Below are 71034 nucleotides of genomic sequence, written 5' to 3' on the forward strand. Positions count from 1 at the left end.
TTCAGATAGGCGTCAAAGAAAACTCTGTGTGTTATGTCCTGCTCCTGCCATGCCATCATCCACCCCACCTGAGGTGCACCATCGACAGAAGCGTTCACTGCAGCAGAGATCCCCCCTGCAGACTTCCTTTCGCCGCCTCAGATCATCTTCCCCGTTGCCGGCAGCCACGCCAACTACATTACCATCATCGACTGAGCAGATGAACCTGAGGACTACACAGTTCCGGAAGAGAGGTCGCAGTCTTTCGTGTTTGCTTACGTTATACATCGGTTATTATTACCTGCTACTTTATCGTTCAATCTTGAGTTTTGAATTGCCCATGGGTCTCATATCGAGCGAGCAACGAATAGTATCTGTCTACTATCTGGTTCATCTAGGGTCTTCTATGTGGTTTATGTTGGGTGGGCAACAAACAATAGATGATCCATTGCTATCTTTTTAAACTGAAGCTATAATCTACCTGCTATCATTAGTTTTGGATCCATCCACTCGTTTGCTACCATTAGTCTTGATTTTTGCATGCACCCCTTAGGCCTTACAAAATCTAACTATTTTTTTTATTATGCATGTCAGATATTGTACACAATCGTACTGAACATGTAGAGAAAAAGAGAAGACCGTTGCGTGCGAATATAATGTCATGCAGACGCCGCTCCATGGTGGGCGAAGTCCCCCCCCTCCTGCATTTCCAGATTGTATTCCAGAGGAAGATAACTGTTCAGATGGAGATTCAGAAGGAGCCGACCACGCCTGTTTACCACCTGAGGTGTTTGCTCAAACCTGGCATGCTGATGTTGGTCATATCATGCATATGGCGCCTTGCATTGCTTACATTATACATCTTATATGTCATCAGCTTAGTTTAGATTTGCTTTGTGTGAATGCCACCTGTTTGGTTTCTATATCATACTCCCACCATTCCTAAATATTTGTCTTTTTAGAGATTTCAACAAGTGACTACATACGGAACAAAATGAGTGAATCTACACTCTAAAATATGTCTATATACATCCGTATGTGGTAGTCCATTTGAAATCTCTAAAAAGACAAATATTGAGGAACGGAGGGAGTATATGGGAATTATGCAATGCCATCTTCTTTAGCCAGGCATCATATACGTGAATCATGCAATGCCATCCTGTTTAGCCAGTCATCGTATATGTGAATTGTATTGTGCCATATTTTTTTCCATAATGTATTCCATTTGTCAACAATGTTTATACATTCATTTACTCTTCCTGTGCATCAGCCATTTGAGTCGGTCATGTGAAAATCTGGAGTGAAAACAAGGTCTTCTGAGCAGTCAGTGCTACCTGTCGATGCAGATTTCTTGCTGGTTACAGATAGCTCCTCAGAGGAGGATTCAGAGAGAGATGACCAGTCGTATTCCCCCCCTGAGGTGCATGCTCTAACTTGGCTGGGTTATATTGCTCATATCATGCATATGGTGTCTTGCATTGCCATGCCATCTGCTTAGATTAGACATGCTTTGTGTGAATGCCTCATGTTTGCTTTCTATATCAGATATGTGAATTATGCAATGCCATGTTTTTCAGCCAGTTATCATATATGTGAATTATGCACCGCCATGGAGCCAGGCATCATATATGTGAATTATCTCATGCCATCTTTTTTTTCATTACGTATTCCATTTGTCGACAATCTGTGTATATTGAACTACTCTTCATGTGCATCAGCCATTTGAGCCGGTTATGGAAAATCTGGAGTGAAAACAAGGTCTTCAGAGCAGACAATGGTACCTGTTGAAGCATATATCTCGATGGTTACAGGGACCTCCTCAGAGGAGGATTCAGAGACAGATGACCAGTCCTATATCCCACCTGAGGTGTATGCTCTAAGTTGCAATGTTTATATTTCTCATGTGATGCATATGGTGTCTTGCATTGCTTAGTTTAGACATCATATGCACAATATTGTCTATCTGCTTAGTTTATAGATCATATATGCGAGTGCCAGCTGCTTAGTATATGAATCAATTATGTCAATTATATCATGCCATCCCGTATACTTAGACAACATGTATGTGAATTATTTCATCCCAACCTATTTTAGAAAGACATCATATAGTTTTGTCATGTCATCCTGTTTAGGTGCTCATCATATGTTGAATTATGCCATTATATCATGTTAAGTTATCCATCATATATCTGAAACTGTGTCATGCTATCCTGTTTAGTTAGGCATCATATATGTGAAATTGTGTCATGTTGTCCTGTTTGGTTATATGTGAATTACCACATCTGTCTATCATACAATGTTTGTACGTTCAATTTCTTTTCTTGTTTATCAGCCATTTGAATTGGAGGGGGTGATGGCAGTATCTAAGGGAGCAAAAACCCGTTCTTCACAAAAGACAGTGCTACCCGTCGATGCAGATAGAACCATGGTTGTACTGGCCCACAAACTAGCCCCACCACACATAATCGAGACTCTTCCAAATTGCACACTTACACCGTTGGGCAGAGAACCAGCTACAACCCATCTAACCGCAACCCCAGCAGATAGTAACCCACTTATAGTTGACAAAGCACCATGTCCACCACAGAGTACCCCCACACGAGCAATTTGTAAAGCTACTACAGTGCCCAAAGCACGAAGACCACCACAGCTAACCCAAACTCCACGTTTAAAGCAGAAGAGCAACTGTTCTCAGGTCAGATTCCGTAGCTATGGTCCATACTCCTTTGTTGTTGCATCACTGTATTTACTCATACCAACTACTTTCGAATTTGAAGGATCCAATTGAAACTCCAATGGCGCAACAGGTATGTTTTAAACCTATTTCTTTAATTGGATTGCTGTTCTAACTTGTTGCTCAGGTCAGATTCCGTAGCTATGGTCCATACTCCTTTGCTGTTGCATCACTGTATTTACTCATACCAACTACTTTCGAATTTGAAGGATCCAATTGAAACTCCAATGGCGCAACAGGTATGTTTTAAACCTATTTCTTTAACTGGATTGCTGTTCTAACTTGTTGCTCTATGTTGATTTCAGTTTAAGTTGTATAAACAGTTATGTTCTCATGTGATGCACATTACAAGTGCTGCCAATGTTGTGTAGTTTCTCACACTTATATTCTGTCTATGCTGCTGTGTCTTAAAAATATATGAGTTGAACTCTGTCTCTATCTTGATTAGGGAACATAAACTAGAATGATATGGACAATACAGTGACCATAGTACATAGATATATGTTTGTTTCATGTTGTTATCCTGTCCACCTTACTACTGAACCGGTTTACCAAAATGAGTTTCGTATACTACAAGCTAAACCTGTGATGTGTCTGCTTGTTTCTCTTATAGTATGCAAACAGAATATTGGAGAAGAGCACCCCACTATGCAATGGTAGAGAAAGTAATGCAGATAAGGTTCAAGATAGTGAGACAACCCTGTTGGTCTCCAAGAAAGGTGATAAAATGATCTTGTAGATAGTGAGAAAACCCCACAGTCCTGCGTTGATGTAGTGTTCGAGTTACTGGCCAGTACCGCTGGCACAAGCTCTTCGAACTCGCTGCCTTAATCACTTCGGCTTCTTCAGTCTCAGCTACAAGCTGGAAGGCATCAGTCAGTTGTGCTGCGGCAAGAAGCCGAAGGACTGAGGAAGTCCCTGCAGAATTCAGATGCGTACTTTCTTGTGCAACAACAAGCGCTGGAGGATTTAAGCGCCAAACAAGAGAAAGTTAATAAGCTTGCTAAGCATCTTGCCAGCATTATGGGTACCCAGGATATTGTTTCTTGAACTCTTATGAAGTGGTTTCAGTTCTGGACTTGTTTTGCTGCGGTGTTTATATGCTGCTTTGTTCCCTATAATTGCACTGGTGGCGAACTTTGATGCCCAGTGGATGTAATATGTGTAATAGCCGTGATAGCCTAGCATAAGTTGCTTGCTTATTTATTTCCTTGTTGTCTTGTTTATTTGTTTGCTTGTAGTCAGTGCAGTTCTTTTTCCGCGGTTTGCTAGTGGCTGCAATAACCTATTTTTTAAAACTAGGCCACAATAACCATGGGCTAATATTTACTGTAGTGACACTGGGCCTCCTACGGGCCGTAGAAACAGTGGGCCTTCTACGGGCCGTAAAAACAGTAGGCCTTCTACGGGCCGTAGAAACAATGGGCCTTCTACGGGCCGTAGAAACAATGGGCCTTCTACGGGACGTATCATCAATGGGCCTTATACGGGCCGTATGATCGATTGGCCAAACATGGGCTAATAACAGGCCGCATTATGGCCGTAAACGGGCTAGAGTTGGAATCGTTTGTTCATGGGCCGACCATAACGGGCCATCGTTAATAGGCCGTATTTGATGACGCTATGAAAATGGCCCAACGTATTAACGGACCACAAACGGGCCGACTGTAACCACGGGCTGAATTTGGCCCACAAGCAGAAAATGACAGTAACGGGCCGTAAGTAAACGAATGCTGGAAATGAGCCCAAGAATAAATGGGCTCTGAGAAGGCCGAAAGATAACATGGGCTGGAAACGGCCCAATGGAATAACGGGCCGTTAATGGGTATAAAGTGATACACTGTTCATTACGGGCCAGTTTCACCACGGGCCGTTAATGGGTGTAAAGTGATACACTGTTCATTACGGGCCAATTTCACCACGTGTCGTTAATAGGCCAAGAGTTACATAGGGCCTCATATGGGCCGAAAGACGTCATGGGCCATACATGGGCCAGAAGTGAAAATGGGCTGGAATCATATTGGATGGCCCAGATGACGCTACTGGGCCTAATTCGGATAGGGCGTAACGGGCCTTGGGTTAGCGGGCTGTAAATGGGCTATATGCGAACACGCCGTTAACAGGCTTTCCATGGGCCGGCCCGCCACCTTTTGACCAAGTCAAATGGGCCGGCCTTTTCACAGGAATGGGCCTCTGTTGGGCCATGCCACGTGTCGACGTATCATAGGCGCCTTCTGTCCAATGAGTGGATGACATCTGTCCCAACGATGAGCCGACACGTGTTTCCTCCAGCCAATGATGATTTTACACGTGGAAAATCCCCATTGGTCGGGGCTGTTAACGGGTTATCGGATCCAAAACCCGACCCGATAGCTTAACGGCGTTCCGTTACGATGGATGCCACGTGTCTTTCACCCTTGACGAAAGCACTTCTGTGACGCGCGATTTATCGTCATGGAAGTGGACACTTCCGTGATGATAATTTTGGTAATGTCATGGAACACTTCTACGACAGCACAGGTATGACTATCTTGATTCTGTCATAAATTTGTCATGGATGTACATGCATGACAAAAAACGCAACCTACTGTGACAAACACGTATCATCACGGAAGTGTATTTTTTTGTAGTGACTTTTCTTTGCTACAACAGCATCTTTTTTTAGCCAAGCTACTACAGCATCTTGGCCCTTTCCGATGCGTGCCACTTATGGTCCATCTATACTACTATTATTGATGAATGCACATTCAGCCCGATTGGCATATTTGTAGGTCTGGCACATCAATCAAAATGAAATGTCTCCGAGTCTTATCAATTAATACAGACTTGTGCTCAAATAAAATTACAAACCAAAAATAAAAAATAAAAAATAATTATTACATGATCTCTAAAACAAATGGTTTGATTGATTACATGAACAAACAACACAAAGGTTATTCAACGATGGAAAGAACATTTCACCTATGATTTACCAAGTGGGAATTTAATTTCGTTTTTTCCTTCAGGACCTTAACAATGTGGTCAGTCTCAGCTTGCTCGTTTTGAAATCCACCAAATAATTAATGGTTGTCTTGAGTACTGCTACTGATTGTGCTGTTTGCTTCCTCAACATGTCAACTTCATCTCTAAGTGCAGAAGCAGAAACTCTTTCTACCACTAGTTTAGCCTCTAGAGCATCAGCAGTTGGCAATTCATAATGCACGATTGGGCCGGTGCCACTGCTATGGGATGATACAACGTCCATGGGGACCTCGCTCTTTGATCTTGGGCTAACCTGCTTTGCCATTAAAGTTCCGATTGGATTCAGAAAAGTTGAAGTTAGCAAAACATCTCAACTGGGAGTTATAACAGCAAACCAGTTAAACAAACAAGGAACTAAAGAGTTTCAATTCGATGCTGAAAAGTAGTTATTAACATCATTGTGACCCGTTGTTGCAGCAGCAAAGCAGTTAAACAAACAAGTAGCTATTTAAGTTCAGGCAAACAGGTAATTCTTAACAGTAAGTATCAAACACATAGATAGGTGCAGTCTATAATAGGATTAACAGGTTGTGGCATTATGTAATCAGTAGCAAACTAAATTAATCCAAGCAACGTAATTGAACAATTTTGCAATAAGTGGCTAACTAAAATTCCGAGAAGCAGGTAACTGAACTTACGCTAGTTCTTTGTACAGGCACACTACAACTTCTTTTTCGCTTACAAGGTTGTACGAAGGAGTCCACGGCATCAATTGCTTGTATACGCAGTCCCAATACTTCTTTCTTCCCACACTGCATTGGTAAGTCGAATGGTTAATCTGGTAAGATGGTGCGTCCTTGATATGTTATATGAGGACATGTAGTCAGACTAGTTGTAGCCACACACATCACACTGGCTTTTACTGTATATTTCATGTGATTACTTTTGGCATATCGAGATCTAAGCAATCTACACTAGGATGAAAAGACTGGCATCCTTCACATTATTGGCGAACTCAGTTCATAGAAACAAGCAATTCAACCATTCTGTGGGTAAATCAAAAGCGTCACTGGAATATTTTTCACTACCCCTATCATACACGCAAAAGGGGGCGACGCCACCATAGGGGCTGGTATGGGCGGCCGCCTCGGGTGGCTTGAAAGTGTGCACCTAGTTTGAGTCGTCCTGGTTGGCCCAGGCTAGTTTTGTTCGTCCCAACGCACGAGCGGGCAATGTAAAAAATGAAGAAAAATGTTTCAATTTGGATAGGCCAATAACATAAGTGCAAGGCAGGCCCTATAGCAGGCTCGCGGCCCAAACGAGCGCCTCCCATATCGATCGACAGCAGGAAAAATCCCAATTCATCCGCTCCAGCCTCCATTCTGGTTCGCTCCTAACCTAGCCGCCGCTGGACAGACCGACACAGCACTTCCTCGCGCCCTCGTTAGAGGGCGGTCGCTGGGCTTCAAGCGAACGGAAGGACAAGAAGATGAAGATCCAACCCTGGGTGTAGCCTGCGTGGGAGGCAGCGGCGGCAGCACGGGCATGGCATCGAGCTTGCGCAAATGGACAGTCGCAGCTTGCAAGAGTAGCATGCACAACGAGCAGGTACATCACATCCCTGATTATATCTAATTCAACTCTTTAATTTCTGGCCAATAGTTAAACCTGACGGTGTTGTAAAACTGCTTCTATGTAGGGAATCTATGAGAAAATGAAACCAATTTCTACTTATTTTATAACTCCCCCAATCAATACTGAACTGACTGAATCTGATGTATCTAATCAACTTTCCGGTGCAAACATCCAAGCTCATGTTGTTCTTGAGTCTGAAGTGTCTAATGAACAGACAGCTAATGAAGGATTTGATGCAAACATTTTACATGCTCCTGGTGATGAACATATAGTGTCTAATGAGGCATCTAATGCAAGCATTTTGGAAGCTCCCATTGAAGGATTTAGTGTCTAATGATGATCTTCTATGTTGAGAGAGACATAGAGATTTGCAGGCATTGATGACAAGCAAATTATAGTGCATTTTCATGGCTTGAGGAAACGTCGAGGCCATCTACCAGAAAGTCCCCATATCATGACAACGTAGCATAAATACTTTTCTAATCTGTTGTTTGAAACTATTGGCATACTTGTGCAGGATAGATATATTGATATGCAGTTTGTGCACTGGTTATAGGTGCAATTACACTTTGATATTTTCAACCAGATAACAATAATTCAAGCAGGTACAGACCATGTTTGTAGTCCTTGTACACCATGTTGCATTTTGTGTTTTTTGGTGCTTGCATCATTTAGTGTTTATAATCTGAACTACTTTGGATCATTAGCTGGTTTTCAAAGTGCATCTAGCTTCACATTTCTCAAGTTATGTTGATTTCCGGAGTGCAAGTGCCTTCGTATTTTTTAAGTTAAATGTTCGCCCCTGGTAACTTGAATTCGTGGATCCGCCACTGCACACAAATCATACACGAATGCCAATACAAATTAAATGAAATGCAGGGACTTACGCTAGCTCGTTGTACAGGCTCACTGCAGCTCTCCTTGCGCTTGGGATGTTCCATGTACAAGTCCATGTTACCACTTGCTTGGATGTGCAGGCCTTGTGCTCCTTGCATCCCCCTCTGCATTTTTGTCACGGCGAATGGCTGATCAAATAAGAGGAATCGACCTTGCTGTTGTACCGGAGGACAGATACTTACAAGGTTATACGGGTGTGCAGGATGTGTACCAGATCCCGTAGCGCCGTCATGCTTCGCTAAAAAATGGATTTGCTTGTTCCAGATGATATCTCCAGAAGAAATAAGAGTTAAAGTCAGAGTTGGATAGGCGTGTAAGCTAAGAGAGCAGTGAAAGGATATCCAAACATCGTCGGCATAGTGCACAAGGGAGTGATGTGTGGATACCTAGTTTGGGCCGGCGTTTGGGCATGCTCGCCTAGCTAGAGTGCGGGTCACTTCAGAGCCGTTGAGGGTCATGCGCTGGCGTTGGCTGGCCGTGCACGGATGCAGATCTTGAGTGGCAGTGGAGCGCTACGATGCGGTGGACGAGACCGTTGGTGAAGCCCCAGCGCCCTCAGGGGGCGGAGGCGTGACGATGTGCTCGGTGAAGTAGCCCGGTGAGCTGGGAGACGGCGTCGGTGAAGCGCACCTGATGCGATGGAATTCGGTGTCTGTGAGGCACGTCGGTTGCGGCGGCGACGTTGTCGGTGGACCACCCGGTGCGGTGGACGAGGGCGTAGATGAGGTAGCTCCGGTGCGGTGGTGAAGCGCGACCGTCGTCTTCGTCGTCGTCGTCCGGCACAGAGGTGGTGAAAGAGACGAGACGAGGGGCGATTCGAACTTTGCTTGGGTTGGCGGCGAATTAGGGATTTGAGCAATCTGGGCGCGGAAGGGGACGATGGAGAAGGGAGATTTTGCAGGGCTAGAATTGGGGCCACCAGATATTTCAATCCGAAACGTGGAAGCGCGAACTTATTTTGTTGTCGTCCTTTTTTTGGGGGAGGGGGAGTGAGGGAGGGGGGTGGGTGGCTGGGTGCTACGCGTCCGTCCGATTACTTTTGGCATATCGAGATCTAAGCAATCTACACTAGGATGAAAAGACTGGCATCCTTCACATTATTGGCGAACTCAGTTCATAGAAACAAGCAATTCAACCATTCTGTGGGTAAATCAAAAGCGTCACTGGAATATTTTTCACTACCCCTATCATACACGCAAAAGGGGGCGACGCCACCATAGGGGCTGGTATGGGCGGCCGCCTCGGGTGGCTCGAAAGTGTGCACCTAGTTTGAGTCGTCCTGGTTGGCCCAGGCTAGTTTTGTTCGTCCCAACGCACGAGCAGGCAATGTAAAAAATGAAGAAAAATGTTTCAATTTGGATAGGCCAATAACATAAGTGCAAGGCAGGCCCTATAGCAGGCTCGCGGCCCAAACGAGCGCCTCCCATATCGATCGACAGCAGGAAAAATCCCAATTCATCCGCTCCAGCCTCCAGTCTGGTTCGCTCCTAACCTAGCCGCCGCTGGACAGACCGACACAGCACTTCCTCGCGCCCTCGTTAGAGGGCGGTCGCCGGGCTTCAAGCGAACGGAAGGACAAGAAGATGAAGATCCAACCCTGGGTGTAGCCTGCGTGGGAGGCAGCGGCGGCAGCACGGGCATGGCATCGAGCTTGCGCAAACGGACAGTCGCGGCTTGCAAGAGTAGCATGCACAACGAGCAGGTACATCACATCCCTGATTATGTCTAATTCAACTCTTTAATTTCTGGCCAATAGTTAAACCTGACGGTGTTGTAAAACTGCTTCTATGTAGGGAATCTATGAGAAAATGAAACCAATTTCTACTTATTTTATAACTCCCCCAATCAATACTGAACTGACTGAATCTGATGTATCTAATCAACTTTCCGGTGCAAACATCCAAGCTCATGTTGTTCTTGAGTCTGAAGTGTCTAATGAACAGACAGCTAATGAAGGATTTGATGCAAACATTTTACATGCTCCTGGTGATGAACATATAGTGTCTAATGAGGCATCTAATGCAAGCATTTTGGAAGCTCCCATTGAAGGATTTAGTGTCTAATGATGATCTTCTATGTTGAGAGAGACATAGAGATTTGCAGGCATTGATGACAAGCAAATTATAGTGCATTTTCATGGCTTGAGGAAACGTCGAGGCCATCTACCAGAAAGTCCCCATATCATGACAACGTAGCATAAATACTTTTCTAATCTGTTGTTTGAAACTATTGGCATACTTGTGCAGGATAGATATATTGATATGCAGTTTGTGCACTGGTTATAGGTGCAATTACACTTCGATATTTTCAACCAGATAACAATAATTCAAGCAGGTACAGACCATGTTTGTAGTCCTTGTACACCATGTTGCATTTTGTGTTTTTTGGTGCTTGCATCATTTAGTGTTTATAATCTGAACTACTTTGGATCATTAGCTGGTTTTCAAAGTGCATGTAGCTTCACATTTCTCAAGTTATGTTGATTTCCGGAGTGCAAGTGCCTTCGTATTTTTTAAGTTAAATGTTCGCCCCTGGTAACTTGAATTCGTGGATCCGCCACTGCACACAAATCATACACGAATGCCAATACAAATTAAATGAAATGCAGGGACTTACGCTAGCTCGTTGTACAGGCTCACTGCAGCTCTCCTTGCGCTTGGGATGTTCCATGTACAAGTCCATGTTACCACTTGCTTGGATGTGCAGGCCTTGTGCTCCTTGCATCCCCCTCTGCATTTTTGTCACGGCGAATGGCTGATCAAATAAGAGGAATCGACCTTGCTGTTGTACCGGAGGACAGATACTTACAAGGTTATACGGGTGTGCAGGATGTGTACCAGATCCCGTAGCGCCGTCATGCTTCGCTAAAAAATGGATTTGCTTGTTCCAGATGATATCTCCAGAAGAAATAAGAGTTAAAGTCAGAGTTGGATAGGCGTGTAAGCTAAGAGAGCAGTGAAAGGATATCCAAACATCGTCGGCACAGTGCACAAGGGAGTGATGTGTGGATACCTAGTTTGGGCCGGCGTTTGGGCATGCTCGCCTAGCTAGAGTGCGGGTCACTTCAGAGCCGTTGAGGGTCATGCGCTGGCGTTGGCTGGCCGCGCACGGATGCAGATCTTGAGTGGCAGTGGAGCGCTACGATGCGGTGGACGAGACCGTTGGTGAAGCCCCAGCGCCCTCAGGGGGCGGAGGCGTGACGATGTGCTCGGTGAAGTAGCCCCGGTGAGCTGGGAGACGGCGTCGGTGAAGCGCACCTGATGCGATGGAATTTGGTGTCTGTGAGGCACGTCGGTTGCGGCGACCGACGTTGTCGGTGGACCACCCGGTGCGGTGGACGAGGGCGTAGATGAGGTAGCTCCGGTGCGGTGGTGAAGCGCGACCGTCGTCTTCGTCGTCGTCGTCCGGCACAGAGGTGGTGAAAGAGACGAGACGAGGGGCGATTCGAACTTTGCTTGGGTTGGCGGCGAATTAGGGATTTGAGCAATCTGGGCGCGGAAGGGGACGGTGGAGAAGGGAGATTTTGCAGGGCTAGAATTGGGGCCACCAGATATTTCAATCCAAAACGTGGAAGCGCGAACTTATTTTGTTGTCGTCCTTTTTTGGGGGGGAGGGGGAGTGAGGGAGGGGGGTGGGTGGCTGGGTGCTACGCGTCCGTCCGATTACTTTTGGCATATCGAGATCTAAGCAATCTACACTAGGATGAAAAGACTGGCATCCTTCACATTATTGGCGAACTCAGTTCATAGAAACAAGCAATTCAACCATTCTGTGGGTAAATCAAAAGCGTCACTGGAATATTTTTCACTACCCCTATCATACACGCAAAAGGGGGCGACGCCACCATAGGGGCTGGTATGGGCGGCCGCCTCGGGTGGCTCGAAAGTGTGCACCTAGTTTGAGTCGTCTTGGTTGGCCCAGGCTAGTTTTGTTCGTCCCAACGCACGAGCAGGCAATGTAAAAAATGAAGAAAAATGTTTCAATTTGGATAGGCCAATAACATAAGTGCAAGGCAGGCCCTATAGCAGGCTCGCGGCCCAAACGAGCGCCTCCCATATCGATCGACAGCAGGAAAAATCCCAATTCATCCGCTCCAGCCTCCAGTCTGGTTCGCTCCTAACCTAGCCGCCGCTGGACAGACCGACACAGCACTTCCTCGCGCCCTCGTTAGAGGGCGGTCGCCGGGCTTCAAGCGAACGGAAGGACAAGAAGATGAAGATCCAACCCTGGGTGTAGCCTGCGTGGGAGGCAGCGGCGGCAGCACGGGCATGGCATCGAGCTTGCGCAAACGGACAGTCGCAGCTTGCAAGAGTAGCATGCACAACGAGCAGGTACATCACATCCCTGATTATATCTAATTCAACTCTTTAATTTCTGGCCAATAGTTAAACCTGACGGTGTTGTAAAACTGCTTCTATGTAGGGAATCTATGAGAAAATGAAACCAATTTCTACTTATTTTATAACTCCCCCAATCAATACTGAACTGACTGAATCTGATGTATCTAATCAACTTTCCGGTGCAAACATCCAAGCTCATGTTGTTCTTGAGTCTGAAGTGTCTAATGAACAGACAGCTAATGAAGGATTTGATGCAAATATTTTACATGCTCCTGGTGATGAACATATAGTGTCTAATGAGGCATCTAATGCAAGCATTTTGGAAGCTCCCATTGAAGGATTTAGTGTCTAATGATGATCTTCTATGTTGAGAGAGACATAGAGATTTGCAGGCATTGATGACAAGCAAATTATAGTGCATTTTCATGGCTTGAGAAAACGTCGAGGCCATCTACCAGAAAGTCCCCATATCATGACAACGTAGCATAAATACTTTTCTAATCTGTTGTTTGAAACTATTGGCATACTTGTGCAGGATAGATATATTGATATGCAGTTTGTGCACTGGTTATAGGTGCAATTACACTTCGATATTTTCAACCAGATAACAATAATTCAAGTAGGTACAGACCATGTTTGTAGTCCTTGTACACCATGTTGCATTTTGTGTTTTTTGGTGCTTGCATCATTTAGTGTTTATAATCTGAACTACTTTGGATCATTAGCTGGTTTTCAAAGTGCATGTAGCTTCACATTTCTCAAGTTATGTTGATTTCCGGAGTGCAAGTGCCTTCGTATTTTTTAAGTTAAATGTTCGCCCCTGGTAACTTGAATTCGTGGATCCGCCACTGCACACAAATCATACACGAATGCCAATACAAATTAAATGAAATGCAGGGACTTACGCTAGCTCGTTGTACAGGCTCACTGCAGCTCTCCTTGCGCTTGGGATGTTCCATGTACAAGTCCATGTTACCACTTGCTTGGATGTGCAGGCCTTGTGCTCCTTGCATCCCCCTCTGCATTTTTGTCACGGCGAATGGCTGATCAAATAAGAGGAATCGACCTTGCTGTTGTACCGGAGGACAGATACTTACAAGGTTATACGGGTGTGCAGGATATGTACCAGATCCCGTAGCGCCGTCATGCTTCGCTAAAAAATGGATTTGCTTGTTTCAGATGATATCTCTAGAAGAAATAAGAGTTAAAGTCAGAGTTGGATAGGCGTGTAAGCTAAGAGAGCAGTGAAAGGATATCCAAACATCGTCGGCACAGTGCACAAGGGAGTGATGTGTGGATACCTAGTTTGGGCTGGCGTTTGGGCATGCTCGCCTAGCTAGAGTGCGGGTCACTTCAGAGCCGTTGAGGGTCATGCGCTGGCGTTGGCTGGCCGCGCACGGATGCAGATCTTGAGTGGCAGTGGAGCGCTACGATGTGGTGGACGAGACCGTTGGTGAAGCCCCAGCGCCCTCAGGGGGCGGAGGCGTGACGATGTGCTCGGTGAAGTAGCCCCGGTGAGCTGGGAGACGGCGTCGGTGAAGCGCACCTGATGCGATGGAATTCGGTGTCTGTGAGGCACGTCGGTTGCGGCGGCGACGTTGTCGGTGGACCACCCGGTGCGGTGGACGAGGGCGTAGATGAGGTAGCTCCGGTGCGGTGGTGAAGCGCGACCGTCGTCTTCGTCGTCGTCGTCCGGCACAGAGGTGGTGAAAGAGACGAGACGAGGGGCGATTCGAACTTTGCTTGGGTTGGCGGCAAATTAGGGATTTGAGCAATCTGGGCGCGGAAGGGGACGGTGGAGAAGGGAGATTTTGCAGGGCTAGAATTGGGGCCACCAGATATTTCAATCCGAAACGTGGAAGCGCGAACTTATTTTGTTGTCGTCCTTTTTTTGGGGGGGAGGGGGAGTGAGGGAGGGGGGTGGGTGGCTGGGTGCTACGCGTCCGTCCGACACACGCGACCACCACAACACGACCCTGGTGCGCCTACATTTGAGAATGCAAACGAATCTTCTTTCATTTGCAAACGAATCTATATGTATTACCATGCCCGTGTTTTCCTTGCAATAATTAGTCATTTGAAACGAGATACTATAAATTAATTAATGAGGAGTTATTTGAAAAAAAATCGAAACGGTATCCACGCTAACGTGGATTAGAGTGTGTGTCACATAATTAGTTATTTGAATTAGAGTGTGTGTCACATAGCGATCTCCAATTCTAACGTGGATTACGCATTTCACTGTATCCACGCTACTTTTTTAATACATATTCATATGTATATGATGAACACCATGGTAGTGAGAAAACTTTTGGATGGATTCAAACATATGACCTACAAAATAGCACAACAAATCGAGTCAATGTCAACTTTTCGAAACCTAGTATGGCACGAATTCGAAATAATTACCCATATGCATGGTCCTCAGTTCAAATCTTACAATCTACACCGAATTGAAACATCGATATTAAGTCTCGTACTATCTACATTCAAATGTTGTTTTTAGCCCCCCCCCCCCCGCACACACGCTACATACTTCCTGTATCGGTCAATCTTCCTCTCCTAACCACCTTAGGAAGCTATCGGTTTCCAACACACATCCATTCTTTCTCTCCATGTTTCGATCTCTAACTCTCTCAACTACACAACCCCCTTTTTCCACTCTGTTACGAAATGTATTTACCTCACACACCCGCCATTGCACCCCATGCCGAGCTCTCTCTCCCTCTCCCTCTCACCCTCTCGCGCTAAATACATGCATTGCCTATCTAGCCCCCCAACCTCTCGTGCGCATGCACGCACGTTGTCTATCTAGGTCACTCCCTCGAGACTGTCTCACTCTTTCTTCCGCACAGCGGGCCACACTCGCTCAATCTCGCTCTCTTTATCCGAGTCTCGTTTAACCTCGTTTTCTTTCACACACAAATGATATATCTCCCTGTTCGGGCCTCGATCGACACACTCTATACTCTCTCACACATATTGTCTATCTAGGTCAGTCCATCGAAGCCGCCCCCACTCTTTCGACCTCATGGCGGGCCACGTTCGCTCTCTCTCTCTCTCCCTCTCTCTCCCTCTCTCTCCCTCTCTCTCTCCCTCTCTCTCTTTGTATGTCTCGATTGACCTCGCTCTTTCTCGGACAAAAATGATATATCACCATGTTTGAGCCCAATTCGACTTACTCACATTGTATACTCTCTCACGCACATTGTCTATCTAGGTCACTCTCTCCAACCCGTCTCACTCTTTCGATCGCACGACGACCCTATGTGATCGATCGACCTTGCTTCCTCCCACGCACAAAATATATCTACACGTCTGTGACTGGATCATCTCTCAAGCTCTATCTTACAACCCTCACCCTTGCCAAAAGCTCAATCGGACAATATCTCTCCAGAGCATATATATTTGTTCCATGAATGTCGGACCACACTCACTTTGTCTCTCTATCTATATGTCTCTCGATTGACCTCACTTTCTCACGCCGTATCTTCCACACATTGAAGCTACCTCTCCATCCCTCGCAAAGCCGGAGCTATTTACATTGCGAGGGGCACTACAACCTTGGATTAATTTGTGTAGGCATTTATTCCGGTCGGTTTAGATTATATTTTCGTAGCATTCGGCCCACAACTACTCGAAACAACGTTGCAACCCCCGCAACTCCCCTAGTTGATTTCCCTCTGGCTCGGTCATCGCTCTCTCACACGTCCTTTCTTGCCTTCAACGTCGCACCATGGTATTATTGCAAAAAAACTCTGTTGTTCTCTTTAATTATTATAAATAAGCTACAAAACTACACACCGGCAGTCCACTTGGAATGGAACAAATTTGGACCCACAAATTAAAGTGCTACAAACTGCACACCGAGGGGCCCACATGTCATGAAACAAATTTGGACCCATATACAAATTAAAAAATAAAGGACGAGGATCGAACATGCGACCAGGGCCTTCAAGCCGCACGTCAATAGGCAACATACGTAGAACAACAATGTTTGTTGTACCTCCCTTTGTTCACATAATGTTTTTATATTACCACAGCCTATTTAATTGATAACATGTAATATTATTTTTAGTACTATTCGCCTTCACTTACTGGTGGGTTCCATGTGTGCTCTCTCTCCTCCCCTTCTACATTTAGACGCACGGGCAAACACGAAGAACTCGCGGGCGATGTTGCTGTTGACCATATCTGGACGCATTCATAAGTTACGGCACCAGTTTCACGTGCAAGCAGCACTAGTCAGTGTGTACGTGCAATGCACGTTAATTTGGAAGTATATTAAGTGCATGCGGATATTAAGTTGGATATTATTTGCGTGTTATTATGTGATTAGCACTATTTTTGGCATGAAGTTAACTGCACGCTAAACGTGTTGAGCGCTCGACATTGAAGCAGTCTAGGTCGTTGGATGACAAGGAATACATGTGGCTTGATGACGTTTTATATTTAATTTGATACGGCTCTAGCAGAACATTCAATCGATCAAACCATAGATTTCGTTCAGTCTGACTCCAACTTTAAATTATACGACGATCGATCTAAAATAAACGAAAATGATAAACGTTCGGATTTTAAGCATGGCAATCCGAACGTTTTTCATGGCAAATTTAGATTACGCGGCGGCGGCGGCGGCGTCTGGCGGTGGGAAGCGGCTCCTCTGCCGTGCTCTGTGTGTCGTCGGGCCACTGACCGACGGCGACGGCGGCGTCTTGCGCCGTTGTTGGCGTACTCCTGGACGTTGGCCCTAGCTTCAAGGAAGGCCACAATGTTCTGGACTTCGGTCTCCAGGAGCGAGTCAACTGGCGGGAGGAGGCGACTGACGTTGGTGCAAGGAAGCGGTTGACGGCGGCCATCCATGCCGCTGAGGGGGGCACTGGCACCCGCGCGGGGACAGGCGCTGTCAACGGCGCGGTAGAGACATTCGTGTGCACGGGCACCGGCACGGGCACGCACGTCAGTGCACGCACAGGCGGATGCGCTGGCAGGTGCACGGGCACTGGCACGGGCGTGCGCGTCAGTGCACGCGCAGGCGCATGCGCTGGCAGGTGCACGGGCGCGTGAAAGTCGGCGGGGACCTTATGGAACCCCGTGGCATCAAGCTCGGCGACAAATGTGCGGCTCCCAGCCCATCAATGCCACGGGGATGGGCGCTGGCGCAGTGGGGGCGATGGGAGCCGGAACGGGAGCGGGGACAGGCGCGGCGTCTTCCCGCAAGGCCAGTTCAAGCTCGTCCCAAAGCGCCTTATGTTCTTGAGACTCCGGCTAGGTGTCTTCCTCGGGAAACTAGAAGACTAAGGGCAGATCATCGTGATGTGGCATGGTGTACGTTTAGGTCAGGCTGGTTGGAGGTAGACGACAGGAGAATCGGAGAGGAAGAGAGAATATTGTAGCGATACTGGGTAGTGCGGGGTTGATTTTAAACTGCGGCGCAGGCGACATTAAAAGTGGGAGCAGTTGGGACGAAGGTGGGTGGCGGAGCCTGGTCAAAGGGCTCGCCTCCCGGTGAGCCTGCACAGTGGTCTGCTCGCATGCCTCCCTGTCAGCCAGTGCAGCGGTCTGGTCGCATGCCTCCCGTTGACTCACACGCTTGCTCGGACGGCACCTGCCGATGAGAAGCGAGACTCGTGGCGGCACGTAAATGCCCACGGTTTCAATAGTGAAAGCGTTCGCCTTAACGTGACAGGTCTTTGTTCCAAAATACCTTACCTCTTCATTTGTGCAACTTGTCATAAGCAGCTTGTCTCAAATTGAAGAAAAAATTACGAAGTAATATTTGTGCCATATCACGTGACCATGCTCAGTTTCAAGAATTTATGGTCACTTTTGGATTTTCTGAAATTTAAGATCCAGGATTCAAAACAATATCATAACCTGCATCATGCAATAAATTTTCAAGCCATACATCTGTCCTATTGTATTTCTTAAGAAAGGATTTGGTCAAACATTTTGCTTAGTTAGACTTCAGACAAGTTATATATGCAGAGCAAAAGGATAATCCCTCCGTACCAGTGCATTGCCTGATATATTAACTCAAGTACTAGGCACGAACAAACGGGCTCAATTCTGTGCTCATCCTGGTGTAGTAGTAGTACTAGGCAATGCAGTTGACGGGTGACCTTGGCGAGCGGCGATCGAGGGAATTGAACCGTGCTCGGCATGGTAGGTAACGTTGTCTAGTTACTTTTTGTTTGAACACAACATTGTCTAGTTACTAAAGCATCCCTCCGTTGTTCATCGGTAGTCATTATGGACCGGGGACATGAGGGGAATTTCCTAGGGCTGGAATTCTGGCCGCCAGATATTTCGACTCGAAACGCGGAGGCTCGACTGGTTGGGGTTGCCTAATGTGCGTACCACGCACGCCACCAGAAGGACACGAGCCCGGTTTTTTTAGGATCAACACGAGCCAAGGTCTGGCTGGTACGCCGTTGGGTCCTACCATTCGAGAATACGAAAGGAACCTTTTAAGTTGCCGAACGAATCTATGTGTATTACAATGCCCATATTTTCCTTGCAAATACTAATCTCAACGTGGTAATTGATTTATGACGAGTTGTTGAATTAGAGTGAGTTTGTGATATAGTGATCTCAACGTGGATTTCACATTTCATGGTATCCCTGCTAAGTTTTTGAACGCAAATTCAAATTTAAAAGATGAACAATATGGAGGTGAGAAAACTTTGTATGTATCAAGCATATGACCACACACACACACACACCCACACACCAACACAACAACAATCCAATAAGTATAGTGCATCTATTTTTCCAAACCATGCATGTATGACACGAATTCAAAAATACTCCTTCTATTCCTAAATATTAGTCTTTTAGAGATTTCAACAAGCGACTACATACGGAGCAAAATGAGTGAATCTACACTCTAAAATATGTCTATATACATCCGTATGTGCCAGTCCACTTGAAATCTCTAAAAAGACTAATATTTAGGAACGAAGGGAGTAAAATGTAAGACATGCATGGTCCTCAATTCAATATTTAAAACGAACATGAAACTGAAACATGAATATTAAGTCTAGTACTACAGTACATGCAAATGTTGTGTTTAATTAGGCGGAGCTATGATTGTCGGGGGTCACCCCCTCGACCTTAGATAAAATTTTGAAACTCTGTTTAGGGTTGTTTAGATTATATTTGTCCACACCCTCCCAACCACCGATTGGTTGTCCACCCCCCACCCCTCCTCCCCGGGAGAATATCATGTGCCCCCATACCTTAGGTGCTATATGCCGATACGAGTTGCTTGGAGCTTGTAGATCTGAGATATAGCAGCTCACATGATGTCTTAATATTTTTACAGGAAACCTTGATGAGTTTGAGAATTGCACACAATTTTTACAAAAACTACTCAGATGCCCTTGGATCCCATATCCAACGACCTCGAAGCTTGTATCACCGTAGCATCTAAGATGAAGGAGGACATCATATTCTCCTGTATGTAAGAATATCATGTGCTACCACACCTTAGATGCTTTGGTGATACAAGCTCTTCGGAGCCGTTGGATTTGTGACCCAACGCCTCCTCGGTGGTTTGAATGGTTTTTTGCAGAAAAGCCCCCAAAGAGTTCGGCCATTGCTTACAAGCACAAAGACTGCTCAGATGCCATTGGATCTCAGATCAAACGACCTCGAAGCTCGTATCACCGTAGCATCCAAGCTGCGAGAGCACCTTATGTTTTCTCGCACGGGAGAATATGAGGTGCTCCCGCACCGTAGATTCTATGGTGATACGAGTTCACGGAGATCTAATGGCCCATAGTAGGAGGTTTGAATGTTTTTGCAATATACGGCTGAGAGAGTTTGGGAATTGCGTAGAAAGTACAAGTACTACGCATGTGCCATCTGATCACTGATCATACGACCTAGATGCTCATATCACCGTAGCGGGTAATTAAGATACGGGGAGCACCTAATATGAGCAAGGGGGAGCCGTTGGATCCAAGATGCAGCGGCACACACGAGGCCTGAATGTTTTATTTGCAAAAAAACCTTTGGAGAGTTTGGAAATTGTGCATAATTACAAAGACTACTCCCAAGCCATTGGATCTCACTTCCAACGGTGTAAAAACTCGTATCACCATAGCATCTAAGCTGCGGGGTGGATGTGATATTCTATGCCGCTGTCATTTTTGTTCGTAAACTTGCAAAATACGTGTAACTTGTGCCGTTACTTGTCTAACCACGCAAAGTGTTTGTTCAAAAAAACCATCCTACACTGAAATATCGGAACAACACATGGGGGTCCCACTTGTCATTAATCAAATTTGGACCTAAAACTAACAAATCTGAAAGACGAGATTCGAACTGGCAAACCTGGACTACAAAGCGTAAGTCGATAGCCTGAAACAACAACGGTTGTTGGCTTTGTCCTATAACTTGATTTTATACAGTATTACGTTGAGTAGAGTAGAGGGAGTGCCTCGTCTACACGTGCATGTCCGTTGACTAACTTACTGGTGGGTCCCAGGTCTGCGATCTCTCTCTTCTCTCCATCGTCTAACCTTTGCACGGGCACACACGAAGAGCGGCGCTAGCTTGCCGTGGTGTTATTACAACTAAAAAAAAGCTTGGAAAATAGAAGAATCGCCTAGAACAAGAGACGTTGTGGCTGGTCGAGACGGAGCTAACCACACCTATCCTCCATGCCATGTTAGCATGATGAAGCTGTGTGGCTAGTGGGGTGTTTTCGACCGACTGGCTGGGTCCCGAGGTCGAACCATATAGGTACTACGTCTGATACAGTAAATTTTTACACGCACATTTTTCCTCCATGCCGAGACATGGCACACCCTACCGCGCGGTTTCGGGGTCCTCCCGGGTGGTGCATGCATATATTCTTCCTGACGTGGGACGCCCTACCGCGCATTTTCGCCGAAGTAAGTAAATAAATGAGTCGTCAAATCACGAAAGACCACTTTTCCCGCTGAGTACATCAGTGAAGCACGGTGGCTAGCTAGTTGGGCTAGTTCGACCGATTAGCTAGGCCGCCGCCACATTTGTTTTTTCACCCCTTTTTAATCTACTTGTCGGCAGGTAAATTTAAACATCCACCGCGGCGTTGCTCTGGTGTTTGAGTGCGGCAGGATTTTTTATTTTTTATTGACGGGAGCAGGCGCGGCAGGATTTTTAATTTTTTGATTAACGGGAGCAGGCGCGGCAGCAATTAGTCACGATGACTCCGCCTGTAAAACCCACTGCTTCCTGATGTGAGAAGTCGTCGACTGGTGTTTTACCATGGTGAAAACCAAAAGATTCCCCGCTCCTCGGCTTGCTCCCTCCGCCTTCCCGTAGATTGCATTGCCTTTCAGCCGTTTCGCCCCCTGCATCACCAACGTTGTGCGCCTCGAGAAGCAGAGGGACTTCGCTGGTGTTTAGGCGCCCTCTGCATGGGCATGTCCATGTCTCGGCGCAACATGACCGTTGGATCAAACTCAGACGGTGCAGATCAGTCACTGTAGCACAAAGCGTGTGGGTGTGTTTGGTTGCATTCTCATCTCAATATAGTGTGTAAGTCACCTTACGAAAACCAAATAATCCCAAAACACTTAGGCACGGTACATTAACTCCCTCCCCGTTTCTTGTTTTGTGACATATCAACCAATAAGAGACGTGGGCCGTGCATGCTTTCAATGACTTGAGACTAATAAACATGACATGCAGTGGTTAGTTCATTGCATGCAATGCTATTAATTAGCAAAAAGACATTAAGTTTTCTCGTTTTCCTCTCCGCCTTGGTCGCAGTGCACAACGTAAGATGACTTACACACCTAGACGGAGTAGTTGTTTCCTCTTCGTGTATTTGTGTTAACCTACTAGTGTGGACTCATGCACCCTTCATGCACTCTGCCAAACACCCAAAAGTGGGTCGAGAAGGGAACTTTTGCTCCCATCCCGTGCACCCTTCATACACCCTGCCTAACACTATTCGTGCTTCATATGGTTCATGTTTCGTGGAGTACTGTAGCACCGTACTCTCCGTGCGCTGTAGACCTAGTTCTATTAACATTGATCTCACCGTTCATTCTCGACCAGACAGTCGAGAAAGCGGTACTATGTTACTACATTACTGTTCATATAGTTGACATGTGCACACCATCATTTGTTGTCGTCATATCTTACTACACTAGCAACAAGATTATGTAGTACTGACGTATGAACCACTGCACATGCCTAGTAGTAGGGGCACTGTGTATGTTCAAGTGGCTGCCGTGTTTCGCACTCCTTCGTCGTAAGAGTGGAAACGCTTGCTGTAATCATTTTTTCATTAGAAAAACAGTGGACACGCTCTACCGTGCGGATCCTCCTCCAGCCATGCACTAAATTACTCACTTTCGCCGACGTGTGGGACAGCCAGCATCGGGGTCCACCAGTCATGCACTAAATTACTCCGTAGTAGAGTGACGGTAGACTACCCCGATCGAAGCGCCCTAGTAATGCCCAATGAGCCGTCAAATCACAAAACCCCCTCCTTTCCAGCAGTAAGTTGGACGGACGAAGCAACCATCATTTGACTCTTCTCTCTCAGCTTCCTCTCTACCCAACCCTCGCTTCTCCCTCATCTTGTTCCTCATTTCTTCAAGAAAACCCCGACCTGCTTCTGCCATTGTTCTTCTCTCCCAAAGAAGGAAAGGTGAGCGCATCAATGGTGTTGATTCTAGCCAAGGCCCAGTCTTGCAACCCCGAGACTGATCCTATAACTTCCTCTCTTTTCTTCTTTTGGGTTTGTGATTATGGTTTATTTTCTTTTATTTCTATTTGACAGTTTCTTGATGGACGCTGGAGCACCGGCCGAAGTGATGTCTATGGCTCTGGCCAAAACCGTTGAGGCTCATGGTACGAAGAAGCGCAAGCACCCCGCCGAGACTACCGCAGACAAGCTCAAAGCCATCGCCCTGTCCAAGCCCCCCTCTCCGGGATCCCTCATTAAGCAAGTCCAGGTAATATCTCTTCTTGACGATCTTTTTCTCGATCTTGATCGTGTTTCATCTAACACGCAGTACTAGTACTAGTAGTACAACTTTCTGGGTGATCTTGCATGTGATTTTGACCAAAACATGCGAGAGGTTGACACTGATTTCTTATAGATTACTTTCAACTACTCCCTCTGTCCCAAATTTCTTGTCTTAGATTTGTCTAGATACGGATGTATCTAATACTAAAATGTGACTTGATACATCTGTATCTAGACAAATCTAAGACAAGAATTTTGGGACGGAGGGAGTACTTTATGAACATCAATGCTACCTTTGAAGAGGGCATATTTGCCTCAGTAACTTGTGTTATGGATATTGCAAGTAATCCCTCTGCTCTCATGCCTTTGAAGACATGTTCTAGTGTCTTTGTTCACTCATTTCTGTGTGTATATGTAGTCATATATGGAGTATAATATCGAAAATCATCTTATATTTCTTAACGGAGGTAGTAATAAAATATGGTTTCTGTTTGAATTAGAACCAGGTCTGCGGTGGAGATGAAGTTCTCAAAGTCATGTCATGTGAACTGGAAGACCTGAGGATGAGTTCTATTGCTAAACTATCCAGCTGTCGTGTCCTTGTCGCCACGTGTCCTGAACTAGTGTTTTCCTGTAGCATTGTTGTCAGGCGTGTTCTCGAGGCTGTACTTGACCACAACAATTTCCTGGCTGTGCCTTCGATTACGAAGGGTGTGGTTCTTGTAAAGCTTCCCAACTAATCAGATGCGGCCTGTCTTCATGATCATGTTTATGAGTGGAAAGACCACTCTGTTAGGTTCTCCAAGGTTGACAAGATGGTGATGGTGCATGTAGACATCTCTCACGAAGTCCATGGCCTAGTCAGTTATGCGGGGTTCATCCCGTAGGTCGGTGGCAAGAAATAGTCTGCAGAGTTTAATTAGTGCAACTTTGCTTGTCTGTAGTAAGTACTATTGTTCACTACTTGATTTGTGTTTGTGAACCCTGTATTGTTTATTAGTACTGCCGCTTTTGGTGTGTGGTCAGTCCTGAGAACGGTCTATGTTAATGTCTGTCCACTCAATTCAGTATGTATATTTTGAAGTATCCAGATCATCTTTTTTGTGAGGACGGTTTATCAATTATGGTTACACTCCAATATCTGTATGCATTGCAGGGTTTATCGCACCCACCAGGATTTCTAGTCCCATGGATGTTCGGTCCATACGATTTGTCACGACCTTTGGACTGTCCTGCTTGTGGGAGTAGGCGGGGTCCCTGCATGCCACCCGTAGTTGGATGATCAATCTTCTGTTTAGTACTTCAATATAGTGATTTCCTGGTAAGGATTCACTCGTGTCACATCAAGTAAATCTTATTGATTTACTGTCTAAATCTTATTGATTTAATGTCATGTTTTCTTTCTTTTCCTGCAATTTTACGATGCAGGTTTTGCCATGTGACATTCATCACAGAATAAACCGTTTGGTTTGCTCTACGATGGCTATTTTTGCAGGTTTCACTTCTTATGTCGTGTCAGTAATGAAGGCACTGTCCACCACTTATATTACTGGAAAAATTGGATCAGTCTGTTGTCTGAGTACAAGCTGAATCCCTATGATGAACTGCTGTTTGGTTTAACAAAAACGCCACAATTAGTCCTTCTCGTGTTTAAAAGAAATGAAGAAAAAAATTGGATCACGGTCACGAAGCCTAGTCAAGTTAGAAAGCTGATCATAGCAGACCAGACACGATCGCCGCTGTCTCGCACATCGGTACCACCTTCAGCAACGGATCGAGCACCGGCAGTTGCTCTAGCACTGATAGCGGTAGCAGCTCAGCCTGATCCAGCTGAGGATTGGGCACCGATCGCGTTAGCGGATCAGGCTGATCTACCGGAGGATCGGGCATCGACACCGGCACCTGCTCCGACACCGGCACCAGCTCTACAAGGAGCACCATCTCCGGCAGCAGCATCGGCTTCGGCACCTGCACCAACACTTGCACTTGCATCTGCTCCGGCCCGTGCAGCGGCAACCGAACAAGCAGTTGCACCGGCAACAGACTGGGCTGTAGTTCGCACTTCATATACCAAAGTCCTTACAAAAACCGACATGTCCACCTTCTTGGTAAGCATTGGCCGCCCAAGTGTTTCGTTCTTTTTTATTTCCATGTTGTTTCGCATGATTCACTGTGTTGATCTAACTGTTTGGGTATGTCTTCTTGTTTGCAAGCAGAGAATTCCTAGAGCAACGAGGGAGTCGTTCAACAATCCAGGCGACAGCGGCCAAGTTTCTCTTACCATGCGCAACCTTGGTGTGAATGAACCTGCTCAATATATCATAAGTACAAAGGATGGTCGCATGATGATTGATGCTAAAGGATGGTCAAGGTTCAAATCTAAATCATATCTTGCGGTAGGGGTGATGTCAAAATCGAACTTTCTCGGCAAGGAGAGCTGGTCCAAATCAACTTTGAAATTCTTAAGTACTGCCGAACTGATCTATCCGCCGAGAGATTTTGATGTAATACTCTGGCATGGTGTGTCATGTGTGTATAAGTAGTATGACAGTATCATTGATAGAATTGCAACTCTGATTGCTGGTTAGGAACTGTCGTTTGATTTCATTCCAACAGCTGCTGTGCTTTATTCAATTTTGTGTATTCGCCTTGCGATAGCATCTAAAACCAGCGCCGTACCGACCGCTTACAATATGAAAAGCGCTGAGGTAGAACACATGGGCCCCAAACATGCAGGCCCACCGGCCTATGGCCCAAAGTCCAGAACCGTGAGCCTGTTTGAGTATTTCTCAGCTGAACCCCCATAATGCCCGTGCGTTGCACGTAACATCAAGATGCATTTGTATGAGTATTTTATCTTGTGAGAGAAAAGGATGAACGAGGGAAGGCCTTATTTGCAAATGCGGAGAGGTGTGTGGGTACCTTTTTGCAAAATTGCCATAGTTTCCTTCCTATCCGTCAGATATAAATCGGACAGCCTATATTGCAGGATGACAGGCACACCATCATCACCAACTCGTCTATACCGTGTTAAAAAACTCAGTTTTTTATAATTATATATGTTATATATATTCCCCTTGATTTTTCTTATGTATAAAGTTGTGATATAAAAGATCTTTATATTTCTTTACAGAGGGAATATCTCTCTGTCAAAAATATATTTATGTGTAATAACTAGTTACTCCTATCTTTCTACTTCCTTGCGCTGATATGTGGGGCATCCGGCAACGGGGTCCACATGCCATATGCACCAAATTAGAGTGCACAACTGCACGGTAGACACACCCCGGTCGTAGCGCCGCATTAATGCCCAATGAGCCGTCAAATCACAAAACCCCCCACCTTTCCAGCTTTAGCAGTAAGCTGGACGGGCGAAGCGGCAATATTTCACTCGGCCTGGATCCCTTCTCCCTTGTCTGCTTGTTCAGAGAAAACTCCCGCTCGGCGATTGCATAGGGTTTTCTCATGGAGAACCTGGTACGAATTCTTCATCCATCCCCGATAAATCCAAGTCCCTTGGTCGCGGGTACTCCTAGGATGGCAGCCGCCACCGTTGATGCATTTTTCTTCCTACTGAATTTAGTGTGTTTCATTTGCAGTGCCCAAAGTGCGAGGACCCTACAGGTTTCTGCGCCCTCGGCGAGACGCCACACTTGTTCCTTCTCATCCTAACACAGGATTTTAAAACGCGCACAGTATGTTCCTAGAATCCTCTTTTCTATCCGGGAGGGTGGGGTTTTTTGAACATGATGTTGACTAATTTGGAAATTTGGATTGCTATATTTGGATAAAAGGTACTAGTACCATGGTCAACACTGACGTGAAGGAGGAAAGTATTTCTAGATTTGGATATAGGGAATACATTGTGTTCTCATATTATTTTTCCTGCAGTGCATTCCTTGCTCTGCCAGAACACATGTACTCAAGATGCTTGGCCTTGCCATAACTGAATACACCAGTTTAATGGTAACAGTGAAGACAAGCCATGGATATAAGTTTTGAGTTGGGTTCATGAACCAAGAAGATCGCTGCGTTTTTATGGCCGAACTTGGATAAACTTTCTCAAGTGTTACGGACTGAAAGTTGGCGCACGAATGTTGATGGAAATAGCAGAACCTGGTCTCATCTTCACTGCGATCTTCCACCCCGACGTCGTTCCAATTGTTCATCCATGTTAGTTTTGTATCTAGTTCTTGCTTGTTTCCTCGATTACTTCTTAATCCACCTATTCTGTCTAACTGATCACAATTTAACTTTAGAAGTAGCAACGAATCTCTCATGAAGATGCTACTTCTAACTAATATTTTCTTATAATTGGTGGCACGTGTAGGTTTTTTCAGAGTTAAGCAGGCTGCTCGTTTGTTATTCTGTAACAACTCGGCTGTTATTGATGGCACTGAAGTTGACTGGGACGACATCCACAAGTTCCTACACTTTATTGATCGTCTTGAGGTCCTTGTGGGGCGTTTCAATGGTGGAAGGCCACGTGGGATATGTGTGCCACTGCTGCACTCGTTGAACAGGTCCAACTGTGTCGAGAAACTTATGGTACGAGCTATTTTTTGTTATATATGTTGTTCATAAACTATTGCTTATACACAGTTTTACAGTCGTGATCTTCTTAAAACAGAAACTGCCCAGTTCTATTGTTCCTATACAGATGCCTGACCATGGTCGGGTCAGACTTGCGCTTGGTCACAACATGATGTTTATGTCGACCTACTCCATTCCCCTTGGAGGTGAAAAGATACTTATTCATGGGTGGTCTCAAATAATGAAGGCCCGTCCATCTTGGAGAATAGGACAAAAGATTATGTTCCTGCTTTTCCATGGATCTAAAGCGAATATCCTGTTTATTGACCACATTGCGAGATGAAGCCGCTTTCAGAAGGTTGTGGATGCGCGGGGTGGCGCCTGGGCCTTGTCCTGGGGCTTGGCGGCCTCACCCTTGGTTAACTGTAGGCAAAGTAGAACTGTTCAAGGCGTGCTTTGTACGGTTGAACCTGCATAAGTACTCATACTGCTTTCAGCTATGGTTGTTAAGTGCCCCTGCTGGTTTCAGTTAAGGTTGTTAAGTACTCCTGCTGCTTTTACAGTCAGTCGTGTTTCTTCAGTCCTGTATTCCCCCAGCCGCCAAAACCAAACGAGCGCCGGCGGGGCCGCCTGCTTCCGCCTCCCACGGCTGGCTGCGCCTCAGCGCACGCATCGCCACCCCACCGTTTCCTAAATCGTTAACGCCGACGTCCGAGGTCTCGCCGTCGTCCTCCGCGCGCTTTGGTGCGCTCGCCGCGGTGCCGCCTCTCGCGTTGTCAACATGGTCAACAAACATCAGGAATCGGCAGAAGTACGTGGAGAGGATGACATTAGGGCCCACCATGTCAGCGTATGGAAAAATAAAATGCTTCCTCCTAGCGTTTTCCTGACATCTGGGACCCACGACATTGTGAGCGTATATACTCAATAGACAAGAGAACAACACAAGATCGGCTGACACCTGGGACGTAGCAGCTCGAGCAGTATTTTTTTGTTATTGTTGAGACGGAGCAGGGTTTGAACTGGGTTGTGGCCCGTCTAGCCCAGGTTTATATTTTATGTTCACCATGTGACCAGCCCAGCTATTTTTTCTTTGTGAAAATGAGCCCAGTTTATCTTTTGTGAAGAATACCCAATCCAGGCCTACTTATTTTTCTACGCCCTGATGGGCTGCAACTCTTTCAAGACGCCTGCAAATCTTGAAAGTAATATGAAATGGGTTGTAAATATAAAAACAGATGACAAATTGGCAACTACTTTATAATTTCTGAATTTTTTCACATTTTCAGATTCCTATTTCACTGGGCATTAACCTAATTTAAATATATCTTCAAAGTACTTTAAATCTGGCTCGACATTTCGGTATTAAAAATAGTTTGGAACCCACAGAAATATGCGAAATTGGCCCTGGCCAACCAAAAAAACGGACTGCAATAAATTGCATAAGAAGTCGCAATGAGCTATATATAAATTATTAGAAAAGAGGGAATGGTCTGACTTATGGGCCTATTAAGTTGACGCGTATGCAAGATTTTTTTAGTTATTATATACGTCAACAAACGATTCTAGCAGACGTAACTGTTGGATGTCAATCCAATGGCCGTCGTGTTTCTTCAATCTCTGATCTTCTTGCTCCAGCCGCCAAATCCAGCGCCGGCGGGACCGCCTGCTCCCGCCTCCCGTGCAGGCCTCACCGCCCCCTACTACTCCCACCGCTGGCCAGGGCATCCCTCTACTCACCCACACCCCCTGTTATTCTGCGGCGACGGCAGCCTCATACCGCAGCCGAACCAGTGAACCCTCGTACTCCTCTCCGCGTGGGCATCCACTGCCGCGTCTTCCCCGGCTCCGCGTCATCCCCTTCCTAGGCCTCGCCGTCGTCCACCGCTCTGGTGCTCTCGGCGCGACGTGGTCAAGGAACGACTTCCATCGGAAGAGTACTGTCGTGGAGAGGCTGACAGGTGGTCCACGGCAGCCGCAAGGAAGTGCCTCCTTATTACGCGGAAAATAATTATTCCTCCACCTGACAGCAGGGACCCACCGGACGGGCCACCGTATTTGGTGAAAAAAACGTTTCCCCCCTGACTGCTGGGACCCACCGGACAGGCCACCGTATTTCGCGAAAAAAACGTTCCCCCCACTGTCAGCTCGGACCCACCGGAAGTGCCTCCTTATTACGCACAAAAAAATGAATACCCCCCTGCTAGTTGGGACCCACCTTGGTGGGAGGCTGACTTGTGGGCCTACTAAGTTGACGGGGACGGAGTGCTTTGTCAACTTAGTCAATATGAACAATTCTAGCTCCAGTGACCGTATGATGTCCATCCAACGACCGTAGTGCTTCTTCAACCTCTGGTCTTGTTGCTCCAGCTGCCCAAAGCAGCGCCGGTCGTGCCACATGCTCCTGCCTCCCGTGGCCGGTTGTGCTGCCGCGGAGGCCTCACCGCCCCCTACTATTCCCACCGCCGGCCTCACCACCCCTTTCTAGGCCTCGGCGTCGTCCACCGCCCTGGTGCTCTTGGCGCGGCGTGGTCAACGTGGTCAAGGAACGACTTCCATCGGAAGAGTATTGTACGTGGAGAGGCTGACAGCTGGGTCCACGGCCGCAGCAAGGAAGTGCCTCCTTATTACGCGCAAAATAATTATTCCTCCACCTGACAGCGGGGACCCACCGGACGGGCCACCGTATTTCGCAAAAAAAATGTTTCTCCCTGACTGCTGGGACCCACCAGCTACATCTTCGCACGCAAGGAAGTGCGTCCGGGCAAAAAAAAAACGATTCGCCCCCCTGACTGCTGGGACCCACCAGCTACATCTTCGCAGGCAAGGAAGTGCCTGACAGTCGGGACCCACCTGGTCGAAGCGTACGTAGCATTGTCATTCTGGTCGCGAACGTGTACGTACATACTGGTCGATGTAGAGGCGCGCACGTGTCGTAGTAGAGGCGCGCACGTAGCATGTACACGTACGTACAGCGGCCAGGGTGCAAGAAAGTAAATACGGCCACGTACGTACATACGGGCGGGGTCTCGAACGCCTACTCGCGCGTACGTACGGCCAGGGCTCGTGTACATGGCTGGGTCGGAACGGAGAAACAGCGTCGTCGTCGTGTTCATCGGGAGGCAACGGAATGCGTCATGTTCATCGGGAGGCAACGGAACGCGTGGGAGCCAATCGGCTTGGACGGAACAGCCGATGGAAACGAGGCCTGGCGTACCGCAGAACGGAGGAAACGGCCTTGTGTTCGACCGGTCACGTTCGAAACGGGATCCTATTCATCGGGAGGGGTCTGGCGTACCGCAAAACGGAGGAAACGGACCTCCTACGGTCGAAACGGGGGTCCTGTTAATCGGGAGGGGTGTGGCGTACCGCAAAACGGAGGAAACGGACTTGTGTTGGAGCGCTACGGTCGAAACGGGGGTCCTGTTCATCGGGAGGGGTGTGGCGTACCGAAAACGAGACTCCACGGGATACTGTTCATCTCCACCGTCGACCCCCTCCAGCCTCCACGGGCTACTGTTCATCCACCGTCGACCTCCTCCAGCCTCCACCTGCGACTGTTCATCCACGGGCTCATGTTCATCCAGCCTCCACCGCGCGCTACTCCACCGGCTACTGTTCAGCCAACCCTCTCCACGGGCTCCTGTTCAACCACCCCTTCACGGGCTACTGTTCATCCAGCCCTCCACCATCTACTGTTCATCCTGCCCTCCACGGGCTGGTCCTGTTCATCCTGCCCTCCACGGGGTCCTGTTCATTCAGCCCCAACCGGCTCGATCGATCGGGGTCCTGTTCATCCAGAGGCAACACCACGGGGTCCTGTTCATCCACCCCCACCGGGAACTGTTCATCCAAACCCCCCAGCAACGCTCACTGTTCATCCAGAGGCAGCATCGATCGGCTTCAGTTAGCAGCAGTAGCGAAAGAATCGCTCGATCGGGTTCCATTAACAGCCATCGATCGATCGCTCGGGTTCAGTAACGCGTAGCCTGCAGTGCAATCGCTTGGTTTCAGTTAGAGCCCAACGCCTCGCACCCACGCGCGTGCGTGTACGAGAGAAACGCGCATCGCTCGGCCCTGACCACCCACCGTAACCGGGAACACCCCGATATTTTCCTCGCCCTTGCTTCTACCACGGTTTTTTCCGTCATGGATGGCCCAAAGAATGTCATGAAGCTGCGTCTCCGGCCCGCTCAGGACGAAAAGCCCATTTTCTGTCATGATTTTTTGTCATAGAAGTAGGACCCACCACATCTATGATGATACCGTGTTTTGTCATAATTATTGTCATAGAAGTGTCATAAGTATGACAAAAAAAATTCGTTTGGCCCAAAATGTCACGGATGTGTCTTTTTTTTGTAGTGGTTAGGCAAGGATCCTGAGCGCCTTGGACCTTCAACTGCATCGCCTAGAGGTATAAAAAACCCACTTGCGTCCTTCCGCATCCATTCCTAGCCTAGAAATCACTCTCTCCCATCTTTGGGCGATGCCAAAGTACCCTAGATCGCGAGAGCCAACATCCTTCCAATGGTGGGAGGGGAAGATCGGACATGACCCTAGATCGTTTGTGAGTGCCACTGTCTAGATTATGAGTGCAAGTGCCGCAAGGATGCAAGGAACTTGAGGCATGTTGCCAAATTTTTTGGGCATTAAAATTTGAACTTGGCAGTGTGAAACGACAAAAGCTTTTTTCCAATTTCACAGCTTCCTGTTGTGCTACTCGGTGCAACGGCCACCTACTATGGGTGAGTGCGCATGCTCCTCTTCTATGGCTGGAAGGCGACACTCCCTCATGTCATAGATACGTCTGTACATGCTATAGCTTGTGTAAGTGTTCCTGGCCGCATATGCGATGTGCTCTAGGTTGAGAGGCCGCCCCGACATCTTATTAAGGTATTGCATGTTTTTTTGTGTGAAAACCCTTGTAGGAGGGGCAATGGCTTCTTGTTGCTGTCAGCGATCCTAGAATGCGTTTGTATGTCGAGGAGGGTTGACACATACATGTTGGAGTTCATGAGTACCTCGAAGTCGTGGGAGGTGTCTTCCATAGCGAAGGTATACCGCCGGTTCATGAGGAACTCAGATAGCTTGACGTAATTCCTGTTGGCTCTGCAAAAGTGGTAGAGCAGGACATGGTCGTGCATGCACCACTCTACGTCGCTATGAGGCGCCATTGGTTGGGCCCATCAATTTGCCTCGCTTACTGTATGGTTTGTCTGGTCTCGTTTTCCCCTGTCACTCAAGCTAAATGGAAAAGGCTCAAATTTTGATAGATTTAAATCATAATATTTTTTAACAACTGTTCCTGAATTCAAAAAAATGTAGAGAAGCTCAAAAAATATTCATGGATGAAAAAGAATTATACATGAATTTGAAGAAATGTTCACAAATTTAAGAATTGTTGATTTTAAAAAATATCTAATTTTTTCGTGAATTTGAAAAAATTTCATGAATTAAAAAATGTTCATGATTTTTAATAGGGTTTTTATCATTTATGCCACTAGTTGTGTCCGACTACTCAATTTTGCCATTAGAAGTTACAATTGCTAAAAAATGCATCGTTCCGTGAGATGCTTGTTTAAAAATGCCATTAGATATCTAAAAAATGCTACGTTCCATTAGATATTTGCTCAAAAATGCCATTGGACATCGTTATTGTCAGGTCAAACTAGTTGACCATGTTATATGACAAACATACCCCTATACCCAGATGTCAGATCTCTTTTATCTCACAATGATAAGTGTGGACCCCACTTGTCAGGAGTAAGCAAGCCAATAATTTTAAAGAAAAAAAAGAACGCTATAGGGATCAAGTGGGACCCACATTTTATTGTACTAAGGTAGAGGGAGAACTGACATGTTGGTCTATAGGTATTTTGATCATTATAATATGGCAAACGAGATGTGAGCTGACAATAAGTGTGTCTAGTGGCATTTTTGAGCATGCACCTAACAAAGCGATGTCATTTTTGATCAGTTGACTGAGTAGTGAGACACAACCGGTGGCATAAATGATAAAATCCCTTTAATAGTATCCATAAATTAAAAGATATGTGAATTCAGAAAATATTCATGATTTGAATAGTCATGAAAATTTAAATAACATTCACAAACTCAAAAAATGTTTGTGCATTTGAAAAAATATTCTAAGTTCAGAAAGTATTTGATAAGTAATGTGTATGCATTTGATTTTTTTCTCAAGTTTAGAAAAATAATCATGAATTAGAAAATGCTCCACAAATTTTAAAATAAGAAAATGAATAAGAAAAAGGGAAAAAAATAAAAACTGAAAAAACCCTAAAGAAAACAGAAAAAGAAAACAAAAAAAATAAAAAGAAGCTTCAAATGGGCGGGTGGTATGCGCATGGGCGCTATTTAGCAACCCACACGGAATAGGTTTTCCCTGAAAAACTAGAAAGACAAGTGATATGAATTGGTCCACTAGTCACCTAACGAAGTCAACTAGTGTATGTGTGGTAAATCCTATGTGACGCTCTTTCGCGTCCAATTGCTAGCATATTGCACAAGAGGAACCGAGCTGGGTCGGCCCATTTAATGCTTCGTAAATAAGATGGTGGTTCCGTTTTTCGGGAACTTCTGAAGGGTTCCAGTCTGGTATTTTTACCGATTTTCCATTTTCTGTTTTTACTTTTTTTTGGTTTTGGTTTGTTCTGTTTCTGTTCTTTGCTTTTCTTCTTTTCTTTTTTTCTTCCAAAAAGTTACAATTTTTAAAATATGTTTTAAATTAAGAATTCATAAATTTGAAAAATGTTCGAGATTTCAAAACGTGTTCAATTTTCTAAAAATAGTTTGCTACAATGAGTCAGTTCGCTATAGTAGACCGGTTTGCTACAGTGCTGGGCTCCGTCTGCCTATTTGACGTCCCGCATTTTAAAAAATGGCTCGCATTAACAAACAAGACAAAAAAAGTTAAAAGAAATCAAGACAAAAAGTTACACGGAGTCCGGCAGCGGCCATCTCGTTTCCAGCCCACGTTGCAAATACAGGCCCGGCGCCTGAGGTCGGTAACCAGGCCAGGTTCCCAGCACGTCCTCCTCCCGATCTATATCGCTGCCTCCGCTTCCGCCGTTTCGCGTCTCGTCTGTCTCCATTCTCCAGTTCAATTCGGCTCACCCCCTCCGCTTGCGGCACGGCCACCACCCTTCCCCCCCTCCCCGTGGGGAAACCCTAGAACCTTCTGGAGGCCACCCCGAAATCTCGGCGGGGCTAGGGCTCCCGCTCGCCCCACCCCGCCCGCGGCGATGCCGCTCTTCATGTCCGACGAGGAGCTCCGGCTCCTCGGCGGGGACGTGGCCGCGGTCGCCGAGCGGGCCGACGCCGCCATCCGCGAGCTCCGGAACCAGGTCGACACCGTCCGCGCCGAGGCCGACGCGGCGGCCATCGCGGCCGAGCAGACCTGCGCCCTCCTCGAGCAGCGCTTCACCACCCTCTCCGCGGAGGTCGATCGGTACCAGGCCGAGGCGGCCGAGCACACCGCCGCCTCCGAGCGCCGCGCCGCCGACCTCGCCTCTTCCCAGGCCGAGATACACCAGCTCCGCATCCAAGCAGTACGAACCCTAGATTTTTTGGGCGACTGATCATTTTGTTTGGTTAAGCTTCCTGCACTGACCACTTGTGTTGCTGATGTCGCAGATTGCAAAGGATGGCGAGGTCGAGCGTCTCAAAGTGGAAATCTCGGAGCTGCACAAGTCCAAGTGCCAGTCGCTGGAATTGATCGAGCAGAGGGACGCAGAGATACGGGAGAAGGATGGCGTCATTCAGAGCTACCATGATAAGATGGTGAGCTACCCTAACGCCCTCACACTTCTACTAGTAATATGCAGCAGTCATCAAACTGGTTGTAGAGCGAGTTGAGAGTGCATGATCACCTGAACAAATTGTCGCTTGGTGCAATCTGATATGTTGGTGTGCAGGACAATGTAGTTTTTAGCATCATACATTGGTAGTACCGACTACTGGTTACTGGTTGCCGCTTGAGGATTTTGTTATTGAGTTTAACTATAGGTTTTTTTTGCCTAAATGCTAATTAGTGCAGCTTGTTTCTGTAACTTGTCCTGCTTTAGAACAGATTTTTGCGCACCTCAAGAGAGAAGGAGAGAGAGGATTTGATTTGATTTGGTTTGCTTAGCACCATATGGTGCAATGTACATGCAAAAATGCGCAAGCAACTGCATATTACGGACGTTCTTGCTGGTTTTCACCAGTAAATTTATTGGAATAACTTCTGACTGACTGGATGAATCATTTTCGTTAGTTGGTTATGTCTATCGATCAGTTACCCATGGGGCAATCCCTTTGGAAGGCATGCATGTCCAAAAATCAAATTTGCATTCTGAGCAATATATTTGATATTAACTTGATTTGCTTGTAGGTATACATCTATATCTGTCTCTACCATACGTTATTTCACGTCTTTGTTAAGTTTTTAGGACACACCTGATTACTTATGTGAGACATCTTACGAAACTTCTCTTACATCTTAGAGGTTTGTGTTCTCTACATATTATCTCGGTGGAGCTGATACAGTACCTCCATAGACGGCGGCTATTATATGCTATGTAGATTTGACGTTAGCTTGGTAGATATTATGTTGTTTCATGAAGAGCTATTCTTACATTCAAATATATTATAATTTGTAATAAATCATGACATGTAGATTTGATGTTGTTTCATGAACAGACTTAAAATGTTAGTTTTCCACTGTCTATATAACATAGCTACATCTGCTTTTCTTTTATAGCATTATTACATGAACTATCTGCCCATTTGAAAAGCTGAATGTTCGATCTCTTGTCAGTTTAACTGAAGTGGAGCTATTTAAGAGTTCTGCCATATCGCCAGACCTCTCACTCTTTTTCTTGAATAACTTATCTTTAGTTTTTCCATCAGACAATCTTGAAAATTTTAAAAATGTGATATGCTATGTATTAGTATCTATTGCATTTTTTCTTGCTGGCGGTATGGATATGGGTTATATTATTTTTGCGCCTATCATGAGCGTTATTTTATCTATGCACTCTAGCAAGCTAAGCCTTTTTTAAACTCAATTGAGATTTCATGCTCCTTTGTCGTGGAAAGACCTTTGCTGTTTTGTGTTTTATAGCATAAAATTAAGTGGGCATACCGTTTTTATCGTCTTTTCAGGTAAATCAGGCTGACTCTTCTGCTGGTAAAGAGGCTAGGATACACGAGGTTGAATCTAAGTTAACTCACTGCCAGGCGACATGTAACCGCATTGAACAGGTATACATATAAAAAGGCTTAGGAATGCTTAGAACTTTAGAACCAAGTTTTAGTATAATGTTCTACCAAGCCTTATTTCAGTTCTCTATAAATCTCTTGTACACCGCATCGCCTTCATTTGCTCTTTGGTTATTCATTGTTATACTAAGATTCAAGGAAGTTCCCGAGCAATTGTTTTTCATGGACCAATTGGTGTTTCTTATTTTATTACTTCCCTTATTAGGAGAAGGAGCTTCTTGAAAAGCATAATCTCTGGCTTGATGAGGAACTGAAAGCAAAAGTAAAGAATCTATCTGATCTAAGAAAGGCAAACATGGATGAGGAGTCCCGGATGTCAGCAAAGATTGCAGAGGTTACTTTCTTCTTATTTAATACTTGATGTGACAGATACAGGAAAGAAAACATGAACCTGATTTCTGGTTATCAGCTTGAAAGAGAGATTTCTGAATCTACAAGTTCCTTGAGGCGAAGTAAAGAACGGATTTCTGAGCTTGAGCAAAGAGTATCTTATATGGAAAAGGTATAACTTCTGATGATTATGCTATTTCTATCATCTAACTTTTGCTATTCCCTAAAAAACCAGCTAACTTTTACTATTTCATCTTTTGTTGACTGTAGGAGCTACTCTCAGCAAAGGATGCTGCAGCTGCTAATGAGCAACGCCTTGGCGCTGAGCTTTCAACTGTATGCCCCCCCCCCCCCCCCTCTCAACCTCCGCTGTCTATTAAGTTTATCTCATCTTATTACTTGTATGTAGATTGGCAATTGCCTTCTTAGTAGTATCAGATATCCTAGATACTCTCCCAATTTGCTTTGCTCACTTTATATTTTGATGATTTGGAAATTGTCGAGCTCCTTGATAGTAATTTCGCTTTGGCACACGACACATAGTACTAGTCTTAGAAGGCATTGTAGATCTATGTTATTATGTGCTCTAGTATAAGGAATTCAGCTTCACAGAAATTGTCTAAGCCAATTGAACCCCAAGTATGTTTATCTTCTTGAGAAAAAGCAACAAGCATTGCACCTTGTTATATTAATATATAGGGGAAACATATTTGCCTGAACAAATTATAGCCAAGTTAGAGAGCAGAAACATTTGCAGCTTCTTAGCCCCGGCCTTGACCTAATCGTGAGTCTCATAGCTCATTGTGCCCAGCTGGCCTGGCACCGCTGGGTCTCCTCACGAAATACGCAGGAGTCCCTCTGCTTGCAGTCCCACCATGCATTGAGCATGGTGATGGAGCTCAATCGTACACGTAGCGTAGCCAGATGGGATGCTAGAGTTATCTTTCTTGGCAAAGAATTGGCCAACCTCTGGTGTTGTGAATTGCATATCAGGGGCATGGGCTGTGTGCTTGTTAATGCTAGATTGTCTGTTACTCCCTAAAGTAGTGACCTAAAACGTCTTATAAAAGTTTACAGAGGAGTATCTGTTATGCTGTCATACATATTTGGTTTGCATGAGAGTCAGTCGTCACCCTTGGATTTGAAGTTTGACCAATGAAAGTTGTGCTTTTCTTTTGAAAAACAAGTTCAACTCATGGCTGGCTTATCTAATACCCATTATTATCTTGCCCACCTTGGCGTGCCTGTCTAGCCAAGTAGACGGCCAAATTTATTTGGTATGCCTGCTTAAGTGTTTTGATATGACTAGTGTCACAGCTTGATTGTAAATTCTTGTACTTGATATAGAAGTTCTCTACCTGATTAAGACTCATTCTTTACAGTTAGAAACCTTGCAATGATCCCATTACCTTGTATGTATATGGTCTAGCCCCTTGCCGTTGGCAATTTGCAGTTATGAAGCGATGATGTTATTTACAGTAGTGCTGTTCATCTCTAATAGTAGCTTTTGATTTGAACCCTAAAAAACAAGGTCATGAAACTTGCTGAACTTCACAAAGAAAGTTCTAGCGAATGGTCAAAGAAGGCTGGGGAACTTGAAGGTGTTATTAAAGCTTTGGAGGTGATGCCTTTGTGTATCTTCTTTGGATGTAATTCTCTGTCCCATTTTATGGATAGAAACTCTTATGCTCAATTGTCATTCTTTGTGCAAACCAGACACATTTGACCCAAGTTGAAGATGATTACAAGGAAAAGCTTGGGAAGGAGACCTTGGCCAAGAGTGATCTTGAAATGGTATATCTGGGGATTATTTTCTGTACCCAATTCAGTGGATTCTGTGAGTGGATCGTAGTGGAGATTTGGACCTTATTCTGTTTTCTTTTTTCCCTGCAGGAAGTTGCCAACTTAAAGCAGAAGATACAGAAGTGTGAACTTGATTTGGAAAATTCAAGAAAGTCTGGTGAAATGAGCCTTGTACCATTCACCAACATTGCAGCAGAACCCGCTAATTTAAGTGATACACCCATGAAAGAAATGTATGGTTTCTAAAACTCACTGACCCTCTAGTCTAGTAAGATCTCTGAAGTAGGATCTATCACTGTATAGGCACCAAGAGTGTATTTTCTTCTATTTTGAACTCATGCTTGCATGTAAATGGAAATCTCAGTCTTCTCTTTTCTGTTAAATTTGTTTTACTAGAGCATGTAGGTGCCATCATTAATGTGCATTCTGTTAGGTGGATTTTCGTAGTATTTGAGCTAGATCTTTCTAAATGTGGTATCTGCTGTGTGTCACATCCAGTGTAAACCATCCTACTAGGTTAATCTTTACCAATGTTCATACATAAAATTATCTTAAAAAATAAAAAATAAATGTTGTGTTTATTAGTATACTGTATAGATCAAAACTCGTCCTAAGAGAGAACATTTTCTGAATTCCGCTTTGTTCTCTGTTTTGCAGGTCACTTTCTGATGATGTAAATCGAAATGACCTAATGATAGTTCCAAGAGTACCTAGTGGTGTTTCTGGAACTGCATTAGCTGCTTCTCTTCTTCGTGATGGCTGGAGTGTATGTTTGATGTCTTGTACTCATTATATTTTGTCCAACATTGCACGCTTTTCGTATCTCAAATCAAATGTTGCTTGATAACCTGTTTTACATGATCAGCTTGCTAAGATATATGAGAAATATCAAGAAGCCACTGATGCTTTACGCCATGAGAGGTTTGGGAGGAGACATGCTGAAGCGGTTCTGGAAAGGGTACATTATTGTGCTTGTCAATATCTTTGACCGAATTTAAGCTCGTACTAGTTCAACATGATTTGACCAAACTGTGTTGACTGACACTTCGTCTATATGCAATTACTCCCTCTGTAAAGAAATATAAGAGCGTCTAGATCACTACTTTAGTGATATAAACACTTATATTTCTTTACGGAGGGAGCCCAACTCTGTTTTAAAACCAGTTGGATAACTGTTATGTTTGAGAAGCATAACTAAAACCAGTTGGATAACTGTATATGTTTGAGAAGCATAACCAAACCTGGACGTTTTATGTTTACTTTCTTTTGTTTTTGCTAGTGTTCTCTACATATGGTTTCTAGAAAGGGTGGTAATTTGAAGCAATTGTGCTGTAAAGAAACTATTTTCTTATTTATGTTATCGGTCAATTTGAAACAATGGTGCTGTAAAAAAGGTATATTATATTTGTATGTAGTGGTCAATGTTTTAAAATTTCTACTGCATACATTCTGAAACAGCATCTATCAAGTAAGAAATGGAAAAATACAAGAAGTTTCTCAATGTCGCCTTGTCCAACATTTTTCTTTTCCTTGACACTTCTTATTTTAGGATTAGTAGTGGATAGCAGGAAGTTTATCTGCGAAGTGCATAACACACACACCGCATGTAGTTAATATTCAATAATCACGTACTCGTACTTGTAATGCATCATCATTCCTGTTCAGGAAGGAAGCAACCATTAGCCTTATTTAATCTACTTCTTTTGTACTGCATCCTTTTTCTTTATTCTGTCTACTATTAGAGACTGAATTATCTTATGTATAACAGGTCTTACATGAAATTGAGGAGAAGGCTGAACTCATCTTAGATGAGCGAGGTAAATTTTTAGTATAAGTACCATTTATGATATGATAGCAATGCAACGATGTTTGTTTTGTTATACAAGCTCAACCATTTGGACACACTATTTAAAGCTTAACCTTTTTCTCACGTCAGCCGAGCATGAGAGGATGGTTGAAGCTTATGCTCTAATGGATCACAAATTGCAGCAGGCATTGTTGGAGCATGATAATTTTGAGAATACCATAAGGAATCTAAAGGTATGCACGTATTATAACTTGTTAAGTTTCTTATAATGAGGTTTTAACATTATTGTGTCTTCCAGTCGGAGTTGAAAAGGTGGGAACGTGATCATTTTATTGCTAACAAGGAAATAGATGACCTGCAAAAACAAGTGAGTCATAGCCCTACATTCCTTTAGTTATATTCCTTCCATTCATTGGAATTGCGAAACTGTATTAAAATATGTATATGTGAAATCTCTAGCGCTAACCTCAATTATTAGTGCTATCATCTCATTGTCAACTATCCCATTAATTATTGGGTGCATTGTTGGTGGGTAAGATTTAGAGAATCTTGAAGTGCTGGCAGTCCTGATAACTGATATCTCTATTTATGAGGCTCTCATGAAATGTCCATTCGTCCTCCAGTTGTTCTAAATCTGATCCATTCAAATCTAATCAAATGACACATGAATAGTTCCATAAGTTATCACTGAGAAGGTGCTTAACAGTGAATTTTCTGTGTAGTACCTCCACTCTGGAGTATCTCCTGACCGAAAAGAAATACTATATGGAATTGGATCGAACTCGCTTCCGTTAGATAGAGTAGCAGAATGTTCGTCTAAGGGACAAGCATGGTTTGATACTTTGATACTCCAAATCTATCAAATACTCCCTCCGTTCCTAAATATTCGTCTTTTTAGAGATTTCAAATGGACTACCACATACGGATGTATATAGACATATTTTAGAGTGTAGATTCACTCATTGTGCTCCGTATGTAGTACTTGTTGAAATCTCTAGAAAGACAAATATTTAGGAACGGAGGGAGTACTACCTTAGGGATGTTTGGGTTGTTGCCACACCTGGTGGTTATGCCGAAAATTAGGCAGACATGTCTCAAGTGTTTAAGTTAGCACATTTTTGGTTTGACCAACTGTTGCCACATTTTAGGTGGAACATTTTTGTTTCGAAGCATTGCCCTAGTTATGGCCGTCCCACCACTTAAAGTGTGGATGTCATCCAAACTTGTCTATTTGTGAAACAACTGCAGTTTATATGGGGAAATTGCATGCTACTACTGGGTGTACTTAGTACTTACACATGTCTGATATGCTACGAGCCTACGACGTGGTAGTATATATATATAAAGTCCATCCATTCCAAAATATAAGGCGTATTTTGATTGTCTCAATTCATGCTTTACATATATCTCTCATACACTATTTAGTCAATGCTCAGGCAATCATAATCATACGGAAGTGCATTTGGATATGAATCTAATGGCGTCTATTTAGTGTAACTTAAACTACATACTATTGGACTAATTGTTGGTCAAAGTATGAATTCAGACGGTCAAACTACTCATGTTTTGGGACGGAGATAGTATATTGCATCGATGATACATCATTTATATATTTGAAGACTTGATTCGTTAATTGTATGTTGTACCTTCTGATTATTTGTAGGTCGCTGTTCTTTTAAAGGAATGTCAAGACGTACAGCTTCGTTGTGGTTCTAGTGTTCCCATTGTAGGTCATGGTGCTGCTTCTACCAGCATAAGCAATGGCATGTCTAATGCTGAAAACAATAACCATGCACATGTACGCCTCATTTTGATCCTTACAAATACTATATTTTACCATCATTTCACACGATATTCTATCTGTAATGTAACCATCTGATAATGTGGGGCAGATGACATTTAATGATATTAATGGGCTCGTTCAGCAAAATGTTCAACTTCGAAATAAAGTTCACATGCTCTCTACCGATCTTGAAAATAAGGGCGTGGAACTCAGGGTATGCATGATGTTTAACTTCGCTCCGTATATCTGAATTTATATTTGTATTCCATTTGTGAGTACCAGGCCATTCTGTTATTTCCATGGGCAAATGTCAAGCATCTTCCCTTTTTTCCTTTTTAGGAGAGCTTCCAAATCGAGCTGAAGAGAATCACAGACGACGCTGCATCAAGAGTTGAAAAAGTTATGAAGAAATCCGAAGAACAAGCAATAATGATTGAATCTCTTCATAGATCTGTGCGTCTTACATATCTTGTCAAGACCTGGAATATCTTTTGATGTTAAACTCCCTGTTCTTCAAAATGTCATCCAGAAGCTGCATGTGACATCAGCCCTAATATAGTTGACTTTTTTAGGTTGCGATGTACAGGAAATTGTGTGAAGAACAGCAGAAGACTCGTTCCAGTATCGAAAACATATCCAGTAATCTACAAGGTTCGATCTGTTAACCGTATGTTGATTTCAGTTTAGACTGGCATGCTGTTGTGATGGAAGTGGTGTACGCAGTTAGTACATCTTACTGCTATAGTAACGTAGTATTAACTAGAAGTCATGGTTTTGTTTTTTATTTTCTAGATGATGGCAGAAATGACCTGATGGTGCTGTTTGAAGGATCACAGGTGATCTTCTCAACAAGTGACCAATCATATGTACTACCATGCAGTTCTAATGATTGTTCTCACTGTGAATTCCATTTGATCTTGACCAGGAGATCTCGAAGAAAACACATGAACAAGTCTCTGAGCGGGCCAGAAAACTCGATGAAGAGTTGACCAAGTTGAGGTTATCCCCTCTGCTTTCTTACCTTGTTTGCTGTAGAAAAATGTTAGATGTAGGTAACATCTACTCCCTCCGTTCCATATTACTCGTCGCTGATTTAGTACAACTTTGTACTAGATCAGCGACGAGTAATATGGAACAGAGGGAGTAGTATTTTTGTCTTTTCTCTCAATTGACAACAAGATTGATGGTTAGGAAGCAACATAACATCATAATAAGCTCTTTCGACATCTTTCTTGGGGCATTCTGATTTACTTGTGATGCATAACTTACCTTTGTATTTTTCTAGACAAAAACATATTTAAATGGCCAAACATTGTTACGAAAAAACTTTGCGAAATCTGCTTGTCATGATATTTACTTGCCAACTGTGTTGAAGTTGGGTCTGCAGATTTGCAGACACATGATTCCATTTCTCACAACTTTTTACTACAGTTGTAGATGGCTACTTATACAGGCTCTTTATGTGATGCTCTTTCTGGCTTTACTTGAAATTGAATATCTGACCAATACTGGCTATCATTTTTTTAGGACTGAGCTTATGTCTTTGCGATCTGAGCGTGACAAGGCAGTGCTGGAAGCTAGTTTTGCTCGAGACCGGCTTAATGGGTTCATGGCAGAGATTGATCACCAGGTTCTTTCTTCATAACTCTTTCCTCACATTGGTGTGTCACCTTGAATTTCCAGTTACTTAGTACTAGAAGATAAGTGTACACTCATCCTAATCTAGTATTCGTACATACAGAGAAAGGAAGCTAATTCTGTTTCGCTCAGAAATGCGGAGTTGATGCATTTAGTAGTTGATTACGAAAAAAGACTCCGTGAAAGTTCAGATTCTATGCAAGCTTTAGAGGAGAGCTCAAGGAAACTGTCAATGGAGGTATGTTGGATTTATCGCATCCCTTCAACAGTTATAAAATGCTGAACCCTGACACAAGTTTCCAATTTTTAGGTGTCTATTTTAAAGCATGAAAAAGAGATTTTAGTGAAGTCAGAGAGAAGATCTTTGGATGAAGTCAACAGTTTGTCTGAGAGAGTGCACCGTCTGCAGGTTTTTTCTCAATGTCCATTACTTCAAAATTTTATCTCATGGCTTCTTTCTTATGTTTTTTTTTGCATATTTTACCATTTAGCTGCTGATATGATGGTGTTGCTAAAAAGATGAGATTTTTTGTGTGTACACCATCCTTTGGCCTTGTGTAATAACCATGCAAGTTCTGTTTTTCTGTACAACCATCCTTTATCCTTGTGTTAGCGATGCAATTTTCTATTATACCTGCCTATGGGCAGGCAACTTGGTATTAGCATTTTCTGTTGTGTTATGTTATAAATGTATATAGTTTATTTTGCATGAAATAGCAAGTTATTTTAGCTTTTGTATTGATTTGTAATCTCAGCAAATCTAATTAAGTTCCATGTTCTTTGTAACATTGAAGTAAGTTTATATTGTTTGTAATCAGGGATCTTTAGTGCATTTTCTTGAAATTTCCTTTCACCTTTTCTTCTTCTGAGATACGTTGCATTGCAGGCTACCATTGACACAATACATACTACTGACGAGGTTCAAGAGGTATGTTGTGTTTAAGATCTATTAAAATGTTTGAATTTTGTGTGCCTCTTCGTTAACCTGTGGATAATTTAGAATGCAAGGTCCATGGAAAGGAGAAATCAACAGGAGTACATCAAGCGACTAGAGGTAATAGTTTATCTCAGCAGCTATGGTGCATTGCCACTTCTGCTTCAGGCTTCATAACTACCTTGGATTTGTTTTGTCAACATTATGTTTGCAAGATATCAGAGCCTAGGAATATATTGCTTGATTTTGTTCATTCAACTCTACATGTACGTGGTTATTTGAAATCTAAACGGTTTTGTAGAGAGACTGGGCTGAACTAAAAAAGGAGGTTCAAGAGCAACGAGATCATGTTCGCGTCCTGACACTTGACAAGAAAAATGCCTTTGAGGGCTGCATGAAGCAGGTAGAGGATATGAGACAAGAGTTACAGAGCTCATGGAAAGCTTCTAGTGATGCTGAGGCGAGGGCTGCTGTTGCAGAGGTTCGTTCAAATAAATTGTTTACCAAGGTTTTGAGCGCATTACCTGACTGTTTTAACTTGTATGTTTTGTAGGCAAAGTGTTCAGATCTGGAGGTGAAACTCAAATCAAAAAGGGTAAATACTAGCCAGTCCAAAACTGTGATTTTAAGAACTTCCATCCACCCAAAATCGCATGCTGGCAATAAGAAAATGTTATATATAAGGAGCTGTTTACTTTGGGTTGTTGCAACATTTGGTGTGCATATTTGATGGTCTGCCTAATTAATGAGCTGTTTACTTTGGGTTGTTGGAACGTTTAGCGTGTGCATATTTGATATCTGCCTAATGAAAACAGAGTGTAGACTGTTATTTGCACATCTATATATTTATAATGGTTAAAAGCCAGTGTCTCCCAAGGAGTAACTGATGGCTTGTCAAGTGAACTAGTTGATTAGATCTGTCTCCTATTTATAGTTTGTGTGGGTGCCCAGGTTCCTGTAAATTTTTGTGAAGAACCGTTTTTGGCAATGTATTTCAGTTAGGCCTCTTCCCTAAAAAGACTTGCTAAAAAAACTTCAAGTGCCAAAATTTGATTATATGTTGTGGTTCGTCTAATTCTGTTGGTTTCTGGAATGTGTCTTTAGTAAATCATCTCAACTTGACTATTAGTCCATTCTGTAATAGTGACCAAATTGCAGTTGTCCCTAACACTGTAGTGGTTGTTATGTGATGCTTTGATGGACACATTGCCCTTGTAAGTTTGAGCTTCTTATGGCAGTTGTTTTATACATGAGCAAACATTATCCTTAGTTTAGGTTGCATGTTGTTGATGGTGGAATGCCCAAAAAGGTCATTGTGAGAACTACGACAAAACAGCCTGTCTGCTAAAGAACTCACCTGGAATCAGTCTCCATATTATTGCATGTCTTATCAAGTGTACTTAGAAAACATGGAGTATTCTGGACACTTTTACTTATGTTATCTTCTTCAAGATGCTGATTACTTTTTAAAGTTATTTAGGTCATAAGGCCTCACCTGATTTATTTTTTCTTTCCAAGAAAAAAAATCTGATCCTGCTTTTTTATCTTGAGATAGATCATATTTAGGGACGGTGGTCATGATAACTCAGCAGTAAATGAGGTGAGTTAGCTTTCATCTGCTATTGACCTATTGTTTATATACTATGGTAAAGGGTCAATTTGATATGCTTGTTTTTCTTCAAAAATGGATCCATGCCACTGGTATCTCTTTGAGTTAAGCACTGAATCTTGGCATCTGGAATATTTTATGCCCTCTATAGTCTATATTCTACCACCTTCATGCAGCTTTTACTGGGCCATTTCTGGATTATTCACGTGTTTGGTGTTTTGATGTTCATTCCTGTAGGTGAATGATGAGCTTTTCCGGTTGAAAGAGGAGTTGGAAAAATGCAAGGAGGAAGCACAAGCAAATAATAACTATATGCTTCAGGTTCTCCTACCATCTCCTGCAATTTTGCTAATATTTCTTTCCTATGAAATTAAACCTTACTTATAAATATATTTATTCGCTGACCTATTTGAGTCATAAATATGTTCCTGTACAGTACAAAGAAATTGCAAACTCAAATGAAGTTGCATTGAAGCAAATGGAATCGGCATACCAGGATTACAAAACTGAGGTATTAAAAATCTGTCTTTTTTTTCTTTCTATTGAAGTCTCACGTACTTTACTGGACGTGTGTTTAAAATTCTTCTACTTTTGGTAGTCCGAAATGGCCAAAAGAAGCTTGGAAGATGAGATCGCTAAGTTGAGAAGTAAGTTGTCTGAATTTGAGAAAAGCTATGTGATGAAGTGTGAAGAAGCTGCCAGTGCAATTGAAGTTAAAGAGAAAGATATCACTACTCTTATGAATGACATTACGATCCTGAGGAATGAAGTTTCCCAGAAAGTGTAAGCAGTTGGACTCTCGATAAATAGGCATGGATGCAGTGTTCCTTTTTTGCAGATTTGGTTGATCCAATGTTTTAATTCTCTGACAGATCGCGGATTGAGAACTTAGAAGTTGAATTGGCTTCCTCAAAGAGTGCTCTTGATGAGCAGTGTAAGCGTTGGCGTAGCGCGCAAGACAACTACGAGCGGCAGGTATTACCCTATTTTCCTGTTTTCATTTCTTAGTAAGCTTAATTTGAGAATCTAAGTGAATGTTTGTTCATGAGTATACTTAGAATACCAAGTGTCATTTTGTGTTGTTGCGTGTGCCATGAAGGGCAGTTATTATGGCTGGAGCCTCTTGGCTCCTAATCGTTCTTGGTCTAAACCATTTTCTCAATGGAGGCTTCTCTACTGTTCATTAAGCAACAATCATTGTATCATGTGGGTACTCCTTTAGGTTCTGGTGTTATTGTTATTTGGATTAATTAATGTTGTTATAATAAACTAAAAAGTTCTATGCGTCTCTCCAACTGACTAAAATGTGGTGACATTTGTTGATTTGGTGTCATAAAACAACTATGCATGATGTTTGTAAATGTGTTTGCATGTTGGTTATCTAAGTTTCAAACAGTTTTAACCATGATTTCAGTGAGTATTGTGTAAGATTCTAACCTTCACATGCCTTAACATTAATAGCAGCAATCTGGTGTCATATAACAACTATGCATGTTGTTTGTAAGTCTTTTCACATTTTTGTTACCTAAGTTTCAGACTGTTTTACCATGATTTCATCGAGTATTGTGTATTAAGATCCTTACCTTCACATTAATGGCAATAGTTAATCTAAACCATATAATTGCTCACTTACCTGCTACCAGAATTGAACCTATGGTAAGTATAGGAACAAAATTAAGTTTGCAGAAATAAACTATGTTTGCAGGATTGATTCACCTTTCATACCTTTTCTTTAATGCCTACGATGAACCTGAATTAAATTTTTGCTTCTGGTATCACATATATTTATGTCTTCCTTGTAGGTTATCCTGCAATCTGAAACAATACAGGAGCTGACAAATACTTCTAAGCAACTGTCTTCATTGCAGCAAGAAATGGCAATGCTTCGTCAAACAGCAGATGCACACAAGGCTGAAAATGTAAATTTTGACACTCAAAATTCTTTGGACTCTGTTATTTTGTTTCGGGCTTTGGCTTTGTGGAGTACATACTATTCATATTTTGTCGGGCTAGAGTACGTACTATTCATGCTTTGTTAGGCCAAAACGGTTGATTAGTTTGTGCCTTTTGGCTTTTGGTGAATTTTACCTTTTTGGGTTAAAGTTTAGCTTGTGGCCAAGTATAAGTTGTGGCATCACCCACTTTTGTAGCCTCGATTGTACTATTTATACATGTGTTTTAGCCAAAAGCCCATGACGTATACCTGTAATGCTGTTACCTTTTTCCTTGAGAGGAGTATGGGGTTGCCATAGGAATCTGGCTTGCCAAGCACTCTTTTGTCACAAGTGGCAATTTGCGGTGAAACAGATGGACTTAAGAGTTTCTGAAGATTGACTTAAACATTGATCTATTCTTTTGGTAGTAGGTAATTGTTCTTTTAGGAGGAATTTGGTTGAGGCTTCTAATCCTTATTTCCATATCTAGCTGGTTCATTTGAAAGACCTTGCTGCTATGTTGAAACACTCCATTCAAGTTTAAGTAGTTAGTGTACTTAATTCTTGATTAATTCTTCAGTTACTGGTGATATTAGTGGGCTGCATATCTTGACAGCAGGTGCAGTTCTTCAGATTATTGCCCTACTCTACAGATTTTGTTTGAAAAATACTCCCTCTGTCCCAAAATAAGTGTTTTAACTTTAGTACTCCCTCCGTCCGGAAATACTTGTCGGAGGAATGGACGTATCTAGACGTATTTTAGTTCTAGATGCATCAAATTTATACATTTCTTGGACAAGTATTTTTGAACGGAGGGAGTACAACTTTACACTAACGCTACTACAAAGTTGAGACACTTATTTTGGGACGGAGGGAGTATTACCGCTGTGCTCGTAGACTACATTTGTCCTAAAAATCCTGAAGAATAACTTCTAAGGCCTTGCTGCTCTGGTTTTGTTAAAATTGTCCTACCTGACAGATACTTCTAAAATTCTGTACTCCAGGTCTACCTGATCAACCAATATCGCTCATTTTCTTGGTTAGTGGGGGCATGTTTTGATTTCATATACGTTTGGCTGTTTAACTTATGCAATTCTGAATAATAATCGATTCTGTTCCCTTTATCTATGTTTACAATCTCTACATCATAGTATGAATTTGGTTGCACGGTTTCTTCTTGGGAATTTTTTTGTTGCATTTGTAGATTAAGCGGAGTTAGATGCATAAAAACAGTGATTTGCTTAGTTGCACCATCTTAGCTAGTTCTGTAAAAAAATAACATGTAATATCTTCAGGATGCTCTAAGAACGTCTGGTGAGCAAGAAAAGATAGAGTTGGTGAAAGAAAAGGATGAGGCCCTTCGGAAGTATAGCGAGCTAAATGATCAGGTTTTTTAGCTTGCCATTGTTACTATTTGATTATTCTTGTACTATGTAAGAAGTTTTTCGTTAGTAATGCTTATTTTTGTTAAAATCCTGCTGCTTATCTTAAGTCTAGATATTGGGTTCTCAAAATAAAAATCTATCTGATTGGTTCTGGTAATTCTTGGAACAGTGTGTTTCTGGCAGTTCCTTGGTTGCCCAGTTCAGTGTTGATCAGTTTCATGACCATATGGTTTAGTTATCTGCTTGTTATTCATTATGACTATCTTGGGTAACATTTTATTTCATGTGCAGAATAAGATTCTACACAACCGATTAGAAGCTTTGCACATTCGATTAGCTGAGCAAGAACGGGGTATTGCTGGGCTTTCATCGCAGCGAACCGACTCACATGGAGAGGATGATTTGCATGGCGTTGTCAGCTACTTGCGCAGATCAAAGGAAATAGTGAGTGCAAGATTCCGCCTTTATTACTACATTATGTTATTTCTTGTCGGTGGTATTTATTCAGTTAACTATTTCAGGCGGAAACAGAAATATCGTTGCTTAAGCAGGAGAAATCACGGCTTCAGATAGAGGTATGTTAAGTTTGCCCCTCTTGCTCGCTGTTACTTGTTTAAAATACTTGCCAACTATGAGTACTGCACTGTGGGATGCACGATCATTGCATGTGGTCCTGTTCTTTCACTGTGCATATACGTTTTCTGTGCAAGCTAAGTTGCATGGTTTAATCAGTTTGTTTGTGTGAAGTGGGAACCAATATTAAACATGATTTCAGCTATATGACTACCGATTGCATGTGCTTCTGTTCTTTCACTGTGCATATACGTTTTTTTGTACTAAGTGGCATGGTTTAATCAGTTTGTTTGTGTGAAGTGGGGACCAATATTTAAACATGATTTCAGCTATATGATTACCGGTTGACACATTTTATGTGATGCCATTTGTTTGTCTATTTTGAGAGAGAACTGTCACTTCTATACTTGATTTCTGCTATATGATTGGCAAATTATGTGTGATGTGGATGAAACCTGGCAAATCCCTTCTGCCCTTAAAGCTGAAGTATATAAGGTCATTATTATTTCTAATCAGATGCACTTCATTCTGTTGCTTGTATAGCTGGAAAGTGCATTGAAGTCCAGCAAGGAGGCACAGGACTTGCTCCGCAGTCAAGCTGATAGTGCAAGATCATCAATGTTCAAGGATGAAGAATTCAAGTCGCTGCAACTCCAGGTGCCATTCTACCTTGTGAATTTTCAACACATTTGTACATTTCCTCTTGGTGCCTTATATATGTATCTCATTTTCCCTTTTGTTTTTGAAATGGATTTTGCTCAGGTGAGAGAAATTAATTTGCTTCGTGAAAGCAACATACAGCTTAGAGAGGAGAACCGACACAATTTTGAAGAATGCCAGGTCAGCTAAATGATGGTGTATTGTCTATTTTGTTTTGGTATGGCCAATAGCTGTATGTGCTATAGTCATTCGTTTCTTGATTTTCTCTCTACAGAAATTCCGTGAGGAAGTTAACAAAGCTAAAATAGAGGCTGAAAGATTGAATAAAATTCTACTGGAGAAACAGGTATATGCTGAAGTGTGTACAAAAGATCTAGACATGAAGAAGACTGAAATAGCAAATCTCAACCAAAGGATTTCTGAGGTATGTTATTGGTCATTTTGCTACCATTGTATAGTCTGACACATCCTCAGATATAATTTTTTTGTATTAAGTACCAGTATATTGTTTCTCGAATCATTCTGAATATATCCGTCCAAGTGAATGTGCATGCGTACTGTCATGATATAATAAATTTCATCCGTCCAAGTGAATGCATACCAAGTAGTGGACTTGGTGATGATAGTCCAGTCAGTCATGTCACCCCGATTCAACCCCCCATAAAATCTGGCAATCAAACTAAAAGAAAAACTATGTCCAAACAACAAATAATACAACAGACAGTTGGCTGAGCATGACGGCGCAGCCTTGATGCCCACTTGGGCAGTGCATGGGGTTGGATCTGACTGCAGGGAGCATGTTGAGCTTGATGGTGGCGACACAGTGGGGTTATTTTCTTATCTTTGGCAAAGATCAGTGCTCAACTAAACAACAAATTTGTACCATTGAGCCATCCCAGCCCCAGGCCTCCCAAATTGAACTCTTGGGATGCTCCCTGGTCACCTGGGACAGGCAACCAAACAGGCACTTGTTCTTGGACTTGAGGCAGCAGATCCCTTCAATGCTGGGCATCAGTTTTCTGCAGGCAACATTAAACTGTGTATTATGGGAAGTTATGGGGGCAGTCTTACCAAGGGAATAATGGGAGTGTATTCAGCAGTGAAAAATGTGTGCTTTCAATTTTGCTGTCATAGGTGGTGTTATAAGCGGTGGGAGTTGATTGATTTAGTGGCTTGCTGTGTGGCACAGAAAAGGGTAGGTATTGGAAGAAAGGGAAACAGTGATGAGGTGCTCAATTTGTGCTGTATTGTATTTCTTCATTCAGATGGTCTAAGTTATTGTTTTCTTCATGCCCTAACATTATTGACACCAGTATATCAGATATTTATAGTTCGACTCTTCTGAAGTTGCAGTTATGTTCTGAACTTTTACTGTCTTCTGCAGTTGGTTGAAAACAGTAGAGGCGTCGATTTGAACACATATGAGACCATGAAGGGTGAACTTCAAAATATCAAAGTCAGTGGTTTTATTTTCTCTGCAGTGCCATAATTCTGAGATATCACTTTTAAATCTTTCTTTTAAAAAACAAGTGTCTCCCTTGACATTCCCTTCACAAGTACTTGAAATGATACTATTTTTCTATTTTGGGAGAGCATAGCAGCCTGCCCGTTTTTCCTTAAGCTGCACGCGATTGTTAGTGTTGTATCATATGCTGCAAAACCCCATTTCAGTTCAGTAAGTAGTAATGATACTCTTTTGGACTACTGGCATAAATTTTAAAAATCTTTTATTTTCTTGTGGATATAAGTTTTTTGCCATCCATGTGCAGTGTCTTCTTTCTAGAGTACGAGTACACACCTTAGCCATGTAATCCCGAGCCATGCCATCTAAGTGTAGTGTCAAGGAGACAATTTCAGACCACAGACTTCTATTGATTAACATGCTATCTAAGTGTAGTGTCAACTGACTTCTATTGTTTATTTCTTGTGCCTAACAGTCAACCTTGAGAGAGAATTCAGTTGAGCTTGAGCGTGCAAAGAATCTTCTTTCCGAGAGGGACATTGCCATAAGAAATTTAGATGAGAAGCTTGCTGGCTGTCAGTCTGAATTGGGAGCTAGGGAAAAGAAGCTGAATGATGTTGAGGTTTGAATTTATTAATCCTTGTGATACCAATATTATGACTTCATATTCTCAGCTGTATTAATATACCATTCTGTTCCATAGGCTAGCCTGAAATCTGAAATTGATAGACAGAAGAAGATTACCTTCACCTACAAGGTTAGGATCTCCTTTTTTTCTGTTGCAAGGTCAAGAGTTCAGTGCCATTTTCATGTGTTATTATGTGACCCTATTTAATGATGCAGAAAAAGGTTGAAGTGTTAATGCGAGAGAAGGCGGATCTTATAAAAGAAAATAAAAGCCTTTTGAAGCAGATTGAAGATCTTAAATCAAGTAATTTGACGTTCTTTCTCTTTCATGTCAATTGATATCTGCAATTTCTCTAGTTCTAAATCTGATGAGCAGGTCAGAAAATGCCGATGGAAACATCAAATGTTCAGGCCGTAAAAGAGAAGGACATCAGGATACAGGTTAGCATGTTGAGCTTAAATGGCATTAAAACATTTCTTCCTGCTTTTAACTCAAATGTATTAACAGACACTGGAAAAAATCTTGGAGAAGGAGAGAGATGATCTCAAGAAAGAAAAGGCAAGCCGCAAAAAGGCTGAGAACGTTTTCTACGTCGCTGTTCAAAATCTATCAAAGGTACATATCTTCCTCGTGCTCATTCTCGATGGATTTTCCCATTCGTAGTGCTTTGCCACATTGTCAGTTTACACATGATAAACAAACGTCAGCCAGTCATGTCATGTAGCATTGTTATAACTATTTTTTTATGCTTTTAGTTTTTATGTAAAATCTTGTAAAGGAATATATTAAGAGAAGTCTAAAGAATCTAAAATGTTCATAAATCAGTGGACATTTTTTTTTAATGCCTTCGTAAGTTCTTACCAAAAGGGTGTTTTTTAAGCGTCATCCAATTGATTTTTTCAAATATCGTTTACAGGAGAAGAAGCAAATAGAGGAATCGATTGAGAAGCACCGGCAGGCTGTGAAGGAGGTGATTGAGGTATAGTTTATCTTAAATATCCATTTATTTTCCTGTTGGTTATGGAAATCACAGTATATATACTTTAATTACGGAGCTCTGCTCATTTTAGGGACCTAACACATTTATCCTTAATTATCTTCTATGATCATAATTGAAAGTCGATGTGCATTTTCTGCAGCATTATTCTGGACAATCATCTCAAATCCCGTCTGGATCAGCAGTAGAGGAGCAGTTCCGTTCATATTTCCTTGCGGCTAAAAAAATGGAGGAGTCTCCTAGCCCGTTCCAAGATGGTTCAACTAGCCAGACACCTCCTATTGAAACTCCCACTGTCGATACAGCTGCGACAGGTGCTCCCCCTCTTCATTCTTTCTATTCTTCCGAGGATGGGATATTAAGTAGTTGAAATAAATGCGGCAAGATCATAGAATCGATTAGGCGCATGCATTTGGTAAATAGCCTGAAAATGACGGTTATTTATCGCAAAAGTTAGTATTAGACATTGTTTTGAAATGCAATATTATACTGAACTTACCAGGCATGTTGCTTGGTGGCATAGGGTTGCAACTTAATCGTAGTTGACAATGGGGTTGTTTCTACTTTGTTACCCATCCTTAAAGTATGGGAGTTAATAATCCATCTTCTTTTTCCTCAGGGCGGCAGGTAGCTACTCCGCCAAGGCCTGCTCAAGTTAAAGTGATGGAGGAGAAAGCAGTTTCTTCTTTGCCCAAGCCAAGTACTGAACAACGCAGATCAAGAAGGGTGCTCGTTCGGCCTAGTCTTGAACGAATTGAAGAGCCCCAGGCTGATGCGGCTACACCAGTTGTCGATGGTTCTGCAGTACAAGAGAAAGGTGGCACGTCGACAGAACGAGGTTCCACAGTAGTTCAGGAAAAAGGTGGCCTATCACTGGAGCGTGAAACTTCTGGCAGTGTGTCTGTATTGCCTTCTGGTCGCAAACGTCTCATGCCATCATCGCAGATGAGAGATGATGCATCACATGGAGAGGCTAATGATGCCAATCCTCCATCAAAGAAACCTAAAGAGGATTCTGTTCAGAGTTCCAGTGAGTTAAAAACTGATCAATCGTCCCCTGAAGATGTAACGACTGAGGCTCCTGTGGTTATTTCGATAGACAACCAAGATGTGCAACAACAGCCTGGAGAAGAGATGAACACGGATCAGACTTCCATGCCAGTTGAAGAGGTTGAGGACATCAAGGATGACGAAGCGGGTAACAATGATGACATGGAAGAATATACAGGTGCATCAATGGACATCGAAGGCCAGGATGCTGAAGTTAATATGGACAGTGATGCAACTGCTGTGGAAGATGTGCCGCTTAAGTCAGAGGCAGTAGTGGAATCGTTTGATGAAGACCAGAAACACGAAGATGCGAAGGAAGAGGGCCAGATTACTACAGCCACCGATGCCGAGGATGAGAGGGAGGAGGGGGAGTTGCCGGATGAACCTGAACAACAATCAGATAGCAGTCCCCTGGATATTGGTGAGCAAGCAGGTGATGCTTTCAGGGCAGCATCTCCAAGTGGGGCAGCAGCAAAGAGCGATGCAGACATGTCAGAGGAGATTGTAGAAGGTGATGGTACTGCTGAACTTGCTGAGGTGGAGCCAGACCAAAGCCCTCTAGCACAGTCAGGCGGAGCGGATGCATCACCAAGCAGAACCACAGATGCATCCCCTGTACGTGAACCTTCCCCGTCAAACCCAGCCATTGCTGGCGCATCTTCTGAACAACAGAATCCCGGTACCGCAGCAGAGAATGTGGGAAGAACAATCAACTTGACGGAGAGGGCAATACAAAACAGAACAAACAGACAAAACAGACTTGTACGGACGAGCACTCCACAGCCTTCCTCTTCCAGGGGTCGTTCTCGAGAAGCCGGGCGCGGACGTGGACGTTCCCGGCGAGGTGGTCAGCCATAGTGAGGTGGAAAAAAATTGGTGTCGTCGCTGGAAACTTGTTGTTGCATCTTTTGCCCAACTACGTAGACTACTTTTTGCCATGAACTACTGAACAAGCTTTGCTGCCGGAGTAAAGCATTGCATGACTAGTAGCCGTCGAGTAAGCAAATATACGCTGGCCGACTCGTTTACAAATGGTATGGTACTAAGCGGCTGTGTTATGGCGCGCCCATGTGTGCTTGAATTGCTCTGTGAGGTCACATCACTAATTGCTACGTGAAACTGGTCATCAATCGTGTCTAAGTTCACCTTATGCGTTAAATTCAGCTCTGGTTTGTTGGCGTTGCGTGCCAGTTGCTGGGGTAGGCGGTGGCTTTCTTAAGGACGCGTGTGGGTTGTTGTCCGTTCTGACTTTTTTTGAACGCATGTACACAAGAGCCATGCTTTTTACACTTTACACTTTCGTTTTCCTTTTGCGCCTTAGGACTTAGTTTAACATGGAGCTTACATTTGCCATATGATGTACTGAGCAATAAAAATCTAAAATCTAAAAAGTGAGTGTCAACTAATCCATCTAGAACATAACACGCCCCGAAAAGCCGTTGGCAGGGCGACACAACTTAAGCCAGAGCCTTTGCCTAGATCACCGAAAACAACGTCCCTTCTAACCAAGGATCAAATTCAGATTTTCACTATGATTGGACCGAACAATGGGTCTTCTTTCATCTATACAAGCTTGTGTTTTTGTGTGGCTAACACAGCAAGCTTCATCATGCATAATACTTCATCATTAATTTATCGAACTAAAAAGAAAAATACATTGAACTGAAACACATTATTGGCAACAACAAAGCAAAGCGAGATATGCGATGGATGCTTCCTTCCTACGCATCCATGCATACCCCGTACAGGTACACTCTCCAATCACACACAAAAAACGTCGACAGCGCGCTCGCACGCAGTCGCTGATACATGCATACGCATGCCTTGCCTATGCATAGCAGCTATTTTATTGTAGCAACCAAAAGCTAGCGGAAATTGAATTGTAGCAGGCTAGCTACCCATTGATCGATGGGCGTAACGTGGACGCGTTGGCCGGCCGACTCGATCCATGCATCAGGGGGACTCCGTGGTGGCTGCGGGGCGGAAGGGGTTGGGCACCTCGAAGCCGGGGTTGGGCACCCAGGTGTCGTCGGCGCCGGGGATGAACTGCGCCCTGGCGGCGGCCGGGATGCTGTGGTCCAGCCCGCCGATGTCCGGCCTGTAGTGGCTGCCCAGCTCGTACCGCCCGATCCCCGGGATCAGCACCGTCCCCTCCTGGAACGTCTCCGGCCGCTTCACCGCATCCTCCTTCCCGGCCGGGACGTCGCGCGCCGTTGCCGAGCCCGCGCACGCCGCGGCCGCCACCAGCGCCGCGAGGATCAGCAGGGACGCCGACTTGCAGGCCATGTCGATCGAGTGGCTATGCGATCGCGACTAGTGGCAGTAGCTAAGTGAGCCTCTTGCTGCTGTCTCGATCGCTGGCTGTTGCTTTCGTTGTGGTGGATGATGTTGATCGCTCGCCTTGCCGGGCTTATATAGAAGAGCGTGGCGTAAAGGCCACGGGGGAGTTCGCCCGCTGGCGCGCCGCGGGGCGGGATGGGAGCTAGGAAAAGGCGGTGCGTTCAATTCGTATGCACGGCGCACGCTGTAACCAACGCCGGGCCGTGCGTTATTGTGCGCGCGCGAGTGAGCAAAAAAGGGCTTCTTCCTAGTGTGAATGACGTCGACGAGCATGCGGCGCGAGCGATCGGACGCGGGAAAGGGCCGTACGTGGACGACTGGCAGGGCGCGGTTGAGTTGGTTGCTTGCGTCGTACGTACCGTTCGATTGGGGGCGCGCGCGAGGAGGGAGGGACCCTGCGCCGCGCGGTTGTTGGTATAGAAGCCATGCCAGGTCCGGAAGCTCCAGCTACCCTCGCCTGCTCTTTATAGCGCCGCCGCGATCGACCACGGGGAGGCTACTTATTTCCTTTCTCTTGCTATATCTCCATTTTGCCACATTTGTGTGGGAGATTTTCCGGACACGGTGTTTTGGCTCCTAGGTGCATATGCACCTATTGTCTAAATACACATTTTAAAAAGTTAAAATTTTTGAAACAAAAATCCCGATGTTTTTTGTGGCTTGTGCAAAAAAGATAAAGAAATGCAAAATGAATAGTTGTAATGACGCATCAGAAATTGTCTTTTTTACACAAGCCACAAAAACCTCGTTTTTCACCGAAAACTTTGTGCACGCACATAGAATATCCGGATATACACGCGAGATTTTTGTACAGAATTTTTCAACTTTTCAAAATGTGTATTTAGATAATGGGTGCATATGCACCTAGGAGCCATTGCCCAATTTCCAGATTTTCCAATGTACTACTAGTAGCTTTGATCTACCTAGCTTTGATTCACACCAATAATTATGAACATTTACATTACCAAATCAATATCACTGGATCTATTGAGAAATGCATTTTCATAAATGTATTTATTGGATATTGCATATGTTGATCTTTTCTAAATAGTTCATCAGACTTAAAGCTGTTTAACTTAATACGAGACTAAGTGGTCTTGTATAGATCAAAGGAAGGAATTTTTATTATTCCTGCCCTGCATCGGACATTTGACTTTGCAGCTACATTGTCAGGATTAGGGAAGGTGGCCCAACTAATTTTTTTTTTTTGAATATTTGGCCCAACTAATTTTTTTTTTGAATATTTGGCCCAACTAATATTATTGGTGTGAATCTCCATTACAAATCTGACGGCAGATACAGCAGTGCAATCACGAACGATTTGCAACTCACAACAAACCTTTATTGTTAAGTCCGCACAAATTAACCAGAATGCACAATGTCTTTAGTATGTTCTTTTTTTTTGCATGCACACATGTGCTAAAATAATCAGATCAGATAGTAATAACATATATCGCACAATAAAGTACACCCATATATCGGATGGCAGATACATCAGCATGAAACCTCAAACCAGTATTTGACACGCAGGTTAATTTGGCCAATTCAGACGTCATGAATCTGCTGTCGATGCTATTCTAATGTACAAAGCAGGCGGGTAACATTCTATTTTCATGGTGGTGTTTACCTTATTTTGATCATTCTGTGAACGAATGGCGAAAGTATAATCTCTCCAACAACATTGGCTAGTAAACCGCCAGCCACAAGCCGCAGTATCCAGCCATACTGCAGGTTCTCCTCTTGCATGTTACTGACTCTATCCCACAGTCATCGTCGGCCCTGCATCTGTGGCTAGGGAACACATCTGGTATGTGGCACGCACTCTCCCATGGGGAGCCAACGTTCTGCCGGAAAATTGTCTCTGGACAGACTTTGGATGACAATGCGCTCGCACGAATCGGTTGGTTGCCGTCCTGCAGAGAGGTTCTCGATATCGTTACGATGACAGTACAGAGTAAGATTAATGCTCCTACAAATAGGAGCTAGGGCATCATATGGTTTCCTAACTTGCGTTCTGATGTAAGGTGGTATGGAATCACCTTAACAACTGTCCAATTGGTGGGAACATCCAGTCGAGGAGTTTTCTCGTGCCACGTGCTCATTACTGGAAGGGGGTGGCCCTCTGTTGTAAATATGTAATTTTTGTTCCTCAAGAATGAATCGTCGTAAAGGAGAAAAAGATATTTGCACCTGCAGAAGAGTTATCAACTGTCATCTCCACAGTGACCGGATCTATCAGCGCGAATGAGACAGTTTTGCTCCAACTGCTTATTAGAAACAATAGGACGATTAACAGCTCACGTTTCTGAAAGAAAGAAGCTGTGTTGATGATCTTCAAGGTTCATTGTTGAAACATCTCTGATACTAGCAAAACCTCCTTCCACTTTGGTGTAGTAATTAAGTGATCCAATTATAGATTCACCCACTTCTAGGTACCAAGGATCTATAGAGATCAGTGGTGTTAGCGATCTGGACATCATATTATCTTTATCTGCTTGATTAATATTTTAAGAAAAAAAAAACCCAACAATATTATTTGTCTGTTATTCATGATCACACCTTTAGTTGCTTGATAAAGATAAAATGTAGACTCAGCAAACTCTGGACGTAAAGGATAGTACTTCTCTGTAGGATGCAAAATTCCGTAGTCTAACAGATATCTGCAAAGTACAAAGCATGCATCAATAAAATACAGTGTAAAACCTGAAAGCAAGTTTTGGTCATACTCTTGTCAGTCTTGTGTATCATACTCCGAATTTATTTCAAATAGTCACACAATACTTCCATTTTCCTTTACAAACTGATGGTCAAGAGGTACTTAGTTTTTAATTATTAATACCTTTCAGGAAGGACGCCGAACCTTTGCCATACATTGTAAAATTCACGATGTGACAGATTTGCAGCAGCAACATCTCCTAGTAATGTCTGGTGATGATGATAGCAGTAAGCAAAACAATACAAGATAAAAAATTCCACAATAAGGTGCTACATCAACCATGTACAGAGTCAGCAGACCTGAACACCAGGCCAGAAGGCCTGGAGGCTAGTTAGTTGCCAGTGTGTTGCTTCTCCAGTCCTGATATCAGCCTCATGGTACCTGAGAAGATGGATGAGTATTACTGTCCGGTACAAGCATATTGTGGCGACAAGTAACTAGCATGGAATGGAAATTTTTGAATGAATATGGCATGATTAAAGGGTGTACCATGGCCCATGTCGGAAATACTTCTGCACTGCTAGGTAAGCAGAATGAAACATATCCCAGTATTCATCACTTCCAAAAAGGATATATGCCTTAATCAAATACTCGTAAAATGAATCAACTCCTGAAAATATGTTACGAAAGATCATCAATATGTCTCAAGCACATATATGTTCTAATTAGACAGAATTAAACGACATATACAAAGAAACACTTGTAAAAAAACAATTATGCTACAAATTTGATGTTGGTATAAGCGATACACCAAGTGGGCTAGCATAAGAAGTAGTACCAGCACCAATGCCTGACGAATATTCAATCCAGTTGCCAGACAAAACATCTAGTGTTGAGCCTACAAGATTCAGTGAGCTTCTCATGCTCCATAACTTGCGAAGAGCACGAAGAGCTGCAGCTTCATATCTAGGATCACCGGTCAAACGTGACAATGCACCCATTTCAAGGATAAGGGAGCCTGCAACAAATTTATGTATCTTAGCTACCACTACAAAGACACCCAACAGAATAATGACTATTCCGCCACTCACCACATCCTGATGTGCTCGTTTCAGTTGTCTCATTCTCCATCACTCCATACTGGAAAAAGTAGTCATAGCATCAGAGAAGATGTATGAATAAAATACAAGCTCAACAGCCATGTCAGATCATGATTAAAAGGATTGTAATACACGTGAGCTATGTAATATGTATGACTTGAGTGTTACAAGTAATATCATACAAGGGTATCCAGAAAGGGAAACAAAATAATTGTCGAACAATTATCTAGTTTCCACAGGAGGCTTGACACTTCTGTTCTGTGCCATAGCAGGAAAGGGCTTGCTGAACTTTTGGAATTTATCAATACATGTCTTTTACTATTTATTTTATCCGAGAACGTGATTGTAGCGGTGAACTGCTTTCTGAATCAGAAGAAAGGCCAAGGGTTTGTAAATGAACCTTAAGATTGATCCATGCATATGGCAATCCAGTAGGTGTCTCAAATGCTGGCAGAAACCGGCTGCCTAAATTTTCAGCAAGATGTAGTAATTGGTTCTGATATACTCCATCTTTATTCTGACTGCTGTAGTCCTTTGCAAGAATATGAGCAGAAATAAGCCCCCCAAGAAGTCTTATGTTACACTGGATAAGAAGGGAAAACTGTGAGAAAATGATTGTTGCTTAAAATCCTGTCAACATGTCATTGTTTTGTTCTAGTCGTGATAAAAATCGAATGGCATTACCTCAAAAAGATTAACTCGAGCATCAACATCAAAAGTTAGGTTCTCTGAAAGCCAACTAACTCCTCTGTCAAATTCTGTTAGGTTACCTAAGACAACAAGACTGCATGAGCCAAAACAGAGAGGCATTACCTATCGATCTTACGGATACAATTTTCCTTTTGAAGAAACAACATGGTAATCATATTCTTATCATCAAAAGACAACACAAATCTCAAAGTATCCAGAAACATTACAACTTCATAAAGTGTACCTTGATAATGACTCAACTAGTGTCAATGCTGATCCATTATAATCCTGTGGCAAGTGCTCAAGCTACAAGAAGGAAGAAAGAGGTGATATTACGCCGGGGTATCTTTAAGCTTTTGTGGCGTCAATTGGAAACTGTAAATTTGTCGATACATTAATACATTTAGGTTGCCAAGCTCACTGAGGGAGTCAGTGAAGCCTTTAGTAAGAGGCTTCAATTCATCATGCTGAAAAGGTATCAACACAGAAAACATCAGATTGGCCATGACCAAATGAACTGAATTTTGCTCAAGAATTCCTAAAATAGCTGATGAACATACAGGAAATGCATACGCCATGTAGTTGTCATAAGCATGATAAAACCTGAAATGAATAGAAATGGATCAGTACTAGAATCTGAGCATTGAAAACTACTACTCCCTCCGTCCGGAAATACCTGTCGTAGAAATGGATACAAATGGATGTATCTAGAACTAAAATACATCTAGATACATCCATTCCACGGACAAGTATTTCCGGACGGAGGGAGTACATTACAGTGCAGAGGCTTGATAGCGGTGACAATACACAGGGTAACAGCCTTCATGTATAGAGCTACTTGGCTAACTCTGTATGTTGAATGCTTTGCCATGTGCAGACGAGGCTCTAGTCTGGAGGCCTTGATCTAGAAACTGAAGAGGCCAGAATCTGACAGCTTACAGTGACATCATATCGTTGATGCTCTGGGGACTGGGGGGTGCAAAATTATTGCAGAACTGAAATACAGAGATTATGGAGCGATTCATTGACCACATGGGCTGAAACGTTGGTTATAGGCGTGAGCTCGAGATGTTGGCACTCGTCTGAACAAGACGAACAAAGTTCGCATTTTTATCCGCGACCCGAATTACAGGGGCTTCTGTCTGCGAAGATGGAGCTTACAGGACAGCTAAAATCTTCTTCCCCGTATGACACAGAAATCCCCGCGACAAAATGGAACCTTCCCAACCCCCAAGCTCGGACTGAATCCGACAGAAATCGAACGGAGGGTAGCTCAAGACAGGGGAGCGCTCACATCTCGACGACCTTGCCCCTCATGCGCAGCCTCCTCGCGCGCCCGTACCCGTCTCTGCTGGCCGCGGCGGCGGGGGCGGCCGCGGCCGCGGCGAGCGCCGCGAGGAGAAGCGCGACGGCAGCGAGCCGCGCCGGCCGAGGAGATCGCATGGAGACGGAGGTGGGACTGGGAGCCGGCCGATGACGACGGTGTCCGATGGGGATCAGGACCCCTCACGGCACGACCGAGAGCGGATGGTTCCCTCCTTCCTCCCGTGGATTTGGTACACGTATTCAGATCTCGTACCTGACGTGTTTTATGCTTGCGTGTACGAAATGGCACGACACGTTGTCTGCCACGTAGGATTCATTTTTCTTTCTGCATATTAACCTCAAATGGGGGATATACAAATGTAATACCGGGGGTAATAATTTGCACACTTTGCGTGTGTTTGTGCACGCGCGCGCTTCATTGCGGACTTCATATTTATCTCCGGTCCACAGACGTCATATTTGCACACTTTGTGTGTGGAACATCAATCCATCATTCATGTTTTTCTTAGGGAACCATCATTCATGTTTTTTTAGAAAACGTCAGCATTTTATTAATCAAGCAACATAATTACAAAGAGTCTCTCGGATACATTCCGGAGTAGAAGTGAAAACACAAAGACCATTACAGCTCAAACACGACTTAGCTAAATTATGAGCTAAAACATTAGACTAACCCGAGAAAAAAGAATATTCGACATAACATCTTTGATCTCCGAGACCACAACACCAACGAGTGAACGATCGCGAACATGAGAATTGATTCTCTGCACCAAAGAGAGGCAATCGGAGGCGAATATCACCGAATCACATCCCATCTTACGTGCAAGGTTAATTGCTCGCCGAAGGGCACATGCCTCAGCTAATTTAGGTTCAGGGCTTCCATAATTGGCTTCTCTACATGCAATAACAATTTGTCCATCAGAGTTGAGAGAAACCACACCTGCACCAAACTTACTTAGCATTCATGTTCTGCTAAAGAGAATGGCATTGGGTAAAAACTTTATTTTTTTGAGAAACTTCCCATCTATTCATCCTCAGTCATGACGGTACAAAGAACAATAGAGGTAATAAAAATTACAACCATGTCTGTGGACCACCTAGCGACCCGTCATTGCCCCTCCCTCACTGGAGCCGGACAAACCTTGTTGTAGAGGACAGTCGGTAAGTCGTCGTGCTAAGACTCCATAGGACCAGCGCATCAGAGCAGCAACCATCGCCGATGAAGAAAGTCGTAGATCATATAGATCAAACCTGTAAACACTCAAAAGAAGACGAACGAAGACAGGATCCAAACAGATCCATCGAAGGCCAGCACCGATCGAATCCCACGAGATCCGACAGAAACACACCTCTACACACACTCCGATGATGCTAGACGCACCACCGAGACGAGGATAGAACATGTGAGGCATTATTCCTACTAAGGGACATCGCCACCGCCACACAACCCCAACCAAGATGCCGAAACTAACAAGAACGAGAACTGAGTCCTTCCCGCCAGCGGGAGCCCGAGATCCTCCGCACCTCCATGACCCAGAGGCCATCGGAGATGGGGCGGACCGACGGCAGCGCCGATGGGAGGAGTGTTGACTTGGCTACCCTCGATTTTCTTTGGTTTTATTTGACGGGAACTCACATCATTGGGTATAAACCTCTTCATACAACAATCATCTTTCATGCATTTCTTCCACAAGAATGCATAAAAACCATATTAATGATACAAACATACATCACTTGTCTCGTTTATGCTAAAACATATAAATCAATGATGTATCGGCCCAAAAAGATTATGCATCTAGGACTCGAGCTAGGGCCAGTTCTTTTGGCAGCTTAAAAGTAAGCCACCTCCTCCCTAGATTTTACCACAAGCCGCCTCTTATATTGGGGCTTCTGTTATGTGATAACTAATTTAGAAGTCACAACAAATTTATGAGGCGACTTATTTTTTAAGCTCGGGAGAGTGAGGGACTTGGGCACTCCGTGTGCCCTTGCCATTGCATTTAGTGCATCGTTTGAGTTCTCCATGATGATACGTGAAAGTGAAGTTGAGAAGCTTATTACTCTTGGATGTTTGGGCACCCTAGAGACTGTTTCTCTTGGGTGCTTTGGTGCCCTAGACGGTTGGTGTCGCGGAGCTCAATCATTAGATGGAAAACTCCGGGACAAGCGTCGGGTCTCCAATTAAGTTGTGGAGATTGGCCTGAGCAATTTGTACGGGTTCCGGTGACCGCCCCAAGGGTTGCCAAAGTGTACGGGTTCGGTGACCGCCCACAAGGATTGCCATTTGTACGGGTTCGGTGACCGCCCCCAAGGGTTGCCATTTGTACGGGTTCGGTGACCGCCCTCAAGGGTCCCTTAGTGGAATCACGACATCTTGCATTTGCGCGAGGGCGTGAGGAGATTATGGTGGCCCTAGTTGAATTTTTGGGAACATTGTGCCTCCACACCGCTTCAAGCGGAGATTAGCATCCGCATGGGTAGTAACATAGACTAGCCACAATGGGTAGTAACATAGACTAGTAACATGCCCATGTTACTAGTCTATGTTACTACCTCTATAGTGGGGAGTAACATATATGTGGTAACATGGAGCACTTCATTTATTAGGTTATAGACACATCTTGCCTTGATATGTGTGATGTTACTCATACTAGTTGTAACTAGCTATGTTACCACTTTCATCTTTTTCTTCATTTATTGCATGCCACAGCATCTATTTAACCTAGATATATGTGATGTTACTACCTATATTACTCCCACTATGGGTAGTCTAATAAATGAAGCAATCTATGATACTACTACTACTCCCTCCGTCACGGCTTAGAAGGCACAGTTAGATTTACGTGCGTTTCCAAAATAGACAAGATTTAAGGCGCTAATGCAATTACTCCTACTAGTACTATATGCATGCAACCGTGTGAATTCTAGTACTAGTACTCCCGCTGGAATCAGTCTCCACCAATGCATGCGTGAGGGTTGCTCGTTTAGTGGCCATGGGGTTACTGCGCATTGATTTTTCTAGCAATTAGGCGCTGTGCTATTAACTACGCTACTATTTTTCAGTCGCATGCAAAGGAAACTAGAGCCAATCGTGGACTATCTTGGTCCCAGAGATTTCTCATGTACGCCTTCTAAACCGTGACAGAGGGAGTATGTTACTTTGCACAAGTAGTAACTTAGACTAGAGTAATATGCATAAAACTAGTATAAGTTACTCCACACAATAAATAGTAACATGCATGTCATATAAGCAAAAAAAATAATGTGTCAAGTAATTAAAGAGAAGAGAGACAAATAAAGTACTTATGACGGTGAGATAAAGAGGAGAGAGCCACATAATATATTACCATCGCGTAACGCTTCTCAATAAAAAATGAGTTAAACGAAAGTCCATATGTTAACACACCTACGAGACTACCCACTATAAAGGTAATAATATAGACTAATAATTTATGAAAATACACAGGAGAACCTGGGTGCTCGACACCCCTATACAAATATTAAATGTTGAAGTTATAAAAAAAATCAAAAAAGTCTGAAATTTGGGGATATCAAACATGGGTTCTCAATCTACTCCCATGTGAAGTTTCATAAAAAATACCATGAAACGAATTCGTGGCGAAGGAAATACTGTATGAAGAAAAATCCATCCAAACAGTTTTTTCTATACATAGATTTTTTTATCTTTTTTTTCCACGGATATGTTTTCTGGTAATTTTTTACGAAATTTGACATGGGAGTAGATCGGGAACCCAGTTTGATATCTTTAAATCTCATATTCTTTTTCAAATTTCTCGGTATTTGTTTGAATTTAATGTTCGTATATGGATTTGGAGCGGATGTGCTACAAATCCGCTTCCAGTAACTTATGCATGTTACCAATGTAAGTTACTCTTTACTATGACTAGCCTAACAGAACCCTCCCGAGGAAAAATGAGTCTAGATCTAAATAAATAATAGAAATACTAACGCCCACACATGTGGGCGTTTGCATCTCACCCATACATATGGATCAATGTCCGTTTGTGTTTGCACGAATCTTGGCATGTTTTGCCAGATTTTTTATGCCACGTAGGATTGAGCTGGTGTACGGGCATTCATCCGGTCGCCCACACGCTCGTTTGACCACGCGGAGGGGCTGGTGTGTGGGCGTTTAGCAGTTCGCCCACACGCCAGTTTTCACGCACGCGTAGGGGCTGGTGTGTGGGCATTTAGCAGTTCGCCCACACGCCCGTCTCCTCTCCCACACCCAAAGCTGTCAGTTGCCATGTGTTTTTGCAGGGTACATGGCAACTGCCCTAGCGTGCTTGTAAGCAGATAACAACTCTCTCTTTACCCGAACATGTTTTTTTGCCATGTCTTTTTTGTAGTGCTACATGGCAACTGCCTAGTGTTAGTAGGTGGCAACTCCTAAAGTTTTCAAATCATGGCAACTGTAGTAGACCAGATAATACATGGCAACAGCCGCAGTTGTCCAAAAAGGCATCTGGCACTTGACCTGAGATGACAACTGCAGTTGAGCAACCATGGCAACTGTAGTTATCAGACATGGCAACTGTAGTTCAGCAACATAAACGCACATGGAAGAGGGTCCGGACCATGGCAACTGCGGGGACGGGTGGTGACTGTCACGCGGAGCATGCGGGACCGTGAGTACGGGCGTGTGGGCGTTATCTAGTTTGCTCACACGTAGGCATATGAGAGGGACCACGAGTCAAAAGACCGGGCATATGCGCGTTACTTGTTTTGCCTACACGTAGATGTGTGGGCTTGTTCTTTAGATACCACACGTAGGCGTGTGGTCAGACCCCTTAACGCCCACACGTGTGAGCGTTATCGGGACCCATAAATAATGGTTTGCATGATACTACACATATGTTACTACCCATCATGAAGATAGTAAGATGCATAATATATGCATGTTACTTCTTACTATGACCATAATAACATAGTCTAGCAACATGATAAATCAAGAACAGTAACACGTGTAAAAACCAAAAGCTGATTTAATTAGAGGCAAGATACATGATCGAAAGAAGAGGAAAAAAATGAATACAAATAACACATCAATGTCGATTACTTTTTTACCGCACGCAAACTAAAGAGATTACTCAATCGAACAAGACCCCTCAAAAAAAAAAAAACTCAATCGAACGAGAATTAATTAAACTTGCTTCACCGGCCGGCCCCGATCCATAACCTTGAGCGCACCCGAAGATATCCCAAGGCCACTCTGTGGAAACTCAACGCGTTTCGTGGTAGGCAGAGACGTCGACGCCGGCGGAACGTATGCGCGCATCGATCACACGGTGTTGGGCCCGTCGTTGTAGGCGTCGCAGCGCCGCCTGATCTCGCCGTCGGCGCCGGTCTTGACGCCGTACATGCTGAGCTTCTCCATGGCGCGGGAGAAGTCGTCGAAGAAGGCGGTGTTGTTGGCGGCGTAGCGCTCCACGAGGGGCCTGGTGCGCAGGTCCGACCACATGTCCTCGTCGGTGCTCAGCAGGCCCAGGCCGCGCTCAATGTTCACGTAGTACATGTTGTCGAACTTGCCGGGGGTCATGACGTCGTTGAAGGCGGCGATGGTGGGGTCCTTGAGGTACTCCTTGCAGGCGGCCTGGAGCCCCTTGGCGTAGCCCGGGTTCATGGTCGGGTCGAACGGCGCCGGCTTGCCGGTCTTGTCGCGGTAGTTGTAGATCCTGGACGCGAACTCCTGGCAGTGCGAGAAGCCCAGCGTGTGCGCGCCGGAGAGCGCCACCATCTCCTGCACCGTGAACCCCTTGGCCAGGAAGAGCTCGAGGATGCGCCCCACGGTGAAGTTGGAGTGCGGGAGCTCCACGTCGGGGGCGGTGGGGCTGGAGGAGAGCGAGTCCTTGCGGCCCAGCGGGACCGGGTACCTGGGGCCTCCGGTCATGGTGACCAGCACCCTGGACGCCAGGGCCAGGACGTCGGCGCAGGAAACCACGCCGGGGCACTCCAGCTCCAGGGCCAACTTGGAGCGCACCACGGCGTCGAAGGCGTCGCCGGGGAGGGAGTGGTTGATCTCGGCGTCCTTCTCGGATTTGGCGAAGCGGGTGGGCGCGATCAGCACGGAGGCGTCGCAGCCGGTCACGAAGCAGTCGTGGAAGAAGACGCGAAGCATGCCCGCGGCGGTGGTCGGGTTCGCCATCTGCTTCGACTGGACCACCTCCGCGATGATCCGCTCTGCCCGTGGGCACGTCTGGCTGTAGAAATCGGGCGACAGCTTGCCCGGCGGGCCCCCCGCCGCCGCCTGGGGCACTCCCGGCCCGGCGAGCACTCCTGCCGCCGCCGCTTGGGGCACTTGCGTCCCGGCGCCCATTCCTGCCGCCGCCGCCGCTTTGGGCACTTGCGTCCCGGCGCCCATTCCTGCCGCCGCCGCCGCTTGGGGCACTCCCGGCCCGGCGCCCATTCCTGCCACCGACGCCGCTTGGGGCATTTCCGGCCCGGCGCGCACTCCTGCCACCGCGGCGGCGAGGAGGGCGGCCGCGGCCAGGAGGAGGAGGGACAGGCGGCGCATGTCTGCTGCTAGCTGCTTGGTACGTCGATCCTGCGGGTGTGCGGTTCTTGGGTTAACTCGACCCTCTAGGTCCTAGCAGGCGACGTCAGGGCCGGCGAGGTGTGTGGGGGTCCTAGAAATGCGAGGGAGAGGGGAGGAGGGTGGAGGAGTGTTGCAGCGGATGTTTGCCGGAGCCGGTGGAGGAGAGCGAATGGCGGGAACGGAGTTGGCGGGGAGTGCTCGTAGGCGAAACAAGAGGCTGGAGAGCCAGAGCAGACATGCATGCACCATCTACTAGTACGAACGAAGTAGCGTGTCCGTCGCTCTGTTTCCTTTACTACCTTTAGCATTAGCTAACTGCTAAGCTGCCCTGTTTGCTTAAAAAAAAAAACTAGCTGGGCTGTTAGCCTGTTATTTTTTTAGAAACACACGTACCTTTATTCACACTCGTAATTGTTATAGATACACCTATCTTG

The 71034-nt window shown here is 44.1% G+C and overlaps 4 protein-coding genes across 4 annotated transcripts; 1 reads left to right on the plus strand and 3 right to left on the minus strand.

Annotated features, from left to right (window-relative positions):
* Positions 1–35089: 35089 nt before the first annotated feature.
* Positions 35090–57062, plus strand: LOC109784485 (nuclear-pore anchor). The gene is made up of 48 exons (XM_020343082.4): positions 35090–35625; positions 35711–35857; positions 37223–37321; positions 37545–37673; positions 37749–37841; positions 37940–38005; positions 39201–39290; positions 39386–39463; positions 39563–39705; positions 40130–40238; positions 40338–40430; positions 41241–41289; positions 41409–41512; positions 41578–41646; positions 42943–43077; positions 43172–43276; positions 43402–43515; positions 43635–43713; positions 43855–43898; positions 43988–44061; positions 44590–44692; positions 44804–44938; positions 45011–45109; positions 45587–45628; positions 45701–45754; positions 45936–46115; positions 46188–46229; positions 47190–47234; positions 47481–47564; positions 47680–47754; positions 47842–48026; positions 48116–48218; positions 49046–49162; positions 50473–50565; positions 50854–51006; positions 51084–51137; positions 51679–51792; positions 51898–51975; positions 52070–52219; positions 53180–53251; positions 53733–53879; positions 53961–54014; positions 54101–54188; positions 54261–54325; positions 54393–54500; positions 54802–54864; positions 55025–55196; positions 55502–57062. Exons 1-48 carry the CDS (start codon positions 35320–35322, stop codon positions 56788–56790), a joined length of 6090 nt encoding a protein of 2029 aa, XP_020198671.1. The 5' UTR covers positions 35090–35319; the 3' UTR covers positions 56791–57062.
* A 473-nt stretch (positions 57063–57535) lies between these two features.
* Positions 57536–58331, minus strand: LOC109784484 (putative cell wall protein). Its single transcript, XM_020343081.4, has one exon. The coding sequence runs from the start codon at positions 58216–58218 to the stop codon at positions 57886–57888; it is 333 nt and encodes a 110-aa protein (XP_020198670.1). The 5' UTR covers positions 58219–58331; the 3' UTR covers positions 57536–57885.
* Positions 58332–59880: 1549 nt separating this feature from the next.
* Positions 59881–64277, minus strand: LOC109784486 (alpha-mannosidase I MNS5). Its single transcript, XM_020343083.4, has 15 exons — positions 64013–64277; positions 63279–63321; positions 63120–63185; positions 62963–63024; positions 62713–62812; positions 62429–62611; positions 62020–62068; positions 61767–61946; positions 61478–61598; positions 61288–61369; positions 61112–61197; positions 60832–60932; positions 60574–60715; positions 60312–60462; positions 59881–60185 (listed from the first exon to the last, which is right to left on the minus strand). The coding sequence occupies exons 1-15, from the start codon at positions 64159–64161 to the stop codon at positions 59958–59960; spliced, it is 1743 nt and encodes a 580-aa protein (XP_020198672.1). The 5' UTR covers positions 64162–64277; the 3' UTR covers positions 59881–59957.
* A 4398-nt stretch (positions 64278–68675) lies between these two features.
* Positions 68676–70579, minus strand: LOC109784487 (peroxidase 31-like). Its single transcript, XM_040392817.3, has 2 exons — positions 70445–70579; positions 68676–70312 (listed from the first exon to the last, which is right to left on the minus strand). Exons 1-2 carry the CDS (start codon positions 70577–70579, stop codon positions 69347–69349), a joined length of 1101 nt encoding a protein of 366 aa, XP_040248751.1. The 3' UTR covers positions 68676–69346.
* Positions 70580–71034: the final 455 nt, after the last annotated feature.

This window comes from Aegilops tauschii, chromosome 6, assembly GCF_002575655.3.
Source record: "Aegilops tauschii subsp. strangulata cultivar AL8/78 chromosome 6, Aet v6.0, whole genome shotgun sequence".
Lineage (NCBI taxonomy): Eukaryota > Viridiplantae > Streptophyta > Magnoliopsida > Poales > Poaceae > Aegilops > Aegilops tauschii.

Bases quoted from the DNA above. Each gene is read 5' to 3' on its own strand.
- LOC109784485 (XM_020343082.4), top strand. From the start codon at position 35,320: ATGCCGCTCTTCATGTCCGACGAGGAGCTCCGGCTCCTCGGCGGGGAC. The intron at 35,626-35,710 runs GTACGAACCCTA...CTGATGTCGCAG, and splicing joins ACCAGCTCCGCATCCAAGCA to ATTGCAAAGGATGGCGAGGT. The intron at 35,858-37,222 runs GTGAGCTACCCT...TCGTCTTTTCAG, and splicing joins AGAGCTACCATGATAAGATG to GTAAATCAGGCTGACTCTTC.
- LOC109784484 (XM_020343081.4), bottom strand. From the start codon at position 58,218: ATGGCCTGCAAGTCGGCGTCCCTGCTGATCCTCGCGGCGCTGGTGGCG.
- LOC109784486 (XM_020343083.4), bottom strand. From the start codon at position 64,161: ATGCGATCTCCTCGGCCGGCGCGGCTCGCTGCCGTCGCGCTTCTCCTC. The intron at 61,947-62,019 runs GTGAGTGGCGGA...AATTTGTTGCAG, and splicing joins AACGAGCACATCAGGATGTG to GCTCCCTTATCCTTGAAATG. The intron at 61,198-61,287 runs GTCTGCTGACTC...CATCATCACCAG, and splicing joins CCTTCTGGCCTGGTGTTCAG to ACATTACTAGGAGATGTTGC.
- LOC109784487 (XM_040392817.3), bottom strand. From the start codon at position 70,579: ATGCGCCGCCTGTCCCTCCTCCTCCTGGCCGCGGCCGCCCTCCTCGCC. The intron at 70,313-70,444 runs GCGGCGGCGGCG...GGAGTGCCCCAG, and splicing joins CCGGGCCGGGAGTGCCCCAA to GCGGCGGCGGGGGGCCCGCC.